Here is a 50,732-nt window from a genome sequence, read left to right as displayed (position 1 = left end):
ACTACAACTTCTATCAAATAACATAGCACAGAAGGCTACTTGTCTTAATAAAATGTAATTTAAGGTAAACCCAAGCCTCAAACGTAGAAACAAGCGAAAAGACGAAGAAAAATGAAAGAAAACACAATAAAAACAAGAAATACGCCCCCATGCCTCAAGAAACACGCCCCCATGCTTCTGGAAATAATAAAAGACAAAATTTTACAAGAATTTAAGCACATGTTGATGAAAGCACGGGGATGTGCCTCTTTGGACACGGGGCCGTGGTCACCTCCAGATAAAGACAAAAAAGAATTGAAGCACATGTCAATAAAAGAACGAGGGCGTGCCTCTGAAAGCACACCCCCATGGTGAGTCATCATGTACGATCTGACAACATGCAACTGGAACACATGGACACGGGGTCGTGCTTAATAAAGCATGGGGCAGTGCTTCTATCTCCAGACAACCTATAAATAGAGGCTCTTATGTCATTTGAGGAGTGTGCTTGAAGTAGAGTTCTATATGGTTTTCACTTATAAAAAACACCCACATTACACTTATATTGAAGATCTAGTGAAGAGTTCGAAGGCTTGGAGGTTACCATCCATCATCATCCATCAACACCATCATAATCCATCATTAAGAAGGGATGTTCATCCACATTTGGTTAGATTGTTCTAGTTTAATCATGTGTTTGTTATCATAATCTCTTTTTATATTCATAACAATGCTCATTATGAGCTAAACTCCATTTACCATCTATAATCTATGGAGAAGCTTTGTTTTACTTGATGATTACATGAAACATGTGGTTTAGTTTGGCATAGTACATAACATTTTTAGAAATACCTGTCATGCCCTCATGCTTCCATGCGAAAGTAGAGATTTGCTTTTAAGGAACTTGATAAACTACTCTTCAATATCTTTGGGAATCCCGGTCAGCATCTTGCTCGTTTAATTGTATTTCTTTTTCTTCATGTTCGCTTCACCACTGAAACTCACTAGGACTAAGGACTTCGTTACAACTTCAGATTCTATGATATTCATCTGCTTCAACGTCTCCAACTGGATGATTTATACTAAGCTTTCATTATCCACCAGAATCCTGCGTACAAAACTATTAGCAATATAAAGTAATAAACAAACCGTCATGATGAGGATCTTGAACATTATCCTGGTCCTCTTCGCTGAACGAGACTTCTCTTTTAACTATTATTGTCATGGCTCTTGTTGGTACTTATGGTCTCTCAGTCTTGGCTACTTTTACATGCTCATTCGCTGCTGAGTAGGAGGTTCCATATATATGAGATTCACTACTCTAGTGTCTAGAGATGGGGATGAAACCTTCGTCGCTACTCTATCAGGTTCCTGACCTGTGTCTTTCTTTCTTCGTAAGAGTTCCTTCAAATGGCCCTTGTTCATAGATAACTTGTCTCCTTTCAGAGTGCTATACAGTCCACTATCACATGCCCAAAGTCCTCGTGATATACACACCATTTGGATCTATCCTTCTATACAGATCTCTTGCTGATATTCTTAGGCCACCTCACTTTATTCCTAAGATCCTGCATGGCATACATAAGACCAGAAATATCAATAAAAAATAATCGGTTATTTTAGCATATCCATCCCATTATCCTCATCTTCCACAACATTAACCCTATAATCGCTAGATTTTTAGTATGGCTTCGACTTGCGGCATCTATAGGATGATGATTCTGATTTACGGTTGGAATGATCATAGTTGTCGGGTGCATGAAGCCTTTGTGGGATCTTCTTATCTTCCTAGAGTCTTATGAATCTCAATGCTCGTTTCCTAACTTCGTCAAGATTCCTACAGGGATTCATAACAAGATCTTCATAAAAATGGACAATCTTTCTTCAATCCCATCTTGAAGGCCTGAACCGTTGTGGCCATGCTAAGGTTAGGGATTTCTAGAGATTCCCTACTGAGCTTGCTCACGAAATCCCTGAGAGGCTCATCGGGATTTTGAGTTATTATGTACAAATCACTGTGTGTCTTTTAAAACTTCTGATGCAAGAAAATTGGTTATTGAACAAATTAACTAAATGAAAAAGATTTAATAGAAAAGGAACACTTAAGAGCCATTTTAGAGCAACTCCCGTTAGGGTTGAACCGAAATCCTTTGCAGAGACATGCTTTCTGGAGATTCTAAGGTACACGATTGATCTCCATCCTCTCACGATATTGGGAGACATGTTCTTCGGATCCATAGTTCCATCATACAACTTCACACTGGGAGTTTGGAATCGTTTTGGGATCTCGACATCACGTATGGGGGTGCAGATCTCAAGATCTTGTGACTGCTTGGAGCTACTTCTGGTATCGGTTGAATTATCCCAGGAACGCTAGATATAAACTCATTGAGCCTTTGCAATCCTTTTGCACTATTGGACTAATAACGAAATCCTGCGAAACATCAAGGTTAGTCACTGTTGAGCGGCCCGGGAAAACGTTCAAGTATTTGAGTTCTTGGGAAAAGCTACGTCGTTGCTCGAAATGGAATGTGGTACCAACCGTTCCGGCTGCCCGACGAGCCGGCTCATCCCGGCGTTCAAAAAGGTCGAAGACATCGTCGTCGACAAATCCGAGCACACCAAACACACTCTCCGATGCTCGTAGCTTCTTCCTCGACGACACGGTCAATTTAGCCGACGATGTTGATATCTCCGACGACGAAGAGGTAGAGGAGTTGCCTTGACCACGCGGGAGATCGAGGAAAAATAAGGGGGAAGGTTCGTCGTCAACACGATTCAATACGGAGCCCGTTGAAATAAACGAGTTGGTCGGATCGTTTGGAAACAAATGCCACCGTAATTGGAGCCGACATTCGAGCATCCAACAAACAACAAGAAAAGCTGAACCAGACGTTCGAATTAAAACAAATGAAAGAAGACCACGAATCCCTCAAAGCGGAGGGGTTTCACGAGGATGCCGCATTATTGTAACACCCCGTAACCGCAGCGGAAACGTAAACGGGATGCAACAGACACATCTGATATCAACAGCATTGCTTATAAAGAAAACACCACTACAATAATTTAAACGTATTACATTGTTCCGAGTTTCGTTACCGTCTAGGCGTTATCACATAAGTTTTACCGATAGTACGTTAACATATTAGTACAAAATATAGATCCTTAATCTTCCACAAATAGCACATATCATCAAGCACGTATCACTCATTCCAATTTGGGTGTACCTAGAAAGCATGTAAAGAAAACGGGTCAACTACGAATAGTTGGTGAGTTTCACTAATTTAAGTAAACCAGGCCAAATCATTATAATAATCATAAATTAGCGATGTAATTCTGCTGAGCCCACAAATGAAACCTCTGTTAACCCGGAAACACATCAAATGCCACTGGGGACACTGTTAACCCAGAACATTTCCAATAACCTCTGGGGACACTGTTAACCCAGAAACACATTTAATAACCTCTGGGGACACTGTTAACCCAGAAACACATTCAAATAACCTCTGGGGACACTGTTAACCCAGAAACACATTTAATAACCTCTGGGGACACTGTTAACCCAGAAACACATTTAGTAACCTCTGGGGACACTGTTAACCCAGAAATACGTTTAATAACTTTTGGGGACACTGTTAACCCAGAACACTGTTTCGGGCCTTACAATATTAGCAACTCAGACAATTACCATCTTAATACATTACCGTACGATTCCCGTACAATGAACATTATATAAATACATTCATTTCCATGCGATAGGCATGTACTTAAACACTTTGATAAAAACATGATTTCCGCCCCGGGAAAATATTTAAATCAGTTCAGTAAAAAGGGGCTCGTGAAACTCACCTTTTTGTAAGCAAAGATGTAATACTGTGCACAGCTACCGGTCCGGATCTGTGATATGATCCCTAAGTCGTTACTACACAATTTCTATTAATATAACTTAAATTCGTGTTAACCGGTACGTCTGGGGACACTGTTAACCCAGTACCGTACACGATCCGGGGACAATGTTAACCCCGAAACACTTCTCAGGACTTAGATTGTGATATCACTTAGAGTTCTTTAGTCAAAATTACCATAAGTTTGTTTTCTCGTTTTGCATGCCTAGCACGGTTAACCGTCTTTATGTTTTCAAAAGTGAGTTTGGTCACATACGACCCGAAAATAGTTGTTACTGATATTTTAATTAAAGTGGTGAAATTAGAGCTCGGTTTAGACACCCCGTTTGGCCGCGGGGCCCGTTTCCGTCTTTAGTATACCGGAAACTGCTCGGGTAAAATTACCCAAATCATCCGAATTACTTTCGGATGATTTATTTTTACTTGATTAACTTAGTTTCATGAAAATAGTCCATTTTTAGGGTTTTTATACACCAGTCAGCTCGCTTAGGCGAACTTTGCCGGTTTACGCGTTTTAAGCTTTAAAAGTTTGTTTTTATGTTCTGATTAGCACAAATAATTATCCGTTTAGTCTCGGATCTTGAAATTTTGCACAAATCAGTTTTTGACAGTAAGGAATTTTATAAAAATATTTCCAGAATTAATTTTTATATTTAACATTTATTTATCTATTTTTAAACGTCATTTAAACACCAAATATGTCGAAAATACCAAACGACCTTAGAAAAATCCCAAATTTTTCTGGGATGAATCCTGCCATCCACATAGTTCCCAGTAATTTTTACAGAACCAAAAACTCATTTTTCATGCCATTTTCACCAAAACCGAGCTAGAAAACCCTAGAACTCGTTTTACCGAAAAGCCTACTTAGACTTCTCCAATGGACCTGAAATTTTGTTTGTGACTTTTATATGTTATAAAAAGCTTATCTGAATTTTTCCAGAATTTTTCATGATGTTTAGCTATTTTTCACCATTTTTAGCCAAAACCGAGCATTAAATTCACCAAATATTCATCCTTTATCCAAAAATTACCAAAATTTCACAGATCTCATATTTTCATGTGTAGATCATCTCTGTGAAATTTCATGACTCAACTCTAAGTCTACCACAATCTGTCCAAATCATACAAATCATACGAAAAACCGAACTACCTTGTGTTTCTAGCTTTAGATCGCAACGATCTTGCTTTCTAGCCTTTGCTAGCAACTAGATACAACACCTACAAGCACAATAACACCACACCAAGCAAGTTATACCCACAATCAAGACATTTCTTTCATGGTTTCGGTTAAGACATCAAAACAAAGATTTTAACCGTAAAAATTCATTTTTGACTCTTTTAACTCATTTCTTGGACCAAGATCCCTTGTATAACTTGTATACATCACTTGATCATGCAAGAATCGGTTTCATCTCGGGTTTTCACCCATTTTTCACTTGAAACCTCGTTTTCTCAAGATTTTGGAATTAAAAACCAAGATTAAACCATAATAACATGTTTATACCTTGTGGATCTTCTTAAAAATCAAAGGTTTTTGGTTGAATGTGTAAAGGATGGAGAGAAATGTCGAGTTGGGATTTTAGAAAAAAGAAAATGAAGTGTGTATGTGTGTGATATGGACCGATCGGTCCATGTAGTGGTGTGGGGTGGGGCCCACATCTCAAATCTTGGCCACACATTCGGATTGTGTAATCCAGATAATGTTGTGGATAATCTGGTTCAGTTCGTTTTTCGGTTAAACGTTTAATTCCGCTCAAAACGAGGCCAAAACGGTCGTTTTTCGGCTTAAAAATAAAATTTATATAAAACCGATTTAAAAACTTTAAAAACTTAAACCATGACATTTATGGACTTAACACATCATATTGTCGGTTATTGTGCATCTTTTTTTCGGCTTGATCGATCGTCTCTTGCTTGGTTCGATATCAAAGGTTTCGTTTAACGTACCGACGTACCATTAAATCGAAATCCTTTTTCTGTGCTATAATTCACTTATCCCGAAGCTTTAATACTTCGTAAACTTTACTAAACATCATATATTTCGTCTATAATGTAATCCCCGATTCGTTCGGGTTTCAATAACCGTTCATCGGTTAATCGAAATTCCAATACGACTAGCTGTACATTCGAGTATAATTCGTACTGTGAATCTTATATACTCGTATAAACACATTATAATTCGTATATTCGGTATTAAATAACACGTAAATAGTATATACCGTCTAGAGTATACCTGAATTTGCCAGAATCGTTACATTCTCCCCCGTTACAAAAATTTCGTCCTCGAAATTTTATGCATCAACTACTTCATTTTGCGGAAATAGGTGGGGGTATTTCTTCTGAAATTCGTCCTTTCGTTCCCATGTATATTCTGGGCCTCGTTGCGAGTTCCATCTAACTTTGACCAACGAGATCTTATTGTGTCTAAGTTACTTGATTTTCCCGTCTACTATTTCTATGGGCTCCTCTACAATGTTGAGCTTATCATTTATTTGGACACCCTCTAAAGGCAACACCGATGTCTCATCCGACAGACACCTTTTCAAGTTCGACACGTGAAACACGTTGTGAACTGCACTTAATTCATCAGGCAGTTCTAATCGGTATGCTACAGGACCGATTTTTGCAGTAATGTCGAATGGTCCAATGTATCTAGGGGCTAACTTCCCCGTCTTTCCAAATCTGACTACTCCTTTCCAAGGTGATACTTTCAAATACACTTTATCACCTTTCTCAAATGATAACGGTTTTCTACGGGTATCGGCATAACTCTTCTGCCGATCCCGTGCGGCCTTCAGATTGTTCTTAATTTCAAGGATTTTGCTGGTCGTTTCCTGGACCAGATCTGATCTAATAACCTGTGTGTCGCCCACTTCAGTCCAGCAGAGTGGTGATCGGCACTTCCGTCCATACAATGCTTCGTAAGGTGCTGCCTTTATACTGCTATGGTAACTGTTATTATAGGAAAATTCAACGAGTGGGAGATGTTGATCCCAATTTCCCTTAAAATCCAGTACGCATGCACGAAGCAAATCCTCCAGTGTTTGGATGGTCCTCTCAGACTGACCGTCGGTCTGAGGGTGGTAAGCTGTGCTTAGATCAATACGCGTTCCCAGCGCTTCTTGTACAGCTTGCCAAAGATTGGAGGTGAAATGGCTATCTCGATCGGAGATGATTGAGATGGGTATCCCATGACGAGACACAATTTCATTTATATAAATCTGCGCAAGTCTTTCGGTGTTATAATTATTTCTAATCGGAATAAAATGTGCCGACTTGGTTAGTCGATCCACGATTACCCAAATTGCATCGTGTCCACGGGACGTCTTAGGGAGATGTGACACAAAATCCATCGTGATTTGCTCCCATTTCCATTCGGGAATTTCCGGTTGTTGTAACATCCCCGAGGGTTTCTGGTGCTCCGCCTTAACCCTCGCACACGTCGTACACTTGCCGACGTATGTGGCTATATCCTTTTTCATACCGGCCACCAGTAGAACTCCTTCACATCCTTGTACATCTTATCCGATCCCGGATGTATGGAATATTTCGATTTATGCGCTTCGTCCATGATTAATTATCGGAGGTCATGGAGGGTCGGGATCCAAATCCGATTTTTGAAATAGAGAATTTCGTCCACGCGCTGTTCGAAATCCTTCTCGTTACCATAAAGTCCCTCTTTTACCAATTGTTCCTCTTTCAACGCCTCGCGTTGAGCGATTCGAACCAGGTCCGAAAGGTTCGACTGGACTGTCATTTCCAGTGCTCGCACTCGCAATGGCTTAACCCGATCCTTCCTACTCAAGGCATCGGCTACGACGTTAGCCTTGCCGGGGTGATAACGGATGTCACAGTCATAGTCGCTTAACACCTCGACCCATCTTCGTTGCCTCATATTCAGTTCTTTCTGATCGAATATGTGTTGTAAACTTTTATGATCGGTGAAGATGGTGCACTTTGTACCGTAGAGATAATGTCTCCAGATTTTAAGTGCGAAGATAACTGCTCCCAGTTCTAAGTCATGAGTAGTGTAATTTTTCTCGTGTATTTTTAACTGTCGAGAAGCATAGGCTATAACCTTATTATTTTGCATCAACACGCATCCTAACCCTCTCCGGGATGCGTCACAATACACGACAAAACCATCGTCTCCGTCGGGGAGACTTAAGATCAGCGCTTGGCACAATCTTTGTTTTAGCGTTTGAAACGCCGTTTCCTGCTCTTCACCCCATTCATACTTTCGATCTTTTTGGGTCAGAAGGGTTAAAGGTTGGGCGATGCTGGAAAAGTTCTCTATAAATCGACGATAATATCCAGCTAAGCCTAAGAATTGGCGGATTTCCTTTGGCGATTTAGGCGCTTGCCAATTCTTAACTGCTTCAACCTTACTTGGATCAACGTGTATTCCTTGATGGTTTATAACGTGACCAAGGAATTGCACTTCTTGTAACCAGAAGTTACACTTGGAGAATTTTGCATACAACTTCTCCTGATTTAGAAGCTCTAAAATTAATCTTGAGTGTTGCTCGTGCTCTTCTTTACTCTTCGAGTATATCAAAATATCGTCAATAAACACGATGACGAATTTATCGAGGTAGGGTTTACAGACTCGATTCATGAGATCCATGAACACTGCTGGCGCATTTGTTAGCCCGAAAGGCATAACTAAGAACTCGTAATGGCCGTAGCGAGTCCGGAATGCGGTTTTTGGGATATCCTCCTCCTGAATTCTAACCTGATGGTATCCCGATCTAAGATCAATTTTTGAGAAATAGCTCGCACCTTGCAGTTGGTCGAACAGGTCATCAATTCGGGGGAGAGGATACCTATTTTTGATTGTCAACTTGTTCAGCTCCCTGTAATCAATGCACATTCTAAGGCTTCCGTCCTTCTTTTTCACGAATAGTACCGGTGCACCCCACGGGGAATAACTAGGACGTATAAATCCTTTATCCAACAATTCTTGCAATTGGTTGGATAATTCTTGCATCTCTGATGGTGCAAGTCGGTAGGGTGCCTTAGCAACAGGGCCAGCTTGAGGTAATAGATCGATTCTGAATTCGACCTGTCGGGTTGGCGGTAATCCAGGAAGTTCCTCTGGGAAAACTTGTGGAAATTCGCGTACCACCGGGATATCGTCCACCCGTTTTTCCTCAGGATCCGTGGCCGTCAGGCTCGCTAGGTATGCCACGCATCCCTGGCATATATATTTTAACACCTTGAGGTGGGATATAAACGGTATCATATTGCCCGACTTCTCACCCGGATCTTGACGATTTTCTTTTCACAGTTTATTTCTACCTTGTTACGTGCTAATCAATCCATTCCCACTATCACGTCGAAGCTACCCAATTCTACCGGTAACAAGTCAATCAGAAAGGATTGTTCGTTCAGAATAAAAGGGCAATTCCGAATTATCTGATTAACTATCATGGTTTTACCGTTAGCGACTTCTACGGTGTAAGGTTCTATGGTTTCACTAATTGGAAGGTTTGCAATCGGTAGGAATTTAACAGAAACAAAACTTCTATCGGCGCCTGTATCAAATAATACAGAATCGTAATGATCAGAGACGAGGAATGTACCTGTCACTACGCTGGGGTCCTGGCGTGCTTCGTTCGCCCCCATCACAAATGCTCGGCCTCGCGCTGGGTTGGACGACGATGCCGGACCCGCGGTTTGCCGCCCATTTCCTCCCTGGTTCAGTTTCGGACAGTTTCTCTTGAAGTGCTCTGTGCTGCCGCATTCAAAGCAAGCACGGCTGGTGGTCATCACTTGATTTCCTTGGGGGTTTTGTTGTCGGGCTGGTTGGGTCCTAAATGGCTGCGCACGGATAGGTTGCGGTTGTCGGTTCAGGTTGTTCAGGTTTGTCCTACATCTCGGTGCGGAGTGCCCTTCCCTGCCACACCGATGGCACACTACCAACCTGCACTCGCCTCCATGTTGGTAACCGCATTTCCCACACCTGGGAAACGTCCTTGTCTGCGGTTCTTGCCTTCCACCCGAACTAGTCATGGCGTAGTTCTGGGCAGCGGGCCTAGCACGTTTACCTTGCTGCTTTTCCTGGATCCTATGGTCATGTGTACCCCGCTTTCCCCCAGCGGATTCTCCCGCCACCTTCAGTGACCCGCTCCTTACGAAATCATACGTAACGATACCATTTTGCGTCACCGTACCCTCATACGTCTGGTGTCCCCCAGAATTGACTATACTCCTTACAACTGGAGTTAACCCCCAAATATAACGCTCAACCCTCTTCGACTCTGGGGTGACCAACCATGGTACCAATCGCGACAACTCATTAAACCGGTTCGTATAACCCAAATGGTCTGCCCCCTGCATCTCCAGGTTCCACAATTCATTTTCTAATTTCTGCAATTCGTTTTTCGGGCAGAAATGTTCCAGTACAAGAGCCTTAAGCTCTGTCCAGGTCATGCGGTTTGTTGCCGCCTGACCCCGGGTCTGCACTATCGTGTTCCACCATGTCAAGGCATGGTCCGTGAATGTGCAGGTGGCGTACTTTACAACACAGTCCTCGGGGCAGTTGCTGATGTTCACAACTGATTCTATTTTCTCGATCCACTTAACCAACCCATTTGGTCCTTCAGACCCGCTAAACTCTAGAGGTTTGCACAACATAAAGTCTTTGATCGAACATCCCCTGGATGCAGGAATCGGTTCAGTACGGTTCGTCTCTACAGTTGGTATAGGGCCATTACTGTCCGTAACGACCACTCTAGGCGGTGCGTCATTACTCGGAATCGTGTTATCATTCTGTGGAGGATTAACATTTTGTTCCCCGTCATTATTGGTGGTCGTTTGATTGCTCGGAGGGGTTGGATTGGTCGAATTATTAATACTGGCGGCAATGCGCGATACTATATCCGGTATCGCCGCCTCCAACTGTTGAGCAATCAAACGGCTCACATCTACTTCCGACATTTGAACTGATCGTTTTGGTGCCATTCTACACATCATCAGAAAATACATATAATTAATACAAGTTCCAATCATAAAACACAACAACATTCCATTCATTAACAAACATTAGTACATATTACATCCCTGTCAGTTCACATACTTTTCCTGTCATCATTACATAAGTTAAGTTTTCCTACATAGGGCCTATGTCGGCATCATCTCGACATAACCTACAATGGGTCAGTGCTTGAATGATACCCAAAAATATCTATAACGATATACCCCAAAAGAGACCCCCCTAAGGGCCAGTGGTTGTATTATAACCACCCAAGATTCACTCTATGTTAGCATCACCACTAACTGCTTACACAGAGTATCAAAAAGCGGTTCCTGTCTACTCCCATCCTAACACAACTAAACACGGTGGTATACCAACCCCACCAAAACAACCACCAACACCACCATCACAGCCAGCATAACCCGGATCCGTGTCTCCATCCGGCCGATCATCCACTGGGAGTATGAGCACTCCCTCTTCAGCTGCGAAATCGCATACTGGTGGTCCAGTATGCAGTCCCCCAAGTACATTCGCCTCTGCACACCCACTGTCAAGACGGCGGAGTGCTCATTCACCTGCTCGGTGAGCACTCGCAGCCATGCCGCCGCATCCCTTTCCTGCCTAGGGAGGCCCCACACAGGTGGAGTCGCAGGCTCAGGCTGGGAGCGGGAGGACTCGCCCCTGCGGGGTAGCAGGTCTGGGTGGGGGCGAGGTAGGTGGGACATGTGGGACACTGATCCGCGCCGTGAGGCGGGGTCCGAATCCGGGCGGGACAGGGATGGCCTGTGGTGCGGGCGGGGGTAGGGGATCTGACAATCCTGGCTGGGGAGGACTGGCCAGAGCTTCTACGACTAGCCTCGCTAGGCTCAGAGCTGGATGATACGCTTATGCTCCCAGAGTTCCGGAGCTGACTTCCTCCGGGTCCTCCTCCATCGACAAACTAGGAGTTCTCGACATTCTTTCCTGCACACAAGTTAACAAACATGTAGTTCTTTCCATAGTGTAAATCATAAACAACTTAATATGCACTTACTTATACAACTTGACCACATAACAATATTATCATATATTTGCACATATGTTGCCAATTTTACCTATTAAAGTCCCCCGTGACTTCCCCTGAATTCCCTCGTGCGGACAAGTCTGTTATTATGTTCCGGACCATAATAACTCACTTGTCCATCCAAGTTCATCCAGACCTTGTCACAATAAATTATTAGTTGATATTCAGATCCTATAACACTTGAGCTGCTGGTTATATCTTAGGTATCTTTTAAAGACATCCTAATTCTTTATAACCAATGGCTCTGATACCAAGTTCTGTAACACCCCGTAACCGCAACGGAAACGTAAACGGGATGCAACAGACACATCTGATATCAACAGCATTGCTTATAAAGAAAACACCACTACAATAATTTAAACGTATTACATTGTTCCGAGTTTCGTTACCGTCTAGGCGTTATCACATAAGTTTTACCGATAGTACGTTAACATATTTAGTACAAAATATAGATCCTTAATCTTCCACAAATAGCACATATCATCAAGCACGTATCACTCATTCCAATTTGGGTGTACCTAGAAAGCATGTAAAGAAAACGGGTCAACTACGAATAGTTGGTGAGTTTCACTAATTTAAGTAAACCAGGCCAAATCATTATAATAATCATAAATTAGCGATGTAATTCTGCTGAGCCCACAAATGAAACCTCTGTTAACCGGAAACACATCAAATGCCACTGGGGACACTGTTAACCCAGAACATTTCCAATAACCTCTGGGGACACTGTTAACCCAGAACATTTCCAATAACCTCTGGGGACACTGTTAACCCAGAAACACATTTAATAACCTCTGGGGGACACTGTTAACCCAGAAACACATTCAAATAACCTCTGGGGACACTGTTAACCCAGAAACACATTTAATAACCTCTGGGGACACTGTTAACCCAGAAACACATTTAGTAACCTCTGGGGACACTGTTAACCCAGAAATACATTTAATAACTTCTGGGGACACTGTTAACCCAGAACACTGTTTCGGGCCTTACAATATTAGCAACTCAGACAATTACCATCTTAATACATTACCGTACGATTCCCGTACAATGAACATTATATAAATACATTCATTTCCATGCGATCGGCATGTACTTAAACACTTTGATAAAAACATGATTTCCGCCCCGGGAAAATATTTAAATCAGTTCAGTAAAAAGGGGCTCGTGAAACTCACCTTTTTGTAAGCAAAGATGTAATACTGTGCACAGCTACCGGTCCGGATCTGTGATATGATCCCTAAGTCGTTACTACACAATTTCTATTAATATAACTTAAATTCGTGTTAACCGGTACGTCTGGGGACACTGTTAACCCAGTACCGTACACGATCCGGGGACAATGTTAACCCCGAAACACTTCTCAGGACTTAGATTGTGATATCACTTAGAGTTCTTTAGTCAAAATTACCATCAGTTTGTTTTCTCGTTTTGCATGCCTAGCACGGTTAACCGTCTTTATGTTTTCAAAAGTGAGTTTGGTCACATACGACCTGAAAATAGTTGTTACTGATATTTTAATTAAAGTGGTGAAATTAGAGCTCGGTTTAGACACCCTGTTTGGCCGCGGGGCCCGTTTCCGTCTTTAGTATACCGGAAACTGCTCGGGTAAAATTACCCAAATCATCCGAATTACTTTCGGATGATTTATTTTTACTTGATTAACTTAGTTTCATGAAAATAGTCCATTTTTAGGGTTTTTATACACCAGTCAGCTCGCTTAGGCGAACTTTGCCGGTTTACGCGTTTTAAGCTTTAAAAGTTTGTTTTTATGTTCTGATTAGCACAAATAATTATCCGTTTAGTCTCGGATCTTGAAATTTTGCACAAATCAGTTTTTGACAGTAAGGAATTTTATAAAAATATTTCCAGAATTAATTTTTATATTTAACATTTATTTATCTATTTTTAAACGTCATTTAAACACCAAATATGTCGAAAATACCAAACGACCTTAGAAAAATCCCAAATTTTTCTGGGATGAATCCTGCCATCCACATAGTTCCCAGTAATTTTTACAGAACCAAAAACTCATTTTTCATGCCATTTTCACCAAAACCGAGCTAGAAAACCCTAGAACTCGTTTTACCGAAAAGCCTACTTAGACTTCTCCAATGGACCTGAAATTTTGTTTGTGACTTTTATATGTTATAAAAAGCTTATCTGAATTTTTCCAGAATTTTTCATGATGTTTAGCTATTTTTCACCATTTTTAGCCAAAACCGAGCATTAAATTCACCAAATATTCATCCTTTATCCAAAAATTACCAAAATTTCACAGATCTCATATTTTCATGTGTAGATCATCTCTGTGAAATTTCATGACTCAACTCTAAGTCTACCACAATCTGTCCAAATCATACAAATCATACGAAAAACCGAACTACCTTGTGTTTCTAGCTTTAGATCGCAACGATCTTGCTTTCTAGCCTTTGCTAGCAACTAGATACAACACCTACAAGCACAATAACACCACACCAAGCAAGTTATACCCACAATCAAGACATTTCTTTCATGGTTTCGGTTAAGACATCAAAACAAAGATTTTAACCGTAAAAATTCATTTTTGACTCTTTTAACTCATTTCTTGGACCAAGATCCCTTGTATAACTTGTATACATCACTTGATCATGCAAGAATCGGTTTCATCTCGGGTTTTCACCCATTTTTCACTTGAAACCTCGTTTTCTCAAGATTTTGGAATTAAAAACCAAGATTAAACCATAATAACATGTTTATACCTTGTGGATCTTCTTAAAAATCAAAGGTTTTTGGTTGAATGTGTAAAGGATGGAGAGAAATGTCGAGTTGGGATTTTAGAAAAAAGAAAATGAAGTGTGTATGTGTGTGATATGGACCGATCGGTCCATGTAGTGGTGTGGGGTGGGGCCCACATCTCAAATCTTGGCCACACATTCGGATTGTGTAATCCAGATAATGTTGTGGATAATCTGGTTCAGTTCGTTTTTCGGTTAAACGTTTAATTCCGCTCAAAACGAGGCCAAAACGGTCGTTTTTCGGCTTAAAAATAAAATTTATATAAAACCGATTTAAAAACTTTAAAAACTTAAACCATGACATTTATGGACTTAACACATCATATTGTCGGTTATTGTGCATCTTTTTTTTCGGCTTGATCGATCGTCTCTTGCTTGGTTCGATATCAAAGGTTTCGTTTAACGTACCGACGTACCATTAAATCGAAATCCTTTTTCTGTGCTATAATTCACTTATCCCGAAGCTTTAATACTTCGTAAACTTTACTAAACATCATATATTTCGTCTATAATGTAATCCCCGATTCGTTCGGGTTTCAATAACCGTTCATCGGTTAATCGAAATTCCAATACGACTAGCTGTACATTCGAGTATAATTCGTACTGTGAATCTTATATACTCGTATAAACACATTATAATTCGTATATTCGGTATTAAATAACACGTAAATAGTATATACCGTTAGGGTATACCTGAATTTGCCAGAATCGTTACAATTATTGAAGCAACGCCGACGTGAAAAAATGCGCGAATATTACGGATATTAGTTTCTTTTTTAGTTATGTTTTTTTTTTATTTTTTTCTTTAGTTATGTTTTTTAATATTTTTAGTTATGTATTTATTTAGTTATGTTTTTTTTTGTATTTCTTTTTAATTTTAATGCATTTTTATTTAATTATTTAAACAAATTGGTTTTTATTTAATTAGTTTAACTATAAAAAGAAAATAATAAAAAAAAGACACCGTAGGCCCAAATTGTAGCCCCTGCACTATTACACCCAAAAAACAAATTTCCACTTCATGCCGACTGGGCACACATAGTCTGAAGGAGACTTGCATGAGATGAGATGAGGTAATAAAATCAAAATCCCAAATTGGAAACTGATTTCAAGATCTGTCCGAAGTCACACACACCCCTGAATAAACTCCTGAAAAAACACACACACAGACTCTATATTTTCGCCTTTTCTTCCACCTCCAGTTTCAGATGGCGATTTGAACCCACCAAATTCAAAATTCACAATAATAATAATAATCCATGGCTGCAAAGCAGCTGCAAACCCAACTCAAAGAAGTTGGATCCAAACTTCTAAACCCACCTTCAACTAAAGATGTTCTTATTACCCTCCTAACGGTAACTCCCAAATTCCATTTTTTTAAACAATTTCGTCACCAATTCGTTGTGTAATGTTGTCTTTGTGTTAAAGTTGCTTAATTGGTTGCTAATTGAGTGTTGGGTAATGCAGTTTTAGTAATAATTCATGGGTTTAGATGGAATTGGGTGGGAATTTAGCTTAAAGTTAGGGTTTTTGTTGGGTTTGTTAGGTTTAGGGTTTGAATTGTAATTCAATGTTCAAGTTTTTAGATTTTGGTGCTGAGATGAATGTTTTTGTGGGTTCGGAGGTTTTAGGGTTTATTATTGTGGCAAAACGTTTTTTCTCTTAATTGACAAAAAAAACTGTCTTTTGACGGAAAGTACGGGTTTGACCGACATAATTAGGTTAAAATTAGGGCTCAGTTTGAAACTATGAGTTTTGTGAAGCTAAGGTATAATAAAGTTTAATGCTTTATGGGTACGATTAGTTGTACGACTTTTTTGTTCGTATAAACTAGTCCTGTTTTTATAAGTAAATTCTTGTGGTGTAATTGCAGGAAGCTGCCGGGTATCTCTCTGGAATGGACCAATCGCCAACAAAGGCGTTGTTGGACTCTATGCAGACTCTTATGAATGCTATTGTCAAGCCAGAATACCTAAAGCATGAAGATGAACAAGTTAAGCGGTATGCACTTGTGAGATAACCAGAATTACCGCCCCTGACGCACCATATGATGATGATGTTTTGAAGGTATTTTCTTTACTGGGTTATGGTGTTTTTATATATAGGGTACTCACTGTTCCTTTCGCTTGCTTCAGGACATCTTTCATTTGTTTGTAAGCACTTTTAAAGGGTTGAAAGATACTAAAGATCCGTCTTTTGGGAGGATAGTGAATATACTGGACACTGTAGCAAAGTACAGATCGTTTGTTGTGATGCTGGATCTCGAGTGTGATGATTTAGTGAATGAAATGTTTAAAACATTTTTCAGTGTTGCCAGGTTCAGTTTTTTAACTTTAGTTTTAAAATGTTGAAACTTGAATGATAAGTGTGATAATTGACTGATTTGGTTTGTTTTCTTTAGTGACGAGCATACTAATATTGTTACTGCGTCTATGGAGACAATAATGGCGGTTCTTTTGGAAGAAAGTGAGGATATCGGGGAGGACCTTTTACTCATTGTGTTATCTGTTTTAGGCCGTGATAAGAAAGTAAGTTATTATAATATTCACTGTTTATATTATTACCGATTTACCATCAATTGTGCTGATTAGAAAGTTGTCAACTTAATTTCTTAGGATATAAGTGCAACAGCAAGGAAGCTCGGTATGAGTGTTATAAGGAAATGTGCTGGAAAACTTGAACCTGGGATAAAGCAGTTTATTTTATCATCAATGTCGGGAGCTTCAAATCATGATATTGACTACCATGAAGTTATCTATGATATATATGAATTTGCTCCTCAGATCTTAAAGAAAGTTGTGCCAACCCTAACAAAAGAACTACTGGTAATCACTAGCATATCTTATCTCTGTTTAGGAGTGTTTGGATGTTCATTTTGAAAATAATTTTCTAATAAGCAGTTCGGTCGAAATTTTAATGATCAGATGCTTGCGGTGCGCGCATATAATGTATATATGTGTGAACCCTCGGGTGGGCAAAAGTAAAATTGCACTAATTTTGACGTTATTTTACTAATCTCGTGAAAATAACGTTAAAAGTGGCGGAAGGTTAATCAGGCATCATGTGGTGGCGTTGATAGCCGAAAGACAAGGGCACATGCACCGATCAGCCGGTGTCCCGATGATTGAGTGCTATGTGCCTTATGTCCAAGGCTTGATGCAAAACTACTATCGAGCCGGGGTTCTCACCGGAAGCAGCTTCTCTATTCCTATGGGATAGAGGTAAGGCTGTCTACATCTTACCCTCCTCAGACCCTACCATAGCATTGCTATTGGTGGGATATACTGAGTACGATGATGATGATGATGATGATGTTTTGAAGATTCTGATTGTTTATGGAATTAGTCGACAAAATGAGCAAAAAGATCATTTTTGTGAAATAGGGGACTTTAAAAGTGTCACTATATTAGTTTCATAACGCAAATCCAAACACTCCTTATTTACATTTGGCATCATAATACCAAAAATCTTTCAAATAAAGTCTTACTAAATTAAAATTTTGGCATTTATAGGCAGATAAAGTAGACCTTCGCTTAAAGGCAGTAAGACTGGTGGGAGATCTTTTTGCAGGCCAGAAATCTACCATCCCCAAGACATTTAATCCCCTATTTTCAGAGTTCCTTAAAAGATTTTCTGACGATAAGGTTGAGGTCAGGATGTCTGTCCTTGAAAAGGTCAAACTGGGCCTGTTGTCTGATCCGTTCAGAGCGGAAGCTTCTAAGTTACTTGGTACTTTTTGTTTTACTTTGTTTCATACCCTCATTCAGCTTCTTTCATGTTATTTAATATTAATTTGGTGTCACATGCTAGCTGCGATACGTGACCGCCCGTTGGATGATGATGAAAGTATACGAAAGCAGGCAGTTGCAGTAGTTCTAGATGTTGCTTCTCACGAGCTATCTTCTGTTTCATCTGATACCATTAAGCTTGTTGCTGCCCGCCTTGAGGACAAATCAGTAACATCATCCTTTTGTTCTCCATCTTACGTCTTGTCTTTACAGTTTAAACACATACACAAGGATAACCTTAACTGATATTATTTTTGTGATACAGATTCTTGTGAAAAAGTATACATTGGAGAGGCTATCTGATATATACCGGATCTGGTGTTTGAAGCAACTCGGTGGATTGAACTTAAATGATGGCTACGACTGGATTCCTGGAAAAATTTTGAAATGTTTATACGACAAAGATCTCGGGTACGCTACGTTATTGATCTATTTTGGCAAAATTAGAGGCTGAGCATTATATTATTCCACATTTCCACTTTCTGAACTGATGTGATTGAATTCTACCATTTCCAGACTGGACAAGGTTGAGCAAATTCTATGCACATCCCTATTCCCAGCTGAATTTGAATTTCCGGTCAAAGATAAGGTCAAAAAGTGGGTCAAACTGTTTTCAACTTTTGATGAAGTTGAGGTGAAGGCTTTAGAGAAAATACATGAGCAGAAACAAAGGTTTGTGAATTCCGTATTTATACATTATATTTGTAAAATACATATTTTATATGATTTCTTTCTGGATTGCAGGTTACAGCAAGAGTTGGACGTGTATCTTTCACATAGGCAGACATATAAGGTTTGCTACACATAAATTAGTAAACAAAAAAAGTACATTACAAAGTGTATTCTGCTAAAAGATTGCGTTTTGCATTTACAGGAAAATGATGCTCCAGATCTTCAGAAGAAAACCACACTTTGTATACGATCTATATCTAACTGTTTTGTTAATCCGACAATAGCAGAAGCAGATTTTCAGCTTCTAGACCAATCAAAAGACATAGATAACATTTGGAAGATACTGACAACACTACTGGATCCCACCACCAGTTCTCTTCAAAATAGAACCCTTCGCGTAACTCTTTAAAAGATGTAATTAATATATCAATTGATAAGTTATATTTTATGTTTTGGGCAGGATGAGTTGGTTAAAATTGTTGGTGAGAAGCATCCACTTTATGAACTTTTAACCACTCTCTCTGTAAAATGCTCATACACAATCTTTGACAAGGAGTTTGTCAAAGATCTTGTTGTAGAGACCGACCTACAGAAATGTGACAAGAACAAGTTATTAACCAAGGCTTGCATGAATATACTTACGGTAATGTTTCATTTGTTACACAAATAGTTATCCTTTTTACTGCTTGTAAATTATCTACAAATAATTGGGATAAGTTATGCACAGAGTCTTGGATGCTTCAGTCCTTTGCTGTTAAGTGGGATGGAAGAAGATTTGGCTCATCTACTTGAGGAGGATGACGAGGTCATCAAGGAAGGTGCTTTGCATGTTCTAGCAAAAGCTGGTGAAACAATACGTGAACAGTCAGGAGAATCATCTAGGTTTGGAATTTGGATATTATTAATATCTGTAAAAGAAGATTCATGTTTGTATGTATGTTTTCACGTTGTTTATTTGTAATATTTATATGCAGTTCACTGGACCTCATACTTGAAAAAATATGCTTAGAAGGTAGTAGGAAGCAGGCTAAGTATGCTGTACACGCGTTGGCAGCCATTACGAAGGATCAAGGACTCAAATCACTTTCTGTTCTATACAAGGTTCTAAATTCCTTTATCATGTTTCACGGGTTATTTTTGGTCGTCATTATAAACATTCATTGATTATTCTGGTTTGATCTTCCTGAAATGAACCATGCAGCGATTAGTGGATGTGCTAGAGAAAAGGACAAATCTGCCCTCTGTTTTACAGTCTTCAGGGTGTATAGCACAGATTGCCATGCCGGTGTTTGAAACACAAGAGAGTAAAGTTGTTAGCTTTATAAAAGAATCTATATTAAGTTGCAGTCAGGTATGATTATATACTTAACATTTGATTAATATGATCAAGATAATGTAACACATTTTCTTCATTATATTTCAGAAGACTGGAGATAAAGCCAAAGATTCATGGGATGCCAGAAGCGAACTCTGTTCATTAAAGGTTAATTTACCGAGAATAAAACGTTTATTTTGAATTTTTTTCATGAAACTTATAAGTTCGTTGTGTAGATATTTGGCATTAAAGCTCTGGTAAAGAGCTACCTGCCAGCAAAAGATGCACATCTTCGTGTTGGCATTGATGAACTATTAAAAGATCTTCAGAATTTGCTTTCTTTTGGTGAAATTTCAAAAGACATTGAATCAAGGTAGTACCTTTAGTTACTTAAGTTTGAATTTCATGGTATTAATGTTATCATTTTTTTACCAGTTCTGTTGATAAGGCCCATTTAAAGCTAGCTTCTGCTAAGGCCATTATTCATCTATCAAAGCACTGGGATAAGAATATTCCAATTAATATATTTCACCTTACCGTGAGAACATCAGAGGTAAACTTGTCACTTAGATCACCATGTTTTTTCTAGATTAATCATATGATAATCACGGGTTACTTATCATTATGACGCAAGCAGGTTGGATTCCCCGAGGTTAAGAAACTATTTCTCAACAAAGTACACCAGTGCATAAAAGACAAGAGTTTGGACTCCAAATATGTTTGTGCCTTCTTATTAGATTTCAGTCCCCAAACCAGTCTTCTGGAAGAGGTATATGATGTTTGATATTTTATAAGTTACAATTGACTGCCAAATCTTACTAGTATTAGATTTGGCAGGAAAATCAGAGTCTGAATGAAATCATTGGGGCGTGTGACCTGAAACACGTTCTTCCCTACTTGGTCCATGCACTTGCTCATCATCCTTCATGTCCAAACATTGATGAATGCAAGGATATCAAAGCATATGAACCAATATTCAAGAATTTGTATAAGTTTTTTTCTAAGTTGGCACGTGGAGATGAAGATGGAAAATCTGGAGTCAGTCTAAAACGGGAAGATGTTATTTTGATAAGCTCTGTTGTTCGAAGTATCAAGAGGTTCAAAGATGCTGTAGATACTAATATTACAAAGGTACATTATCCTATAGTAATGTTTTATAAGTCTGAGCTGTCTGTTATCTTAGATTCTTAACTTGCATTTCATGTTCAGAACTCGTATGCAATCTGTGATCTTTGCTTGTCAATCACCAAGCGATTAGCAAGAAACAAAGAAGTCAGTCATGAGTCGGTTGTACCTGTTTCGCTTCCTCAAGTATTGTACACACCACATGAGAATAAAGAAAACAGGAATAAAGAAGATGAAAGCAAAGAAGTCAAAAAAGATGAAAATAAAGAAGAAATTAAAGAAGATGAAAAGAAAGAAGTGATCAAAGAAGATGAAGATGAGAAGAAAGAAGAGATTGATACAGAGGTAACTTTGATTATTTCTCATATTTTTGTAGATATGAAAGAGCAAATCTTGATAATATTTTTGTAACATGCTCTAATTGTTGTAGGTTGCTGAAGGTCAAACATGGTTGAGTGAAGAGAATGCCCTTGCATACTTTGACTCCCTTATCTTTGATGCTAATGGCAATGTATGTTCTTCTAGTTATTTTTTTCTTTCAATATAAGTTACCAAATCTACAAACAATCTAACGAAAAAGTTGTGTATTTCTATAAAAATTGTTCCTAGATTTCATCAAAAACCAACGAGGATGATACAATAAAGGAGGACAGTGAAACAGATGGAAACGATGTGCCTCTAGGAAAGATGTTAAAACGTCTAAAAGCTAAAGGATCAAAGGCGAAAAAGGTTGTGAATAACGGGTCTACACCTGCTGTTGTGGAAGCTGAGAATGATATTGATATATTGGGAATGTTAAAAGAAATAAATTCGGATAATGTGGATTCGCCAAATAAATTCGATTCAAGCAACGGTCATGGTAAAATAACAAGTGAAGCAAAAGCAAAGAGGAAAAGTATGACCAATGATCTAACTGATGTCTCTGTACCCGTACCCAAACGCCGAAGATCATCATCGTCTGCAAAAAGTCAAAAGAGGTCAACTTTTGTCAGTAGTGGATTCAAAAGTGGGCCCGCTTTTAATATCAATAAAATGGAAGATGATTCAGAAGATGATAAGGTTCCTTCAAGACCAAGTACTGATAAAGCTACTGCACGTAAAAAAGACTCCAATAAAACTGATGACCTTGATTTGGAGGTATTGTTAGTTTTAATTTTTTAAGCATTGCTTTGAAATTTGATCTAGTATTATTTCTGATTTTATTTTAATATTTGTCGGTCCTTTCTGTTGTTCTTTTATGTGAAGCCAAAAAAACATGTGGAGAGTGATAACAATCAGAAGTCGACTCCTGTCAGGAAGAGGAAAAGAAGACGAGTTTCAGTTTTAGCAAAGGTTTGACTTAGACATTTTAATCTTTTATTTAGAGCATGTAGAAAGCTTAATTTATATACTTATATGTTCTGGAGTCATATTTTGATCACATATTTTCACTTCTTTCAGTGCACCTCGGATGAAACTCCAAGTAAGTATAAAGACTTGGTTGGCAAACGCATAAAAGTCTGGTGGCCTATGGATAAGACGTAAGTTTTATTATTATTATTATTATTTAAATAAATATCGTAGAATCACGATAATTTGCGTTAATGTATAATTGACAGGTTTTATAAAGGTGTTGTGAAGTCTTATGATCGTAACAAGAAAAAAGACGTGGTGAGCTTCGTTTGCATGCTCAAAACGGTTATCTATTTACATTTTTTTTTATTTCCACTAATTTATATCATGTTGAAGGTACTATATGATGACGGGGATACTGAAGTGCTAGATCTAGAAAAGGAGCGGTGGGAACTTATTGAAAAAGAGCACAAGTTTAAACAGGTCTAATCTCTTATTTATTCTTACTAATAATAATAACAATATTATAACATCAATCCCAGTGATTTCTAATGCTGTTCTATTTGCGTGTGCAGCTGAAACGTTTGTCAAACAGTCCACTGTCTAAGAAGAAAATCAAGTCATCTGGTAGCTCCAAGAAAACCAAGGAATTAATCGACATGTGAGTAGGGTATTTTAATTCATGTAATTATTTTAAATGCTTCTTACTGAAGTTTTATTGGGATGATGGTAGATCACCATCATCTACTGTAAGAGGCAAAAGAACTCCAAGAAAAAACTTGAAGCAAGGACATAAAGGGGTGTCGCAAAGAGCTGAATATTTGAAACTGAAAAAAAGCAAAGATCTTGATACATCCATGCCTGATGCCGACCCTGAAACCGACTCTGAAACCGAGGCTAAACCTGCAACAGTTTCTAAAGATGACAGCTTGGACACAGGAGAAGGTCAGTATTTTTATCTTTAGCATCTGAAATCTATAATTTCGACAAAAGTTTTAGACTTTCATGTTTTCGTGGTTTCTTGATTAAAGCAGGGAAACCGTTGAGTAATAATAATGGGCAGGAAGAGAGCTCAGAAGACGAGGAGAAACAAATAAAAGAAGCAGAAGGTAGCTCAAGTGATACCGCGTCCTCTCAGGAAACCAAAGCTGATTCTGTAAAGAAAGAAGCCAAAAAAGCTGACATCGGCCCGAGTGATGGATCTGACCCTGCGGAAATGGAAATCTCCACTAAGGAAGAAGACGGAAGTGATAATTCAGAAAGTGATTCAACAGATAAACAAAACCTTGATGAATCAGATGATGCAGAGTTCCCTGATGACGCGCCACTTGTAATCATCGCTCTTCATCTTTCTCATATTGTTCCAAATTTTCCAAAATTTTTATTGCCATTGAAACTTTAATCTGTTTGAATGCAGGGTGTGTGGAAGGCGCGAGTTGGGAAATCTGTTAAAGGCAAATAGATTGTGATCCGCAGGTGTATCTTATTCAGTTAGAAGATGACAGACAGAATTTACAACCAATTGTTACAACAATAAATGGATAGTCAGTGATTGCGTGTCGCAGATGTTCTGGGGCCGGAGTCGTTTATGTAGTAATGTAGTATTCTTTGTGTTGATGGTAGTTTTCAGTTTATAGCAGCTAGTGCAGTAGCACACAGTTTGACTTGTAGTGGAGTAATGTAACCTGTATTTCTTTGTAGATTGCTTTGTTTGTTATCTATACATTGTGGTGGTATATCATCAAAGATATTGTAGACCAAAACCTTAAGATTGTGGGTTCATGTACCATAAGATTATTTAGGTTTCTTTTAGTATTTGCTCACATATTTTTATTAATTATTAATACAAACCGTAAATAGATTACAAATAAACTTACAAGATTGAAATACAGTTTAATTTTTATTATACATATTAGGTATTTTTTAACTCTTTTTTATGTTACAACTTCACTATTCTTACGGTTTTAAATGTCAATTATATTCTTTCAGTTTTACAAGCTTAAATGATTGGCAAAACATCTCTCATACACCTCATTTTCAATACAAAATCAGTTTTTAACCAATTTGTACATCACAAAGACTAAAAAAGCCGTTATGTATCACCTTTAAAACAATATGTATCCACAGGGTTTAAAAAAACTACAGTTTCATCATAAACCGTCAACTATCAAGAGTATATCACCAACATACAAACTATCAAAGCCAAGATAACCGAGTTGCAGGTGACAGAAGTCGGCATTTTCCCCTCATCTTTCCGAACAAAGAGTCCTTCATAAACAGGCAAGTTAATCCCCACGACAACGACACATAATCCAACCTGCAGCGCCAAATGATCCAACACTCTTGTCCCAGAATCCATAACCGTTGTCTTCAAACTCCAAAACAACACCAAAAGGTTGATCATAGCAATAAACGCCAAAACTGTAAACATGCCCGAATCACTACCAAACTCAATAACATGATTCTTGTATCTCTCCAACACACCCTCATCAACCACCTTCGGGGTGACCGTGAATCCCAGGTCAGACAACCCAAGTAGCCCCAGAAGTGTGTCTAAAAAGGCGAGCAAGTAGGACGTTGTGCGCTTAAAAAGCCACATTCGTTGCTCATTCCACCATCCTCTCACACTCCCTCCACAGAGAACAAACTCATATAAACTATATATGTACTGAGTTATGATCACATACAAAAATGGCAGTATCCATAAGCTAGAAACCCTTGGAAATAGTGTTATGTTTTTAAGCAAGCACAGCTGTGGGATGATTACATAGGCTTAAGTGGGCAGGCAGTTTGGAGCCCATAACAAGTAAAGTGTGTATGCCATCTGAAGTGTGAAGGGGATTCTTTTATGCCCGTATATAAAAGGACAACATTTTGAGACTAGTATACTGAATTGGCCTTCTGACCATCTTTTATGCTGCACTAATATGTCTAATAGTGTCGTGGGCGCGATTCCTACAAATGCCTTCTTTTCTGGATTAAGGTATGCAGATTTCCAGCCTCGGCATTGTATCGCTAAGCCTGTAACAAAGTCTTCTGTTGGAAAACCATACTTTAGACCGACCTCTTTTCCCCACTGTGTGTCTTTCTCATAGGTACAACTTGCAAGCGGTTTGCATCTTTCTTGGAGGACACTCGTGCTTTCTTGTTCATTTATGGTGTTTTCTGTATTCCATTCTTGTTTGAAGATCTTGGAGTATTTGGCCCCACAAAGCGCGGTTCTTCTGTGGAAGCATCTGCTACCTATATAACAAGGTCCTCCATTAGCATCCATGCCTCCCATTTCCAACTGTTTAATAACAATAAGACAATAAGAAACGTATGATCATGTAATAAGGTCAGAAGTTGAGTTTGCAGACCTCATTAGGTACTCTAAAACAGCTTGCATACAGATCATGTGTTGTGATGTTATATGAACTTTGAGGAAACTGTACGTAAGCAATCTTGTTTCCATTCTCTTCATCCATGAAACAACACACAGCATCTCTCACTGTTTCTGAATTGTTGGAGTGCACATCACAATCTACAGTCAGAATAATTGGACTATTGCTTATCACCGACGATACCCTTATCTGTTCATATCAGTTACTTCACTTATCACAGACATCTCAAAACAACATTTTTCCAGTAATATAAGGATGTATGGATACCAGTGCATTCAAAGCGCCGGCCTTGAAATTGTGACTGTAATGTGTTCTCTTCTCTCGTGCTACGTATACCAACTTTGGCAACATCTTTCCTTCAATATCCACTGACACGGAGCTCTTCCCATCAATCAATATCTATGTTGGATAAAAAAAGAATACAAAGGGTGATCAAAGGGACCAAAATGGCCATTTTCACTGATAAGTTTGACGAAATAGCCTTTGACTTTATTCCTTTTTTCAAACGTGTCTATTGACGTTTCTTGTTTGTGGTTAGGAAATTGTTTCAGCCAACCGAAAGCTTTCACATAGCACACTCTGTAGCGCCTGCACAACAGATTATGACATGGCACAGAATAGTGGTCCTATCGTGCCAAATGGAAATCTTCTACGCAAGGTTGTAATCTGTTGCACCAAGATTCAAATACGTTGCGCCAAGTAGTGAAGTAACACTTTTTAACACTGTTTGATTAAAAATTTTTAAAAGGCCAAGACTATTTTGTCAAACTCATTGGTTAAGATAGCCATTTTGATAATCTTCCCTATAATACAACTGATCAAAGCATTTAACCAATCCAAACACAAGTTAATAATATACTTGAACAATAGCCTGGTGATCAGAAGAAGTTGTATCAGAGCTCCACTCATTAAACCCTTTGTGCATCTCTCTTATTTCCGGGGACACTCCGCCTGCTCTAGTCGCTACTTCGATCCGATTTTGCATTTGATTATACAGTTTCTGCATACCCATTAGCTCAATACATTTGTCTCAACTTATACAAAAACAAGAAACCAGAAAGATCTATCTAACCTTTATTAACAACCAATCATGGGAAAACTGTAAATCATCCAACACCTCATTCAATTCTTCATTATTCGAAAAACATGCGCCCGGGGATGTCATTTTAAGTTCAAACTTCCTGCAAAATGGCAACCAATGTTTTGCAAAAGCAGAAGCTTCCAACAAAGCATAAAACATTAACTCCGAACCCGCATCATCATCAGATAGATAAACATTTAGCTTCTCAGGTGGGTAATCATAAGCTAACACTGATAACACAGTGTTGATCACCATAGCAGGTGGCTCAATACTTATATCTGCTGTGCACACATATACATCAACTGCTGGAAGAAAAGTAAGCCTTTGTTTAAAAGTTGACCGAGTTATTGGATTCCAACGAACAGACTGAGACAGAATCCAATACAGACCGAACCAGAGTTCAGAGAGTGACATGATGAGCCAAACCCATCTGCCGGTGCCTGGAAAATGGGAAAATCTGTAAACCCATATGAGACATATGTTGATTAATACTGAGGTGGCATATAGTTGATAAACCAAGAGTCCTTTGAGCGGTTTTGTTTCAGATAGAGGAAGAGAGCAGTGGTCAACGTCTCTTACCATTGTTTGTTATTAATATTATATCATAAGAGAATAGAAAAGATAAGAGATGAAGTTCAGTTTATCTATTTGGCTACACGGGCTATAATTGGAGACGAATTGTGACACGTTACGCCAGTTAGTAAAGGATCGGAATTTGTTTTTGGAGTGTAATGGTGTAGGGCTACAAGTTAGGCACACAGTCATTTTTTATTATTTTATTTTTATAATTAAACTAATTAAATAAAAACCAATTTATTTAAATAATTAAATAAAAATGCATTAAGATTAAAAAGAAATACTAAAAAAATATATAACTAAAAATATAAAAAAACATAACTAAAGAAAAAAATTAAAAAAAAAACATAACTAAAAAAAAGAAACTAATATCCATTTCACGTCGTCGTTGAAATAATAATGCGGCTTCCTCGTGAAACCCCTCCGCTTTGGGGGATTCGTAGTCGTCTTTTATTTGACGTAATTCCAACGTATGGTTCAGCTTTTCTTGTTGTTTGTTGGATGCAAGGTCGTTTCCTATTACGGTGGCATTTGTTTCCAAACGACCGACCAACTCGTTTATTTCATCGGGCGCCGTATTGAATCGTGTTGACGACGAACCTTCCCTCTTATTCTTTCTCGATCTCCCGCGTGGTCGAGGCAACTCCTCTACTTCTTCGTCGTTCGCTATATTAACATCGTCAGCTAAATTAATCGTGTCGTCCAGGAAGAAGCTACGAGCATCGGAGGGTGTGTTTGGTGTGCTCGGATTTGTCGACGACGATGTCTTCGACTTTTTTAAAGGCCGGGATGAGCCGGATCGTCGGGCGGCTGGAACGGTTGGTGCCCCGCTCCATTTCGCGCAACGACGTAGTTTTTTCCCAACAATTCAAATACTTGAATGGTTTCCTGGGCCGCTCAAGAGTTTGGCCCTGAGCTCGAAAGTCGCTCAAGGCTTGAGTTATAATGTCGACGTCGTTATGCCCGCTACGCCAGCCGGACCCCTGCAACCGGTTAATTATCTCGGCAAAATTTTGACAATCGGCGTTAAGCCCCTTCTAGTGGGCTTGAACCGCTTCTTTTCCCGGGTAGTCTTCGGGTTTATTGGTTATCGTGAGCCAAGCTTCAAAGACTTTCTTCCAAAACACCCCAGTGGCTTGAAAGTTAGCTACAAATTAAAATTATTTGTCACAATTAGTATACATTTTAATAAACACTAAATACATTTTTAATAAGTACTTAATATTAAAAAACTTACCGACGTTGGGATCCTCCGAAATGACGATCCAAGCCCTTGCGAGGGCCATCTCCTCCTCCTCGCTCCAATGCTTGTATGGATCACGTTGCGCCATCGGCTCCCCCGGTTGTTTCTTTTTGTGTTTACGGGTCACCTTTTTGCTTGAACCGGAGGCCCGTGCCGTTTGCGTCTCCGGCACCGTCACCGACTCCGACTCCGGTGGTGTAGACCCGAACGCCGACATTGTGTTTTGGGGGCTGAGAAAGTTGGCGTACATGCTTAGGTTCGGGTCGGAAAATTGAAACGGAGAGCTTGGTTGGTTCAACGGGTTCCATTGTAAGTTCGGTTGGTTCGGTTGGGTCGGTTGCAAACCATACGTTTGACCGAAAGCCGGGAATTGGTAGTTCGGTTGGTTCGGGTTGTTTCTAGGATTCATTTTGCTATTTTTTTGTAAGAATTTGGGTATGAATTGTATATAAAATGGAGAAGAATGGTGTATGTTTATATATATTGTTTAAATAATTAATTTTTTTTAACATTTGACCTTGACAACGGTCATATATATATATATAATATTATTATTTTCATCTCTCGTCGGCGACAATTAAACCCCGCCCCCGCCCCAATTCGCCCACATATTGCTGGGTGGGGGGGGGGGGGGGGTGTTTGCGCCCTTTCTCACCCAAACCAACGCATACTACATATGGCCTTATGGGGAAGGCAGGATTGATACTCTTTACCTACAAAGTGTATTTGACTATTTGTTTATGCAAAAAGAATAATTTTTCTCTTGAGTTAAGCGGTGGTTTGTTTAATTATGTAATTTTAGTTACGGTTTTGAATTTATTGTAAACGGCTATTTCACGTTTTTAAAACTTGTCATTTTAGTACCGCTTTCTAACCCGTCTATTTTTGTCCGTTAAGTTGTGGGTAAACCGGTAATTTTATTTATTTAATTTACAAAAAAAACATAAGTTTGGAGAATATGAATTAAAATCTAAAATTCTTTGAAAGTAGACGGACCTTTGAGCAATTTTCAAAAAATATAAATCCCATCCCATTCCTACATTCATACTAGGGGTGTTCAAAGTCGGATATCCGAATATCACATTGACAGGGCATGATTATTGATCCATTTAGGGATTTCATTTCTAGGGTTTTTGAGAATTTCGGTTTTATTCAAGCCTATACTATAAAAATATTCAATACCATTCTAGGAACAAATTATCACTTGCTTTAGTGGTTGGTGCAACTCTTGTTAAAGCTTTTGTTCGACGCGGGTTCTAGTTCCGGCCTCTTCATTTTTTTTAGCTTATGATAGAGTAAATGAAATTACCAGTTTACCCCCGACTAACAAACAAAAATAGACGGGGTTAAAAAAAGCTACTAAAATGGCAAGCTTTAGATACGTGAAGTAGCCATTTGCAATAAATTTAAACCGGTACTAAAGTTGCATAATTGAACAAACTACATGTACAAAAATGACACTTAACTCTTTTTTCTTTTATGTTGAAAGGACGGAGTGGAGTAAGTGGGAAGCTGGGAAAAGGGTGGGAAAAATGGGTTCCGTCGGGAATACCATCTCTCAAATATTCTGGTTATTTTTTCATGGAAATCGATGGATACTCCATAGTTAAGTGAACTTATGTTTTGCCTACATGACACCTAAGGTATTTAAGATAGAATTGATATAGCTCACCAAAATGGAAAAGTGTTTGGCTAACTCTCAAACAATTTATTGATCAAGTAACCTAACTCTGAAACTTTATTACAATCTCCCTGTCCTAAATACGATATATATATATACATATATATAGCAAACCTATACACGTTTGACCATAACCAGGACTCAATTAAATAATTCTACAATAATTATCTAACACATGTCCTATCATAACTTTACTAGCATTCTAAGATAATTATCCATAAACAAATCAGTTATTAATGTTTATGACTAACTTGCACACTAAGCAATCAAGTCTCCTAGCTGGTCCATGCTTTTAGCCACAACCGACTAAAATATTCCCATTAATTAGGCATTATTTTAACTAAATAATTAGTTAAAACCACTACTTATGTTCTTATAAATTTATAACACAAACTATTATTTTGGTATGTGTTAAAACTATCATTTTTTTTAGAAGATTAATTATAATTGATTTCTCTTACCTCTTATCAATTATATTGCCTAATAGTGTAAAACTAATGTGCCAAATGATATTTTGATAAATATACAAATAAAAATGATGCATAAGTAACTTGTAAGTGTATAAATACATCTACAAAAATAAACTATTTTTGTTTTGTTTACGGACAATGGAAATGGGATGAGAAATTGATTAGAATTAAGTGTTTGAAGAGCAGAGATAGAATAAACTGTTGTGAAACAAGCCTAATAGCTAAAGAATAAGAGAAGACATGCAAGGAGAAAGGGAAAGATTTTATTAATAAGGTATGAATTAAATAAGATGTATATATAAGAGAAGCTAACTTGGACAATAAGCCTAATCTATATTAGGTATTGATAACCACCATAATATATATTTATAACACTCCCCCTTGGTTATCAACTTAATATGTTTGGAGATGTTGCCTCATTAAAAACCTTGCTAGGAAAACCCAATGGGACGAAACCATAGCTAAGGGAAAAAGAGTGCAGCGCGTATTGTCTCCCCTTGATTTATATATCCGTCAAAATGGTAAATATCGATCTTCTATGAAAGTTGCCCAAAACTTTTGTAGTCAATCATTTGCGTCTTCGTTTGTTGACGTTTGAATCCTTAAGTTGAATGATGTTGTGTGATCTTCACGTAAAAACCTCTATTACTTCATCTGGCAAACACTATGATCTTGTTGTGTTTCTCTGCATCAATAAGACTAACCAAACTTGTTTTGATGGATTAGTAAAATATAAACACATATTTTCATACCGGAAATATATGTTGTAACCTGTTGTGATGTCTTCTAATAGAACACATGCCAATAAATATAAATAAAGAAAATAATAATCATATATAGCTATCAGTACAACATAATGCACAAATGCATTTAACTATGGTATTTCCGAACCAATAATATTCATATTTAGATAGACAAGTCATTGTTAGACATCCTTTAACATGCTAACATGATTCAATTTGTCCATGTTAAAATGTCTCAACATTTTCTAGATGCACTTTGATGGATTTATAAACATATAATTATACATATACTCGAACTATAAGTCGAACAATAATCACACTGTGTCAAGGTCTTTCAAAAAGAATTTTCTCTTTAAAAGCTCATAAGTTTCTCTCAGTGATATGTACATCATCATTGTAAAATGTGATTATAATGAACTTTTAAGAGTGAAATTTTGATAAAAGTATAGCTAATTATATCCAACTTATCTCCCTCTTTATCAAAATTTCTCTTGATTTGTGCCAAGCTCAATCCGAATAATTTAATCCATACGCAATAAGCATAAATCCATGCATTTACCAATCCATCATGGACTTCTTTTCAACTTGAAAAATTATGCATACGCATTCACTTTTCCAGGATTTTTGTTGCATAAACTTGCTCATTAATACATCATTTTGTATCACATATCAAAAATCCAATACAATTTCTTTGTTTATTGAGATATTGTATTCATCATCATGTACATTCTCTTCTATGTGTATGTATGCTTATTGATGCACAAGAATTCCATCATTAAGATGCATCAATTAACCTTTCAAATATTCAACTGCCTTAGAAAACTCTCCAGGATATGCTCAACATATTCAATAATCGTAACGCAAATATGATTCTATACGCAACAATCATTGTGTTCTCGAGAACTTACTTTTCATGATTTTTTAATTCAAATCCTTCAAAAACTTTTTTGTAAACTTTCAGTATCAACTGAATCACAATATTTATTAAACGCATATAAATTCTCTCTATGTATTACCAGACTATTTAGTTATTGGAAAGTTATTGATTCAACCATTGAAGAATGCGTCTCCTATTAATCAATTACGGGTCTTTGCAAAATCCTCGTGCCACTAATTTTGCCTTATATATTGAATTTTCATAACTCACATACAAGACCCGTTTGTATCTAACACATTTTACAACTTTAGTTGTACGGACTGCTGTTCAAAAACTTTCTGTAATTTAGAGAATTCAATTTCTGCCCTGTTTGCGTCTTTCATCTTTGGCCAATCATTTTTCATAGGCAGATTTATAATATTGATCCTCATCATCTTTATATCAAGCACTAATTATATATATAACAACGTCGGATTTATTTCGATTCCATATATGCTATAGACATGATACGATATAATTTACTAAGAGCTCTTTATTTTTAGGTACATAAGGTTCTTCAAGAACCGTCATGTCTAATATCTTTTAAGAGACATTTTACTGCACCTCGACTTGACCATCTTCATCACTTGCTCCAATTTTCGAGGAAATTTTATTGTTGGAACCGATTAGTCTACCACGCTTCATGCGCACTTTAGACTCATTATTAATATTAATTGGAGCATTAGCAGTTGGTATGTGACTTAGTTAATCGCACTATTTAGGTCAGTGAACATGTCTGGTTACTAACTCAATAATCTTTGCAAATGAATTACCTTTTGAACTTTTTCCGTTCACATGTTTAACTTTGAGGATCAATGATAATTCATTCCTACTCATTCCTTGTCCAACTGCTTTTATATCTCCCCCTAATGTTGGGAATGTTGATTCACTAAAGTGAAAACCTATGAGCCATTAAATATATATCTCACTAATGGCTCTAAGTATTTTATCACAGATATTATTTAATACCCAACATAAATTCCCAACTTCCTTTGTTGTCACATCTTTGTGTGTTGTGGTGGACTAGTTTCAATATAGAACACACACCAAATATTAGATGATAAATAACTTGGTTTCTGACCAAAAACCATCTTTAATGGGGAGAAAGTATGATAACTTGTTGGCTTAATATGAATTAATGTTATACATGTAAAATCACATGTACCATATACCAACATGAACCTTTGCTCTCGTGATCAATGGTTTCGTGATCAATTATAGACTTTGAATACTCGTCTTAAACAAAAATAATTCATGTAAGAACATAATGTGTATGAAGTTCAACACTTTTCCAGTGATCATTATTCTTATTACCAAAACACATAATCTAGGATAATGTGCTTGCTATCTCATTAGCTAAGCTAAAATTGTTACAAACTTCAAATTGTGAATTTGACAACCATTTAGACGATGCATCGACTTTAAAACACTAAATGGTATCACATTAGGATATGTGTATCCTTTTCTCATTCCATAACATGATTTAGGGATTCACACCCTCCTTAAGTTGGTAGTAAATATTTCCCATGAGAGCAATATTACATGTATAATATTAAGGAAGAATATTTTGGTTCTTCAATAAATTTCACATCATTGACTCGGTGTGGTCTAACCGATCATGCCATCTAATTGAATAATCATGACTCATAAACTTCTAGTCAATCATCATATATGCATTATGCTTCAATAATGAAAATAATTAAATATAAGAGAACATTGTATTATTTGTTACAGGCGATCATGTGATTTCACTTTTGTATTTTCATATTTTCTTATAATATATGATCAATCCCTTTGTCACTTGTGGTGGTCGATTTTATTGTTAGCATGAATATCATTAAATTCTCATGCTCGATCTCATTATTAATATGTCATTCTTACAATCTTTTCAATTATGCCAATGATCACAACGATCAATATATAGCCATTTACATTCACTTTAGGGAATGAAGCATAACCAAACCAATTTCCTGGTTTTTCATTTATCAAACATACTAATATGAATAACTTCATACGTTTTAATGATATGCTACTGCAGGAGCATACTTGAAGTTTAAGTAATAAAAAATCGTCTTTTCCGATTTTTCCTCATGATTAATCTTCTCTTAATATAACAAGTATTGAGAAGAAATTACATGAATGAGTCATGTAAGTTTTATCATGCTAATATTTTATAGCTTTTAATAACGAGATTTAAAAAGTACTTCAACTGCCATATTTAAGAATATATATATACTCTTTCACTATAATGATAATATCTAAGCATATATATACTTTTTCATAAGAGTGATAATATTTTAATAAACAACTAGAATCATACTCTCTTTTACAACATTCAAAGTCTTGTGTTATATAACAAAATCATATAATGAAAGACGCCATGTAAACATGCTCTTGAATCTTAAATTTATTATTTAACATAAATCATAAAATAACATATCCAATTGAAGTTCATATAGATAGCTGTTCTAAACTTACAACTTTTCATAATATATACCAGATTTTCGAGTTAAACACAATGCTTATTATAATCAACCAAGTAAAAACAATACTTAAGACTTTGGTATTAGAATGCAACGTTATGTATAAAGCACTAAAATTTTTTCTAAATTTTTATCATTAATAGAACATGACTTGCCAACAAACTAAAGTTTACAATAATTAAATAAAAATGCATGCATATAAGCATATCCCAACACGTATATGCACATATGGAGATAATGTACCATTGATAAAATCTTTTGAGAAATCTAATATGATTATACAAATGAGTAGAAAATATTAACAAGTTGCAATTGTTTTTTTCTCAAAAATTGGATATAGCAACAAAAATAAAAACAAATTAACCAATTATGAGAACATATGAGATCATAAATCCAATACCAACATACCATACCACAGCCTATTACATGTAAAAATTATATAATCTGGTTATTAAACTCGATTAGGGACTTATGGTAACAACATATAAATAGAAAAAAAACTTCACATTCAAACAAATAATTATTCAGAAATTTTCTTACTAAATTGCTCTGATTATAGTGAAAGTTTCTTAAATTGATCATAAAATAAAATATTTTATAACATTAAACAATATATGTATATGATTATCAAACATGATAAAGAAAATTGAACTTTTAAATGGACTAAATAAAGAAACAAATTTGAACCAAAAACACTCAGGAGCATATATTATATCTTACATAACTAAATAAATGATGACCAATCGATCTCGTATAATAGTTTCTTTTTAAAAAGATTTATAAAAGTTTCTTAATTCTCATCATTAAATCTTATTTAATGATATATAATTAACATAAATAGTCTGATTCATTAAAAAACACATAATTCGTAATTGTCTTGAAATAATGACAACAAGTCTCCATTCAGACCGAATTCGTATGATTTATTATATAGATTCTTTGAAAGGTATAAAAGAAAAACAAAATAAATTTTCAACATGACCACAAAGACACAAATTGTCGAGGATTTTTCTTCCAAAACTAAAACCTATTTTATGTTTCTATAAAAGAATTATTCTAAAACATGACATTAAATCTTAGTTTTATTACCTTAATTGATTTTTAATTGTTTTTCTCTTGCAAAACTTGGTTTATCATGCCTGTGTAGATTTGATTTATCTATGTATATTTTTATCGATTAGAAAAGCAGAAAAACTAACAAAATAGAGGGAATTGAATTTAAGGATGAATTATAGAACTATGAAAATAGTAAAAACCTGACATGTGAATACGCATCGACGTTGATTTCATCATCAGGTTATTGAAGGAGATAATGATCCAACTTGAACAAATCATGACTTCATGAATCACGAGCACCGTCGTGCTGATAACGTGTTGTGAAACAAGCCTAATAGCTAAAGAATAAGAGAAGACATGTAAGGAGAAAGGGAAAGATTTTATTAATAAAGTGTGTATTACAATGAATTAAATAAGATGTATATATAAGAGAAGCTAACTTGGACAATAAGCCTAATCTATATTAGGTATCGATAACCACCAAAATATATATTTATTACATAAATCAAGATTTCAAGATATTATATTTATTTGGCTTGTGAATTGGAGGTGTTTGTTTTCTCAAAAGATTTTGCGCCACATATACATGCATGAATATGTTTTATAAAATACCCGAGAATGTCTCACAAACCTTATGATCGTCCTCTCCCTTCGCAAGTTTCTTTCAAAACAACATCATATCATACAAGAACATGTTTCTAAATTTAGTAATAAGAACGCCCTCGTCCTCTTCCTCTTTCTCACCCATCCTAATAACCATATGCCAAAAAAACACAATCTTGAGCTTGTTTATGTTATCGTTCTCCCGTAAAAGCAGACTGACCTTCTTTTGCCTTCCTCTTGTTATCCACATCTCTCCCATTTCAATCATCCTGTTGTTCCCGATCTCATCCCATAAAATTTTGTTCAAGCCCCCAGATCACCCCTCACGAAAATACATCTCGAGTCCACGATAAAGGAAATTAGAGAGAATCTTGATTCCTTCAGTTTTTATTTTTGTCTTGGATTCTTGTTCAAGATGATGCATTTTGCTACATAGAACAAGACGAAAGGTGAAAGATCGATTTGTTTAGGAATCCACCTAGCTAGAAAGTTTGAATCGGGAAGACACAATTTAGATTTCAAGGTACGTACCTAGATCATATTAGTTATTGTTTATTGTTATATTAATATCATAATAAAAAATTATGATTTGATCAAGTTTTCTACAATACTATTCTTATCGTGTATACATATATATATAGTTGATGAATGATGCACAATATTATGGGTTTTTCGTTCGTTTATGTTTTCCCAAATATGCTCACATGTGAAATATAAATAACATCAAAACAAGTTCTTACTTGTTTCCTTTTTGGGGGGTTTTATATAAGATCTAATGATAGTTTTGAATTATGTTTTGTTATATGCATCACAGGGGCCGGGTGGATAGCAGGAAGCAATGTTTGGTTTTCAAGTAAGAACTCGCCAAAATGTGGCCACTTGTCCTACTCGAGGAATCTCAGTTTCTCCAGGGGTATCAACCACTGCAGGTTCACCTAATTCAGGCGCTGTTGGTGAGGTCGATACACGCGCACCCTTCCAATCTGTTAAAGCTGCTGTCAATATATTTGGAGTAGCATCACCTAGATCAGCAAGACCTAGAAAAACTGGTGAAGAGGTATGCATATATACATAGAAAAACATATGGCCATGAGATCTTAATGTTGTTAGTGACTTTTAACGCACGGTGTATGCAACAAAACTAACAGAGATGATTTCTCAAAGAAAATTAATTGAATACTTAATACGTACGGAGCTCCTTTTTGTACGGAAAGTTGACAACTAAAAAGTTACAATACCTAGGAAATTAATGCGACGACTAATAGATTGTATGAGTCGGTGATAACTAACGATTTTATTATTAAATGAAAATTTAAGAATATGATTGATCTGTGTAGTATTTCATTAATTAAGTTATTTGTACCCCCATCAACTTTTGATTCGAATATGGCGATATGCCTATTGACAGCTGGATTTGGAGAAGGAGGCACATCTACATTGGGCACTGAAGGAGATTGACAAGTTTAAAGAGCTTTTGAAAAATGCAGAAAGTACAAAAGCTCAAGCACGCAGCGACTTAGAAAAGACCAATAAGTCAATGCAGGAGGTAACTAACAAGCTACAGATGATAAGTGAAGAGAAGCAATCAGCAACGGAGACAGCAGAGGCTGCAAAGGTTCGAGTTCAAGAACTTGAACAATCGAAATCGAAGCAAAGCCAAGTAGTTAATGGATGGAAAGAAGACGCGGATGCTGAAAGAAATCGGTATAAAACGTCCATTAATGAACTTATTTCAATCAAGCAAGAACTCACTAGCCTCAAACAAGATTTTGATGCTGCTTTAGAAGCTAAGTTGGCTGCTTTTCAACAGGCTGCAGATGCACAACATTCTGTAAAAGTTAACCAACAGAAAATGGTTGAGCTCTCTAAAGACATTGAGAAGATGCGGGAAGCCCTTCACCGAGTCAATCTGACTTCTGAAAAAGCGCACGAAGAACATGTTAATTTTATGGAAGAGAAAGAAGCTCGAGTTGAATCAATAAGAAAAGCAAAAGAAGAACTAGACATGAAGATTGAGTCATTGAGAAAAGAACATCAACTTTCAGAACTTAGAAATTTAAGAGACCAACTAGAAGAAACAAATGAAACAATTAATGTTTTAGAAGAACAGTTACGTAACGTTCGTGTTGCAGATACGCAGGCGTTAGAAAACGTTAAGTCAGAAGTAGATGAAGCCAAATGGCGACTTGATGAAGTTAAACAAGAAGAGTCTTCAGTTAGAGCTACGGTCGAAACATTAAAAGATGCTCTTGAGACAGCAAAACGGGACGTTACATTGTTAAGAGAAGAAGACTTAAAACGGGAGCAACAACAAGCAGAACTAGACAAGATTAAACTGGAAATCAAAGAGGCTACGATAGAATTAAACAAAGCAACAAACAGAATTCATGAACTAGAGTTAAAGATACATGAAACAAAAGCTGAAGCCGAAAAGGCAATAAAGGAAGAAGAGGAATTGAAGAAACAAGAACAAGCATTTATAAAACAAACAGAACAGTCTTATAATTCTAACAAAGAGGCAGAAGAGAAGCTGGAGGCTGCTCTTCGAGAGCTCGAAAAGGCGAAAGCTGCAGAAGAGCTTGCGAATGAACAAATAAGAAACAAGACTTCAAAGAAAGATGAAAGTTCTGCAAAGGATGAGAATAAGATTAGGCTGACAGCTCAAGAATATGACGCTTTGAATAAGAAAATTAAGGAAGCAAAAAAAGCATCCGATTCGAAAATGGCAACCGCTATGTCACAGATGGAAACAATTAAGAAAAGGGAGAAATTAGCACTTCAAAAGTTGGAGAAGAGCATTAAAGAAAGTAAGGATATTGAAGCTGCACTAAGTGATGCTTTAAAAACGGCTGAAATGGCTGAAGCGGCAAAGCAGGCAATTGAAAGTGAACTAAAGGAGTGTAGAAATAGTGAACAGAATAATGAGGATAATGATGCTGTTAGTGATTTTACTGCCACCGGATGTTTTATGTAACTGGAATGAACATGAGTGCCAATGATAATAATTTATATTATGATCTGATGCAAGCGGGTATGTGCGGAGCGCGCTTGCATGTGAGACTAATTTAATTTTCGAACATATATTAAGCGTTTACAAACATATTAATTATTAAATATTATATATCATGTGTGATTTTGAGTTAATAAAACATGGTAATTTATTAATTTACTAGCTTTGGAACCCGTGTAACACCCAGGATATGTCAAATGTTAAAATAAATAAGATGATTAATTTGAAAGAAACAAACAAAAATAAAGGTAAAAGATAGATTAAATATATAGTAATAACAATTAGAAGTCTAGAATATAAAATTTACAGTTTTGAGAATTTTTCTTTATATACAACATCTGCAAGACTTCTCGAATTGATGTGCTCTAAATAGATCGTTTGCCATCACCTAATAGCTCCCTGGATTACTAAAACCTTTGGTTTAAAACTAAAAAAAGACCTATTTAAAATCCTTAAATTAGGTGAAAAGACATAAATGAACTTCCTGCCAAACAGTTCACCGAACGTTTGGTTCGTTTACAGCCCTAGCCCTAATATTTACCATTTGGCCTTGTTCAGTTGTTTGGCACTTTTCTTAATTTCTGCAATCAAATTCATCTCCTGTGTCTGCAAATCTTGCCTCTCCCTTTCTATATATCTGGTAGATTTATCAAGCATTCTCTTATTCTCCCGCAGAAGCCAATACGGCCCTGTTCAAAACTGCACAAGACAACTCTTGTTAATCATCAAAATCAAATCACGGAAGGAGCTTTGTAAATAATAATTATTATTCTAGCACATCAGATTTTCTTTCCTATTTTGCTTAACAGGGCCGGCTCGACCATTTTGGAGACGTAAAGCGAAACTGAATTTCAGGGCCCTTTTCTATAATTTCATTGCAACGTGAAGTGACGTTTTCTTATTTTCATTGGTACTTGTGATATCGATTATCATTAAAAAATACCAAAAAGAATAAAGTAAATATCAACAAATAAACTCTTAAAGAATGAATTTGGCCTGCCTATGCTTGTGCTTTTAGTTGTCATTCAACAGGTACCTCATCCAAGAATTGCACAAGTTTGACTTTGTAGTCAAATTAGTCTATTCTTTTGCTCCAAAGACAATTTACAAAAGAATTAGTACAGTCTGATCATATTTTGTGAAAAGCCAATAACAATGCCTTTGATATTCAACAGAAGAAACCCTTGTTCAATGTCCATTGTGCTACACAACAGATATAACTTGTTTGACTTTCCAAATTCAAACTTAGAGCGGAATGAAACTTTTTCATAAAGGCTTTTGTAGTGGATTCACAGTTAGAAAATGCATCACCAATGAATTAAACTAATAAAAACGTTCGTTTGTAAAGTTATGTCTATCTAATCAAATTGGTTTAGCCTTAAAACGGTTTTAGAAGAATGAGTAAAAAATATCTATACATTATGCACCAATGTAATACGCGTGTTATTCCTGTTTGCTGAGTCCTACTTCATCCAGTAAACATGCCAACTACAAATTATGCACCAATGAGAGTTTATGCCATAATACGTGGGTCCAATTGCTTTAAATAAGTACCTGATTTAGAAGCAATCGCCTGTATTTATTAATCAATAACATAATAAAAATTCAACATGATAACAAGGAGTGATAAATAGGTCATGTTTGCTGGCTGGCAGTGAACCTGACACGAACACAAACACGACACGAGTTTTCACGGGTTCACACGAACAATCGCAAAGGCTTCAAGATCATGTTACGACGCCAAGGCAGGTGGTGGATGAATGATGTCATAAATTAGTAAGACATCAGTGAACAAGAAGACAAATAGTATATTTAAAACTAATAGGCCTTGAGGGAGTATAATAACCATATGAGTGCCACTTGAATAAAACTATGATTAGTTATGTCTATTCCCTTTGGGGCATCTGCTTCCCAGTTAAGCTGTAATTGACTAAATCATCTCAGTCACTGAACAAATCTGCAGGTCAGTTATAAACTTACAACATTTAAACAAAACCAAATCAGCTAGAAAATGGGTAGGAGGACTGTAGTAGCCAGATGTCTAATGCAGGCCCCACATTTTTAAAGAGCATAAAGGACACAATATTTTTAACATATAACAAGTTAAATAATCAACCTGCATATCCCACAACCTAAGATTAACAGTGCCCCCATCTATCACCCCCCCCTCCAAAACAAAAAAAGTTCCGTGTAGAAACGCTCATATTACACCATATTGATGTTTTTATTACCCGAATGGCGAAACAGTAATTACATCCTTTTGGTGTCCGTCTGACACACCGTTGCAGCTTAAGTTGCATGTCCATGCAAACCTACAGCATCCTCTACACCTATATCAGAACCAAAAATATTCGGCTAAACAGAAAAAAACCGATAATCACCTACCCGAAAAGCCATTTACCCAAGTCATAAATGGGTCACTCGTTTAATCGGTGAACGGTTAATTTTGGACACGCTTACCTACTTACAACTGAATCGATTCGGGTGAACTACGTTGTCTCTCTGACAAGCCAACTACAACAAATTAATAAAATAGCATAAAAGCAGAAAGCAACAAAAAATTGGTACTTTTAATCTCCCATTGGTAAAGGCTTAAGCAATTGTGTGCAATCATCATCAAGATTGAGAAAGCTGATCATCTCTGTTCTTTCCTTAAAGACGTTACCAACTTTGACTAAATCATTGGTCACAAATATGACGCAAAGAACCAAATTATGAACTCACCATCTATTATGAGCATATTAGCATTAGCAGTTAATTCATAGGTAGATTACATCAAGAAGTTATAATTCAACAGTTATCTCGGTCAATAATGTCTTTTTTCTGAAGAATTCACAATATAATTTCGGATATAGTAAATAAAAAATATTCAATAACTTTTTGACTTAATATCAATCATACAAGTTGAAAAGGCAGGCGGTAAGTATACCCTAAAATGTTTTAAGACTCACCATACAAAATAAGACTAAACTTAGCAGCCAACTTGATTGATTTTTGAATATTACTATAAAATATTATCTTAATATAGGGCGACCTCAATCTTTAGGTCATAGTTTCCCATATCTTGTTGCTGTTGTTGAATTCTTCTAACAGATTCAACTGAGTACCTACATTTCCTGATTCGAATAAGCTCAAGAGTTGGCATGTCTCCGATTTCAAGGGGGATCTCTTCAAGATTGTAGCAGCTGTTAATCTCTAATTGTCTGAGACATGGGAAGCTTGTAATATAGGCTTCCCAGTGCTTAATATTTAACCACTTAAGTCTCAAGAACTTTAGCTGTGGAAACTCCTGACCACCTGTGTTCCAACAGCTACCCTCAAAGGCATAGGAGTGTAGTTTTAGAACTTGGAGATTAGGTAACGATTGAATGATTGGCATATCACTCCAAGGTAGACAACAACATTGTAGTGTAAGTGCTTTCAATGTTGCTGGAAGTGTAATCTGATTCTTTCCATGCATAGGAATACTCCACAAACTCAGCCTTTCAAGGTAGGTGAAAGATTTGAAGTCATTATGCTTACAACTTTTAGTACTGCAAGAAAGTTTCCTAATGCATGGAAAATACTTTTGAAAACTGAATGCCTCATCTTTTAAAGTCACACATGAAATAGTCTGCAAATTCATTGGTTTTTCAATGGAACCAATATCAAAGTGCGATTCTGATTTCTGCAAGTGCCTCAAGTTTACCAGATCTGATATGTTACTAGGTAAAACAACACCAGTACCGCTTGATTTGTAGATGAGAGTTTGAAGGTTCCATAAATTGCATATTGAAGATGGAAAATCTAGTGATTCGATATAAATTGCAAGATACCTCAAGTGAACTAGCAATTCCATGTTGTAGGGAAAAATACTTATTTTACATGTTTGTAGATCTAACACTCTAAGTAGCACAAAGGAACGGAAATACTTTGCAATGCCATCACTCAAGAATCTGTAATACCTGAACCACAAAATCGATCGAAGGTTTTGGGTGGATGTATGACTTAAAGTTTGGATCGTCGGTATAAATGAACTTGCGGACTGACTTATAAGGTGGTGCAATAATATTAGACGGCAGTATTAGCCTATCTGTTTGAAGGACGAATCGATCTTCCACGGATTTTTTCAGGCATAGCTCCCTAACAAGATCATGCACTTTACAAGCTTTGATAGCTCCACTAGACCTGCTTCTGCGTGCCACAATTACAAGATTTTTGTCAATTAGATCCATCAGGTAGCCCTCTGCAATATCCTCCAACCTTTTATTTCCTTCTTCTTGAATAAACCCCTCAGCCACCCATAACCAGATCAAACTTTGTACTTTAAACTCATAGTCTTCTGGGAAGCCACCAAGATAAAGAAAGCACTCTCTTAAGTGAAGAGGAAGATGATTGTAACTTAAAACTAATGTTTCAAGACAACCATTACCTTCGCCAACAATGTATGAGCCTGTCTTGTAAGCAATTTCCACCCAAAACTTTTCACTCCATGCTTCTTTTGCTAGAACTCCAGCAATGAGAACCAAGGCAAGTGGTAACCCTCGACAATTTTCTACAATTTGCATTCCAGGTTTAATTGACCATTTGGGATACTCATTTCCGTTGAACACCTTTTCACACAACTCCCAGCTCCTTTCTTTGGTTAAATACCCTAGGCGATGAATGAATCCATCTGAATTTGCATGCTTAGCCACTTCAGTGAGGCGACTGGTGAGCAAAACTCGACTTCCCTTGTTGTCATGGGGGAAAAACAACTTCAGGTTATCCCATGCTTCTATGTCCCATATATCATCAATGGCAATCAAATATCTCCTACTCATTAGACTTTTGTGCACCATTTCACGAAGTCGAAAGTCACTGGTCGTTTCAAGGCCTTCTTTAACACCAACGGATGCTAGAATTTGAATCAACATATCCCGTTTATCATATGTTTGAGACACAGTGACCCATACACGGGGCTGGAAATGATGCTTAATATAACCATCATTAAATATTTTGATGGCGAGGGTGGTTTTGCCTATTCCGCCCATACCAACAATAAAGATAACTTCTAGCTTCTTTTGATCTCTCACAAGTCTGTCTCTTATGAGCTCTGCGTCATGATCAACCCCCACCTTAATTTCGTCCACTGATTTATGTGAATTCTAGAGATGGAAACCGGAGTAGGAGGAGAGTGATTTAGTGTTTTAGATCTTGGAGATGAATCCGTTTTCATGTTATCAACTTTCATACTTGTGAATTCTATGTTGACAGATTCGAATGATCTCCTAACATCTTCAAGATTTAGGGGCCTTTTAAAGTGATCCGATGTAAGGAAATGGCCATTGTTCCTGATGTGAACACGGGATAGAAACCGATCGACGACATGCTCTGCCTCTTCTGCTGCGCATATGAATCTTTGCTTCAGATCATTAGCTTTTTCTTGATGTTGGTGGTCGATGAAACTTAGTGTTTGAATGATGGAGTTTAGGTCGTCATAGAGAAGCTGGAATTGAGGCCTTTCACATATGATTGATGGACTGTTGATAAATGGGATGCTGTTGCAGTTAATAATGAGCTGGTTCAACTTCTCCATGAACATCTGGATACCTGCGTATGCCATCTCGCTTGTGTAAATTAGCAGAGATTAGTATTAGTCGTGGCTGGATCTGAATGGAGTAGAGAGGATGATCTAAGTCAAGTCAATCCTTCAAGCTCAGGAGGAAGAAGGAAAGAGATAAAAGTGTGTAAACTTTTCAAAAAGAATTAATAATGGCTCTCGATGAATTAAAAAATGAAAGGGAAAATTTGTTATTTTGATTAAAAAGTTAGATGTCCCATTTAAAATATAAATTGGATGTGCCTGAGCACTCATTTTTAAGTGAGAGGTAGGAGGTTCAAACCTCATTATCACCAATTTATATAGGAAATATGAGGGATAACCCTGCATGTCAGGGTTCGAGTCCTGATCTCACCCGATTTTACCGGCTCCTCGCTGCCGTGCCATTTGGCTGGCGTGGGGTCGGGTTTTATCCGGTGAATCCCTCAATAGGTAAAAAAAAAGATGTCCCATTTAAAATAACAAATTTACCCTTTCATTTTTTAAAAACAGGTCAAACTTCACTCTCAATTCTCTGGACGCACACAAACTCAAACCGATTTCAGGTTTTCCGAGTCCGTCATTCAACCGCTTATTATTGTTCGACTATGCCGTTAACTGAGGCATCTAAGAAGTCCTCTGGCTTCCTGAATATTTCAGCAAACCCCCTGCCCGTTAGTTAAATTGTGCCAAACTTGTGTTTTCAACAAGGACAAATACTATAAAAATCAAGATACTTTCGACAAATTTTTTGCTCGTTAGAGTCCCACCACATGCTACATTAATAAAAAAATAACGCAAGCTATAAAAACAGCATGAAATCGATTTTTTTTTTATTTACACGTTTATATTTCTCATCTATTTCACCACATATGCTTGTCTTTCTCCAAATTAATTCGCAACTCTCTTCATCACTTGCTATTGTTATTTTTTAATCCATCTAAAGGCCAATCTTCAAGTCGATGAATAATATATATATATATATATATATATATATATATGTATATATATATATATATATAGGGGTGAGTTATTGTACAATAATGACTTATCGTACATTACGTATGCGACAATCATGATCATCGATTTCAATTTCACGCGGTGGCAGTTTGGTAAATAACTCAAACAGTAGTTAACGATCGAATTCATCGATTTAAAATCGATTCCGATCCAAATTCAGAACCCCTTAATCTATCTCATTCAATTTCTAAAACTCTAATCACAACTTACAGTTCTCAAAAGCTAAAAACCAAAATTGAAATAGAACGTCACTGAACATAAAAAATCTTCAAAATTGATCAAAAATTGATAATTTAATCAATTGAATTGATGTGTAAGAGGCTTTAGAATCATCAATCGATTATGGAATTGCAGAAATAACGCACTCAATCGAGCTCTGATTAGGGTTCAAAATATTATGTTTAAACGTTCTGAAACAAAACTGAAGACCTATAAACGTTCTGACCAAAAAAGAACATCTTTAAACGTTCTAATACATTCAAAGAAGTTTTGGGTGTTAAAAAAACGAACATCTTTAAACGTTCTAATACGTTATTAGAAGTTCAGGATGTTTAAAAAAGTTTTGAAGTTCTGATAAAGTTTAGAAGTTCTAAGAAGTTCTGAGTGTTCAAAGTTTAGAAGTTCTGATAAAGTTTAGAAGTTCTGGGTGTTCAAAAGAGTTTAAAAGTTCTGATAAAGTTTAGAAGTTCTAAGAAGTTCTAGTTCTTCAGAAACTTCTAAAACTAACAAAAAAATAAAAATTAAACACCTGTACATGAAATTGAACACTGAAATCACTTCATATAATCTCATAATCATCAAACAATCGTCAATCGACCGTTAATTTGATCATTGATTAGATCATATGAACAAAATATTGAACGTTTGCAACTGGATTTCTGCAAAACTCAAAATTGATTAATTGAAACTTCAAATTGATGATTAATTGGATCAATTTCAAAGTTTAATTGATCAATTAGTTCAACAATTTCAATTTCAATTGCTCAATTTGACAACTGACCTGTGTGAAACCCCGTGAAACAGCAGACGATGGGTGTGAATGAAATTTGATTATGTTTATGATCTTGGTCTGTAATTTAGGAGTCGATGTATGATCGTGGTTGATGAGCGAATGATTTAATTTGGGACGGAATATGATTTGAAGAAAATTACAATCTTGCCACCTAGTGTTTTTATAAATCGACGTTCCAGACACTCGCGTACCTATTGTACGATAAGAGATTTTTGTATTGGATCCTTTATCTATATATATATATACATAGTTAGGTTTAAAAGAGAACTTTCAAAAGTGAGAAACTGGGGAACACTCTTCCCAACCCTTGATCATTTCCACACATTCTTACGGTACACTCTCAATCACATACATCACATTATTTTTGTAAAGAAAAAAAACCCTAAAAAAATTTAAAAAAATAAAAAAATAAAAAAGTAAATAAAGCAAAATGTTTATCTAGCATCTCTCGTTAAAAAAAAGTAAAAAAACCTTGGTTTAGCCTTCGGGTGTAGGTTACCTTTAAGGGGGTTTAGGTTTTTTTTAGCTGGGGGGGGGGGGTAACACTTTTCATTAGCATTTTACTCGTAAAACAACAAATCTTATTAACATTTTAGATGTAAAACAACAATTCTTTAAGATTTATATGTAAAATAACACTTTTCATTAACATTTAACATGCAAAACAATAGTTCTTTAAGATTTACATGTAAAAATTTAATACCGTACATGTAAAATAACACTTTTCGTTAACATTTTACATGTAAAACAACAAATATCATTAACATTTTACATGTAAAACAACAGTTCTTTAAGATTTTGCATGTAAAACAACACGTTTCGTTATAATTTGAATGTAAATTCAATATATATATATAGGTATTGGATCATTTCAGAAGTTTTTTTACAGCGAGAAGTGCGATAAGTGAAGGTGTAACTCATTTAATCCCTAATTTCACTCCACTTCTTATGTGTAGGTGCGTTGTGTAGGTGCATATGTATGTGTGTAGGTGCGTATGTTTGTATATGTGTACGTATGTTTGTATATGTGTATATATGTTTATATGTGTGTAGGTACATAGGTTTGAATGTGGCTTGGTACATTTATATGTTTGTAGGTTGGTTTGAATGTGTAATTAAGACATAAATACAATCAACCTACATATATGTATGTAACATCATATGAAAGGGAGTGAAATTAGGGATTAATGGACTTATACATTCACTTCTCGCACTTCTCGCAAGATCCATCCCCTATATATATATATATATATATATATAGGGTGGGGTTAAAATAAGAAGTGGAGTTTGTCTAAGAAGTATAAGAAGTAATCTAATGCGTTAGATATGTTGATCTGACGGTGGATTTGGAAAGTGTGTTTTTTGTTCGGTGTGTTTTATTTTAGTTGTGGTGTGTTTTTTGTTCGGTGTGTTTTAATAGATATAGTGGTGAAAACACACTTTCTACGCTTCTTAGGATAAATCTACTTTTTATTTTAACCTTGCTCTCTCTCTCTCTCTATATATATATATATCTATGAGAGAGTTATACTAAAAAGAAGTAGTTTCCTAAGAAAACTAGGAATAAATCATAGCCATTGGATCATGTTAATCAATGGTTGAGATTTAAAATTACAAAAAACCGACATAGTTTCCTATAATTACTCTTTCACCACTATAACCGATATAGTTTCCTAGATTTGTTCTTTCACCATATGTTGTAATGCCACTTGTCAAAAATCTATTGGTTCTTACCATTCCTAGGAAACTCTTTCTTTTTATTTGAACCCTTTATAACCGATATAGTTTCATAGAATTGTTCTTTCATCATAATTTGTAATGCCACTTGTCAAAAATCTATTGGTTCTTACCATTCCTGGGAAACTCTTTCTTTTTATTTGAACCCAGGGTTCAAATAAAAAGAAAGAGTTTCCCAGGAATGGTAAGAACCAATAGATTTTTGACAAGTGGCATTACAACATATGGTGAAAGAACAATTCTATGAAACTATGTCGGTTATAATAATAAAAGAGTAATTCTAGGAAACTATGTCGGTTATTAGTAATTTTAAATCTCAACCATTGATTAACATAATCCAATGGCTATGATTTATTCCTAGTCTTCCTAGGAAACTACTTATTTTTAGGATAACATATATAGGGGAGGGTTATCCTAAAAATAAGTAGTTTCCTAGGAAGACTAGGAATAAATCATAGCCATTGGATTATGTTAATCAATGGTTGAGATTTAAAATTACTAATAACCGACATAGTTTCCTAGATTACTCTTTCATCATTATAACCGACATAGTTTCCTAGAATTATTCTTTCATCATAATTTGTAATGCCACTTGTCAAAAATCTATTGGTTCTTACCATTCTTAGGAAACTCTTTATTCTTATTTGAACCATTATATATATATATATAGGGAAGGTTTCTTTTAAGAACTCTATATTTTTTGAGAACTTTGAGAACCCACCACAACCAATCATTTAATTTCTTTTATTTGTTTTACTTTTTAATAAGAAATGATATTTTTGTCAAGTAAATAACCGTTTAGTATTGGTAGTTCTCAAATTTCCTTAATTCTCTCATATAATTACCTTATTTTTATTTGACCCAAACAATGATGTTGGTTTCAAAACAACTTAATATGGATAGTTGATTATTTTAAATTAAATCCATATGTACATATTTTGAAACAAATACTTACATTTTGTCAAATTTTTCATTTACATTTCATCAAAATACATATTAAAAAGATGAATTTCTTTATAATAAAAAGTAAATATTTATTTAATATACATATATGTAATTTGTTAATTGTTTCTTCTTTTATTTATCTAATTTTATTTAAATTGTAGCATTAACTTAGTTTTACATATGTGTAACATTTTTTACATGTACGTCAGTTAAGTATTTACATATATGTAAATGTTTAACATAACATGTAAACAAACTATTTACATATATGTAAT

At 36.4% G+C, this 50,732-nt stretch overlaps 2 protein-coding genes and 3 pseudogenes across 3 annotated transcripts; 2 read left to right on the top strand and 3 right to left on the bottom strand.

Moving 5' to 3' along the window:
- The first annotated feature begins 15,879 nt into the window (after positions 1-15,879).
- LOC143601349 (sister chromatid cohesion protein PDS5 homolog A-like) lies at positions 15,880-24,686 on the top strand (annotated as a pseudogene). The gene is made up of 31 exons (XR_013147633.1): positions 15,880-16,061; positions 16,580-16,773; positions 16,842-17,023; positions 17,108-17,234; positions 17,322-17,531; positions 18,219-18,435; positions 18,517-18,662; positions 18,760-18,905; positions 19,011-19,166; positions 19,239-19,287; positions 19,369-19,563; positions 19,627-19,809; positions 19,894-20,048; positions 20,141-20,267; positions 20,368-20,517; positions 20,590-20,649; positions 20,718-20,854; positions 20,917-21,034; positions 21,119-21,250; positions 21,319-21,612; positions 21,691-21,951; positions 22,037-22,117; positions 22,216-22,743; positions 22,852-22,938; positions 23,047-23,126; positions 23,205-23,256; positions 23,335-23,421; positions 23,514-23,599; positions 23,672-23,883; positions 23,973-24,268; positions 24,356-24,686. The product of XR_013147633.1 is annotated as a sister chromatid cohesion protein PDS5 homolog A-like (transcript).
- A 383-nt stretch (positions 24,687-25,069) lies between these two features.
- LOC143601347 (cellulose synthase-like protein E1) lies at positions 25,070-27,990 on the bottom strand. The gene is made up of 5 exons (XM_077078782.1): positions 27,394-27,990; positions 27,181-27,321; positions 26,589-26,720; positions 26,298-26,510; positions 25,070-26,227 (listed from the first exon to the last, which is right to left on the bottom strand). The coding sequence occupies exons 1-5, from the start codon at positions 27,982-27,984 to the stop codon at positions 25,712-25,714; spliced, it is 1,593 nt and encodes a 530-aa protein (XP_076934897.1). The 5' UTR covers positions 27,985-27,990; the 3' UTR covers positions 25,070-25,711.
- Positions 25,106-25,537, bottom strand: LOC143601346 (cellulose synthase-like protein E2 pseudogene; annotated as a pseudogene).
- Positions 27,991-38,011: 10,021 nt separating the features above from the next.
- LOC143601350 (WEB family protein At5g55860-like) lies at positions 38,012-40,147 on the top strand. Its single transcript, XM_077078784.1, has 2 exons — positions 38,012-38,230; positions 38,582-40,147. Exons 1-2 carry the CDS (start codon positions 38,012-38,014, stop codon positions 40,145-40,147), a joined length of 1,785 nt encoding a protein of 594 aa, XP_076934899.1.
- Positions 40,148-43,041: 2,894 nt separating this feature from the next.
- Positions 43,042-45,767, bottom strand: LOC143601345 (putative late blight resistance protein homolog R1B-16; annotated as a pseudogene).
- Positions 45,768-50,732: the final 4,965 nt, after the last annotated feature.

The sequence above is a fragment of the Bidens hawaiensis genome, unplaced genomic scaffold (genome assembly GCF_021521415.1).
Source record: "Bidens hawaiensis isolate Kalapana, Puna unplaced genomic scaffold, B.hawaiensis_p1.1 tig00056099_1, whole genome shotgun sequence".
In the NCBI taxonomy this organism is placed as follows: domain Eukaryota; kingdom Viridiplantae; phylum Streptophyta; class Magnoliopsida; order Asterales; family Asteraceae; genus Bidens; species Bidens hawaiensis.
The sequence above is the reverse complement of the archived record's forward strand: the minus strand, read 5'-3'. Positions and strand labels throughout refer to the sequence as shown.

Coding starts and splice junctions, on each gene's coding strand:
- LOC143601347 (XM_077078782.1), bottom strand. CDS start 27,984: ATGGTAAGAGACGTTGACCACTGCTCTCTTCCTCTATCTGAAACAAAA. Junction 26,511..26,588: donor CCGGCGCTTTGAATGCACTG/GTATCCATACAT, acceptor TGATATGAACAG/ATAAGGGTATCGTCGGTGAT. Junction 26,228..26,297: donor GTTTTAGAGTACCTAATGAG/GTCTGCAAACTC, acceptor GTTATTAAACAG/TTGGAAATGGGAGGCATGGA.
- LOC143601350 (XM_077078784.1), top strand. CDS start 38,012: ATGTTTGGTTTTCAAGTAAGAACTCGCCAAAATGTGGCCACTTGTCCT. Junction 38,231..38,581: donor CTAGAAAAACTGGTGAAGAG/GTATGCATATAT, acceptor GCCTATTGACAG/CTGGATTTGGAGAAGGAGGC.